Raw genomic sequence first — 72,089 nt, forward strand, 5'->3', positions numbered from 1 at the left:
TGTATTTTCAGGGTTAAAAGAGCTTAAATGAACAAAAGAAGCAAAAATGCAGCCAAATCCAACATAAATACAAAGAAAAGGAAGAAACGTGGCATGCCCGACTCCTCGACAGCATCTCCCAAAGCAAAAACAAGAAGAAAGCTGAGCATGGGGCTGTGCCCAGCTGAGCATGGGGCTGTGCCCAGCTGAACACGGGGCTGTGTCCAGCGGACACGGGGCGTGTCCAGCTCAACACGGGGCCGTGCTCAGCGAGCACGGGGCAGTGTCCAGGATGGTCAGCCCTGGCAGAAAAGACAAAGTAATAGAAGCTCCACCACGGGGCCGTGCCCAGCGGACACGGGGGCGTGGTCAGAGTGCTGCAGGTGCATTTATTGTAATTGCGAATTACAATTAATGAAGAGAGAGTGTCAGACGGGCACGGGGGCGTGTCCAGCGGACACGGGGGCGTGTCCAGCGGACACGGGGGCGTGTCCAGCGGACACGGGGCCGTGCCCAGGCTTCTGTTCAGCCTATAAATAGGAGTGCTTGGCTTCATTTCAACTCATCCCTTGGCACACCACCTCTCTCACACCTCATCCACCACCCACCACCACCATAACACCATCATCCACCACCATCATCCATGGTCCATCATAGAGTGTGTGAGTCGTCTCGGGATCCAAGATTGATCGTAAGAGTTCTTGACAATCAAGGCCATGTTTGCCTAAGTCTCTTACATCACTTGGTGAAGACAAGTGTTTAGTATAATACTTTTTATTTTTAATCTTTTGCACTTTTTATTTGGTTTTGTATTAATGACTTTAATAACTAGTTACTTATGTTGAAGGTGATCTTTCCTTATCGTTTGTCCGTGGTGTCTTGGCATTATTTTACTGTCTATATAAAATAAAAGATTTTCACCATTCATATCTCCACGGTCTATATGGAGGTATGTTGGCTACCTGGTCGGGGGTTAAGGGAACGGTTTGGTAAAGGTCTTGCCCTTGTTCAGCGTTTAGAGGTCCTGCTTGGGACCTGGGTCAAATTTAGTAGGATCTCCTTCAATACCCATAGGTATTGGATGGCGGGGATCCAAACTCTTTGACCCCCTCATAAGTTAACTACTATTAATACTATAACCCGGCTATTTAGGACTGTGTCCCTGCTGACTCAGACTACTTAGCCGAGGGTAACGTCACCGCCAAAAGCGGGGCCTACCATAATTTGCATTAATAACTTAATTCATTATCTTTCAATAATCCGACCCTTTAGGATTGTATCCTTGCTGACTCAAACTACTGGGTTGAGGGTAACGTCGCCTTCAAAAGAGGGGCCTACTACAATAACTAAGATAATCTCTTAAACAAGTGCAAAAGTGCGAAAATAATCAAAGGTTATACTAATACACGTGTCGGATCCAAGTGATTCATCTTGTCTATCTGTTTTTATTTTTATTTTATTTTTCAGCATTTAGTTAGTTTTTATTTTTCTTAGTTTAAATCATTTTTTCTAACTTTTTGATTTGATTAGACGTTGAGGATAAACCGGTATTAAAAGCTCTTGTGTCCTTGGACGACCTCGGTATCTTACCAACACTATACTACGTCCACGATGGGTGCACTTGCCCATATGTGTGTTTAGTGTTAGTAAATATCGTGTTTTATAAATTTAAAACTTGGCTAAAAGTGTAAAAAGGGCTTAAATATACATCTAAATTATATACACACCGACACACATCAAGTTTTTGGCGCCGCTGCCGGGGACACAAGGATTTTAAGAAAGCTTAAAATCGACGGCCTAATCTATTTTTCAAAACCTTTTTAAAACGCGCGCATTTTTCTGCATTTTAGTTTAGTTTTGCATTTACAGTAGCCTGAACACGGGGTCGTGCTCACTGAACACGCCCCCGTGCTGCATATTTTAGAGTAGATACCCAGATACAGAGTCTGAACACGGGGCCGTGCTCGCTGAACACGCCCCCGTGCTCAACGTGACCAGTTAATTTAATTAAAACGCCCAGATACAGTCCCTGAACACGGGGCCGTGTTCACCAAACACGGGGCCGTGTCCAGCTTCTGTTTCCGTCTTATTTTTGTTTTCTGGTCCCGAGACTCAGTTGTGATCTGTTGAGTGATTCCTATGGATCAATACTCAAGAGGTTACAACTACACCTATGATGAGGATGATTATAGAGGTAATTATTGCACTAATTGTCGCAATGCACGCTCGGTTCAATATAGTACTTCATATCAACCATCCAATTCATACAACCATTATGAGGAGCCCAGGTACGAGCCATCAACTTCATACACATCCTATGAAGACCCAAGGTATGAACCTCCTCCCTCATACTCATATTTTGACGAACCAAGGTATGAGCCTTCATACTCATACTTTGAGGACTCCAGATATGAGCCACCACCTTCATACTCTTATTATGAGGAACCATGGCGTGAACAACCCACCTCATATGAGTACTATGAAGAACAAAGTTTCGACCCTTATCCATCATATACTTACAATGAAGAACAATGGTGTGAACCATCTACTTCATATGAGAATTATGAGGAGCCAAGGATCGAACAACCGGATTCAAGCTTTGAGGATCCAAATTCTTTCAATCTCACCGAAGTGACCAATAGGATATTAGAACACATTAAAACTATCGAACGTTGCATAAAAGAATCTCGCGCAAGGGAAGAGGAATCCCGCGCAAGAGAAGAGCTAAAAAATGATAATAACGTAGAGATAGTTGAAAGTGTAAAAATGGAAGAACAAGAAAGTGAAAAACCGACGCATGAGTTAAACAACGAAAATGGTGAGTCCGATAATGTTAAAATTCAAGAAGAGTCTAATTTTGAGGAAATTATTCTCTTGTCACCTACTTTCGAAATCATTGTTTAATAACCCCTCATGCCAAGTTTTTAAAAGAGTTAAACACTAATGCTAAAATCAATGACTTAGTAAGTGTTAAGTTAACTAATGATCAAACCTCGCTAATAAAAGAAGATCCTTTTGAAATTAACATTACACCGGTTCCATGTTTCTTTCAAAATTCATTTATTAGCAATATCACCATCGATAAGGATCTTTGTGTTAACATAATGCCTAACTACATTTTTGAAAAATTAAGTGTTAGTGATTTTACTCCACTTCAAATACCCATTTTTCTATCCAATCGGAAAGTAATAAAATCAATCGGTGTAGTTGAAGATGTTTTGGTTCAAACAAATCAAATGGTAATCCCAACCGACTTCGTCATCCTAGATGACGCCCCCTTAGTCTTGGGAAAACCTTTTGTACAAACTCATAGAGCTTTGAAAAACCGGAAATTCAACAATCTACCTCTTCAATTAGGGGCATTCAAAAGGACACTACTAGAAAATGTGCCTAATGCAACCTTTTAGATGCAACTTTTATCAATTATGTTGCATTTGACTCTAATGCAACTTCGTTCATTATAAAGGTTGCATTAAAAGATCTAATGCAACATTTTTCATTAAAGGTTGCAAAACTTTAATGAAATTGCAACCTTTTTATTTTGAAGTTTGCAAATCTTATTAAAAATTGCAACCCTTTTTTTTGAAAAATTGCATTATTAAAATTTATATGCAACTGTTATTGCGTAATTCAATGAAAGTGAGAAAAAATCTTAAAAATGTTTGATTTGTAAATAGTAAAAAAAAACATATATTATTGTTTTGTCATATTTGATATATACTCTTTTGTTATAAAATAAGTGGTTTGATTAATTTAAAAAATACCTAAAATTGAAAATAAAAGATGACAGATGCTGATACTAAAAATATATATATATATAACTCATTGGAAGTCAATATAGTTCATTAAGACATGCATGAGTGTATATATCTCTAAACGCCTAACATGACTTATTAAGAATCATTTTATAGTTTTATTTTGTGTGTGTATATATATATATATATTCATATTTTATACAACTCTTATATACAATATCCTATTAGTTTTATATAATATATTATTTGATTTCTTATATGAGTTTGATTAAAAATAAATAAAAAATAACTTATAACATTTGTTATTTTTATCTATTTGAAATTAAAAAATGCTTTATTTTTCATTCCCCAAATTCAGTTTCCCCACTAAACATACTCTCCTCATATTTCCCTCTCAGTTTTAATTTTTCATTTTCATCTTCCCACCAAAATCTCACAGCCTCCTAAAATGCCCTAATTAAGAATATTTCCTCACGATCCATCTCTTCTTCTCTCTGTGATTTCTTCTTCTTCTCTATCTTTGGCTCATTACTTCTTGATCACCATTTTGTATCGTAACACATTGTTACAAGGGCTTCAAACCAGGACTAACATGTCTTTGTTACTAAGGTACTAGCCGAACTGTATAAGATTATTAGTGTAATTATCTCTTTTATTTCATTATGGTGGTGATCCAGATATGTAACTTTATGATTTAGGGCCAAGATTTTATGTTGTGCCGTTTAAAACTAAAGGTTTAAAGATGCACACCAACTGTTTGATGTAATGCTTCAACAAAGTTTTCAAGATGCAGATTACTGGCCTCTTTTATGTGATATGGTATTCCATATTTTGGACCTATTAATTGCCTCATACAATCAAATTAGTTCATCTATAGCAGTCCTAAAGATTGTTTTAGATGGTATGGAATGAGGAAGTGTTTTGCATATTAAAAAACTTAGATTTCTTTTGGTATCTTGCCTTTTGTTCTTGTAAGGTATTAAAGATTAGAAATTCCACTAGTTGTTTGTAAAAGTCCATTATTTGTGAAAACATAATTGTAATCTATTTTGCTTCTGTGATTCAAAGATAAATATGTATTTTTAGAGTTTATATACGCTAAGTATTGGTATCTGCAGGTCTTACCCAGTATGTTGGGAGGGTTGAGAAGGTCGATAGGCGGTGAAAGAAGAGTGGGTGCTGGTGGTGATCGGACAATCCACGATTGAGAATTTGATTCAGTATGACGCAATTAGTCCGTTCATTGCAGTGGCTGGCTTACATCCTATTAATTATGCGTGTCTATCTTATCACGAGTAAAAAGGTCATCAGCTCTTAATTTACACTTTTTAATGTTTCAGCATGCTACACTTTGATTTTTATAAGTAAGTTTGATTTTTATATTAATTTCATCAGCATAGTTTCTTAAATACTCAGGAGAAAGCTACGAAAGTTGTTTAGGCACAGAAGCTTAGGGTTGAACTATGAAGTCTTAGATTAAAACATGGACCCCTTACATGCTTTTTTAGGTGATTTGTTACCCTTTATATGAAGTTAAAGTTAAATAAAAATGTTTTTTTTAAATTTTAAATAACTATCTTATATCTATAATTCTATATGTAATGAAGATTTCTTTAATTATTGTTGCAGCTAGGAATTTAGTACATTCTTATTAGAGGTGGCAAAATCAGCGGGTTGGGTGGCATGTCCGGGTAGAATGGGTTTGGGTTTTTAGGGTTCGGGCCAGGATGGGTCAATTTAGAAAAAAAAACTATTTTGGTTCGGGTAATACGTAACGACTTTTTATTCAAGTTCAGATGTTCAATCTATCTGTCATTTTTATATCCTTATAACGTAAATACTATTGGTTGACAATTTAAAGGAGTTAGTATGTATAAAATTCCATCAAAGATCTTTTGCCATGTTATGAATAGGGATGCAAACCAGTTGACCAGAGCCTGAGATCTCTATCGTAAACACTTTTATGTCTATTTTCTTAAAAAGTGTAATAACTAACTAATGCGTTTTTAAAAATAGAAAACAATTTGATACTAATTATTATAATTTGAAATATATATTTATTATATCAGTTAAAAATTGTATAAATAATGGGCTCGTTTAGGCTCCCGAGTCGGTTTAAGCATCACAAGTCAAGCTTGAGCTCGTTTAAGCTCGGCTCGTTTCAAGCTCTTTTTCGAGTGATCTTGAGTAGCTCAGCTCATTTACATCTCTATCGACCACCCATTATTCCTCACGACCCTCATAATTTTCTGTTAACTAATATAATAGTGGACTGGGAAAAACATCGTGTCAGTGACACTAATATGGTTAGGCGATTCTAATTGCTTTTGAAGAATGCCAAGCTTCATCAGCTCGTTATAGAACATAAAAACAAATATTTATGTGTATGCTACTCAACAGGAGTGGCTTTATTTTCACTTGAAAGTTTATCCCTTTTTACTCTTAGCTTGCCTTTTCTTCTCGGTTTTCTTTTTGTTCACTTTTTCTGTTTTGCAGATTGAGCCAATCCCAAGCAGAAATCTGCCTCCTAGGTTTGAACCAAATACATCTCGCAGTGTGAGCGGTTTACATATGATTTTTTAGTTTGTTATTCTCCTTTTCATATGCATGTTCAAGCATGACGAATGCCTTAGTATGTCCCTGGTAACCAAGTAAGTGTTTTATAATTTGCTATATCTTACCAATTTGTTTTTCTCGTCCCCCAATACACACAGTACTGAGGTTTATAGTTGTGATATGCAAAAGTGTTAAATGTAGGATGGCTCTATGTTTTATGTCTACTGGAAATTGTGTATTATTCTGTAGCTAAATGTGTTTTCTTTTTAATTTCTTCTTTTATTTTTGAGAAAATGTTGGTACGGTGGGAACATCCATATACAGATGACGGGACAATTTCTTCAGGAGGTTTTTGCAAGCTAAAGTTGTGAAAAAGCAGTCGTTTGAAACTCATTAAGTGAATAAAGAGGATCATGAAAGAAAAAAAGTTGACCTTGAAGCTATACGACAAGATATTGATATCCAGCGACAAGACTTGGAAGATCTGTGTGGAAATGTTACGAAACAACTACAAGTTGAAGATCAAGATGCGTAGAATGTTTTAGTTACTCTTTATTATTGTAATTGACACTTTGGTATTGACTTTTTTTGTTATTTGAGTTTGGAAAAGTATGTTAAGGTACACTATTTGACTAGCAATGATATTTGTGTTAATATTGTTTTGGCTAAATTGCAATTAAATTCATATTAATTATTAACAATTATATTTATGTCAGAAGTTGCATTTGCGTGTAAAAAAGGTTGCATTTACTGTAAAAAAAGGTTGCATTAAGCTTAAAAAAAGGTTGCTATTTTGTAACAAAACTATAATAAAGGTTGCATTAGGGGACTAGGGGTGGAATCACTAGTGATGGATTCCATCACTCCCACTATCCAATCAACTAATGCCATGTCATCAATCCAATTTCCATCACTAGTGATAGAAATGTAGGAGGGGTGGAATCACTAGTGATGGGGATTCCAATATACAAGTATTAATGCACAATGTACAAGTCATACCCTATAAAACTCAAAACTTCAACGCGTGATACACTAAACGCGTTCTTATTTCCACGCGTTTTCTTTTGGGCGGCGGCGGTGTTGTGGATCTTCATAACGCGTGCTCGGGGGGCCATAACGGACCGCCCCGAGTCCCCTTATAGTATATAAAAAGTTGCATTTAAGTGTAGGAAAAGTTGCATTAGAATGTAAAAAGGTTGCATACAATAAAGGTTGCATTTGAATAGTAAACGCAACACTTACAAAAATGGTTGCATTAGGCTTCAAAAAAGTTGCATTAGGTCTAATGCAACTGCTTTTAATGCAGCTCCCAATATAAGGTTGCATTAGGCCTAATGCAACCTTTTCAAGGCCTAATGTAACATTTTACTAGAGTTACATTAGCTTCATTTTCTTGTAGTGGGAGCATAGATCTTGAGCGCTCAATGAAATATCCTTTTGGCAACGACGACCCCCTAATTGAAGATGAGCCAGAGCCACCTGATAAGGTGGGTCTAGCCAAGGACCCTTATAAACGTGGCGCACCACGGAGGCATTCCGCGGAACTATCCGTAGTTTAGTTTAGATTAACCTTTATGTTTTCTAGTTTAGTTTTTAATTTTCAGGAATAAAACACACTCGGGATGGTGAAGGACACTAAGGGAAGCTTGAACCAACACCCCAAGCACAAAAACAGAGCCTCTCGACAATTTTTCTTCATTACAGCAAGTTCAGCACGGGGCCGTGCTCACCCAACACGCCCCCGTGCCCAAAAATTTGCAGAAATGCCCAGTTCAGGTATCTGGACACGGGGCCGTGCTCACTGAACACGCCCCCGTGCCCAGCCTTCTGTTTACTTTTGGTACTGGCAGTCTGGACATGGGGCCGTGCTCAGCCAACACCACCCCGTGTTCAGCTACCCAGTACCATAAAATCTTGTTTTTAACCCACTTTTACACATTCTAATCAACCGAAAATCTTATTTTTGGGACACATTGAGGACAATGTGTAATTTAAGTGTGGGGGGATGCTAAAACCTTGAATTTTGCAAGTCCTAATAACAAGCCTTACACAAAACTCTATTGGAACCGCTAATCACCCCAAATTTTTTCAAAAACTTTTCATTTTTTTTACTTGTCTTGGTTTAATTTGGGAATAACAAGTTCTAAAAAGGTTATATTTTTATAAATTTACAACCGATAGTGTCGTGATAAAAAGAACCAAATAAGAAGATTATGAAACGGCATGACAATCTTAGTTAAAATTTGATTATATATACTTGATCACATAAAAACCCATTCCCACAAAAGTGAGTTTTGAGCCTTTATTGAGCATACAAATATACATCTTTAAACTAAATGCTCATTTTTCGTTTCTTGTGTGAATAGCCGCTTGGTTCTTACGACTCTAGAACTTGCCACGACGATACATTCCCGGTCCTTACCAACTTAAACCCGAGTAAGTAAATGATGGAGGCATTAGGACTAACCCCTTTTTATTTCTACACCATTAATTTTCTTTTTTTTACCACCTACCCAAAAATCCCCCTAGTTAACCCCTTTGAGCCTAAACCTTTTCGTTTCTTTCCCCAAAACAAACACCCTTTACCCACCAAAACCTTTTTCATTTTAAACCCTTTATTTTAGTAACAAAGCTCGGTTTTCTTGTGACACAAAAAAAAAAAAAAAAAGAAAAAAGAAAAAAAAAGAAAAAAGAAAAAAAAAAGAGATGAAGTTAGCAATAAACAAACAAGCTCATCAAAAGAAACCTTGTTTGAAAAATGCTTCATTAGAATAAAAAAAAAAGTGAAGAAAAAAAAAAGAAAAAAAAAAAACAAAGTGTTTTACGAAAACCGACGCTTTTTACGCTTTTCGCCCTTTTACTAACTACTAACCCAACCACCCACCTTTAGCCCAAGCCTAACCCTTCACCCAAAAAGTCCTCTTGATATTTACAAAGGTATAAAGTTAAAAAGGAGGAGGATTGATTGCTTGGCAAGCTTATGGTAGGAATAAGTTCCATGCCGCTCTCGAGTGATTCACTAAAAATACACCTTCGGCCGAGTGTTGAGTGATCCCCCGTGAAGTATGTGAACTTGTATATAAATGAAATTTTAAAAAGGCATGTTATGCCCAAATAAGTAATTTCTCTTATGAAACGTTCTAAATAAATCACAACGAATAGGATTGTAAATAGTATAAAAATAAAACCCAATAAAGATCTTGGATTCCCGACACTCAAGACAAGCCCAAAACCTTCTCTTCTACCCATTCCATTTGGGAGTGTAAGCCACATATTAAAGAGTTTTGCTTGAGGACAAGCAAAGATTCAAGTGTGGGGGTATTTGATGTGAGTAAAATGCAACATATAAATTACATCAAATGAGGCATAAAACTAACCCTTTTTAAGTACTAATGTTGGAAAAAGTGTACTTTTGTCTTCCTTTTGTATTTTCAGGGTTAAAAGAGCTTAAATGAACAAAAGAAGCAAAAATGCAGCCAAATCCAACATAAATACAAAGAAAAGGAAGAAACGTGGCATGCCCGACTCCTCGACAGCATCTCCCAAAGCAAAAACAAGAAGAAAGCTGAGCATGGGGCTGTGCCCAGCTGAACACGGGGCTGTGTCCAGCGGACACGGGGCGTGTCCAGCTCAACACGGGGCCGTGCTCAGCGAGCACGGGGCAGTGTCCAGGATGGTCAGCCCTGGCAGAAAAGACAAAGTAATAGAAGCTTCTATTGCCCACCACGGGGCCGTGCCCAGCGGACACGGGGGCGTGGTCAGAGTGCTGCAGGTGCATTTATTGTAATTGCGAATTACAATTAATGAAGAGAGAGAGTGTCAGACGGGCATGGGGGCGTGTCCAGCGGACACGGGGGCGTGTCCAGCGGACACGGGGGCGTGTCCAGCGGACACGGGGGCGTGTCCAGCGGACACGGGGCCGTGCCCAGGCTTCTGTTCAGCCTATAAATAGGAGTGCTTGGCTTCATTTCAACTCATCCCTTGGCACACCACCTCTCTCACACCTCATCCACCACCCACCACCACCATAACACCATCATCCACCACCATCATCCATTGTCCATCATAGAGTGTGTGAGTCGTCTCGGGATCCAAGATTGATCGTAAGAGTTCTTGACAATCAAGGCCATGTTTGCCTAAGTCTCTTACATCACTTGGTGAAGACAAGTGTTTAGTATAATACTTTTTATTTTTAATCTTTTGCACTTTTTATTTGGTTTTGTATTAATGACTTTAATAACTAGTTACTTATGTTGAAGGTGATCTTTCCTTATCGTTTGTCCGTGGTGTCTTGGCATTATTTTACTGTCTATATAAAATAAAAGATTTTCACCATTCATATCTCCACGGTCTATATGGAGGTATGTTGGCTACCTGGTCGGGGGTTAAGGGAACGGTTTGGTAAAGGTCTTGCCCTTGTTCATCGTTTAGAGGTCCTGCTTGGGACCTGGGTCAAATTTAGTAGGATCTCCTTCAATACCCATAGGTATTGGATGGCGGGGATCCAAACTCTTTGACCCCCTCATAAGTTAACTACTATTAATACTATAACCCGGCTATTTAGGACTGTATCCCTGCTGACTCAGACTACTTAGCCGAGGGTAACGTCACCGCCAAAAGCGGGGCCTACCATAATTTGCATTAATAACTTAATTCATTATCTTTCAATAATCCGACCCTTTAGGATTGTATCCTTGCTGACTCAAACTACTGGGTTGAGGGTAACGTCGCCTTCAAAAGAGGGGCCTACTACAATAACTAAGATAATCTCTTAAACAAGTGCAAAAGTGCGAAAATAATCAAAGGTTATACTAATACACGTGTCGGATCCAAGTGATTCATCTTGTCTATCTGTTTTTATTTTTATTTTATTTTTCAGCATTTAGTTAGTTTTTATTTTTCTTAGTTTAAATCATTTTTTCTAACTTTTTGATTTGATTAGACGTTGAGGATAAACCGGTATTAAAAGCTCTTGTGTCCTTGGACGACCTCGGTATCTTACCAACACTATACTACGTCCACGATGGGTGCACTTGCCCATATGTGTGTTTAGTGTTAGTAAATATCGTGTTTTATAAATTTAAAACTTGGCTAAAAGTGTAAAAAGGGCTTAAATATATATCTAAAAATATAACACACTTCACGCACATCACTAGGCTGCTCCTTTAATCATTCTGACAATCAGCTTCTATCTGGAGCACCTACACATTCACTCAACTTAATCACTTGAACAAAGCAACCCAAGCATGTTTTGACTTAGGTAGTTGAATGTGTATCTTTCCAGGTAACACTGGAAAGTTTCGTTCAGTCTTCTAAAAAACATTCTCTTTAATTTTCTCATCAACAGAAACCTTTTGTTACTTAACCGCCCAGATTTGACCTTTTGAAACATTTCTTTTATAAAATCTTGATTCATTTTGACTATTTTGATTTAGAACAACAACTTTTGGTTTCCAAAACTTATTTGGTTTTATTTCATCAGCAGTTGTTTTTCAATTTTGTGTTGTCCTAAATCTGGGTGTCACCGGTTTCCAAGATTGTTGTGATTCAACATTTAACATTTTTGGTCTCCAAGTTTGTTTTGATTCAAACTTGATTGATTTCTAATTCACAACATCAGACTTATTTTTCTCAACACCAACAGGCTTCGGATTTGGACACTTGCGAGCAAGATGTCCAATTTGATCACATTTAAAGCATATTCTTTTTGATACATCTTTAGCATGTTGTTGCATTTTCTTTTGAGCATAGAACTCTTCACTAGACTGTCGTCTAAATTTGAGTTCTTTCTCTTCCTCAGAACTTTTTCCGTGAACAAAGTTCATCTTTTTATGAAGATTTGTCTTTCCAAATTGTTTGTGATTTTGTTTCTTCTTATAACCCAACCCAGCCTTCATATTTTTCTTTTTGTAACCAGGTTTGTTATAAAAAGTTTTCTTGCTCTTTCCATCAAATTTTGAAATTTTGGACTTTTCAATTTCTATCAATTTGAAAACTTTGTTAATTTTATCTGAAATCACATTTTGAATTGGAAATTCATCATCCAAGAATAGTTTGTCCGATCCAATCATGGTATAAACCAATCCTTTTGAATCATCATTCACAACTTTCTCAGTCTTTGAATTTTTCAAATAACTTTCATGAAAACTTCCCTCATCTTCATTATGTGATTCAGACTTATCTGAGTTCGTAGAATCATCTTGCAAAACATTTTCAATGACCTTACCTACCACCTTTGAATCACTCGTATCATCAGATTTGGAATAAGTTATGTCAATATTGTCTAGCAATTGATCAAGCATGTTGAAAGCTTTTTCCACCTTCTCGTCATCATAGAATGTGAACTTTTTTCTCAAACGGTGGTGGAACCTGATGATATTCTGAGCCAATTCCTTTCTTGTTTTTCTCAGAATCATTATTATCCGGTTTTATGTTGAAAATACGTTCAAGAACATATGATGAAGCATGATAACTTTTCAACTTGTTATTTCTTGTTATAATTAAGCCATTTTACCTTTAAGCTCAGCAACTTCTTCAGTATAAGAATTTACAACCTTTTGCTTTACAGAATATTGTCGCTTAAGAGTTTCAGATGTTTCAGAACAATGAACAAGTCTAGATTGAATAAGTTTCATTTGACTTTTCACTGCTTCATATGACTCTTTTGTAATATAATATGCAAGTTTTAGTGAATCATACTCTGTTTTCGTTTCTTTAAAAAAATTTTCTTTTTGTAAGCATTCTTCAGTCATTTTTGAACACTTTTCTTTCAAAAACTCATTTTCCTTTTCTAAAATTTACATTTTTGTGTCATATTTTCATCGTTATCTATCAAAATCTTTTCTTTTTCAAACATTTCTTTACATATGTCTTTGAAAATTCTTTCAATTTTAGTAAATTCTATATTTTTTGTTCTGAATTTTTCATCTTTTTCAGTACAAGCATTGCACGTTTTCATATATTTCTTGCACTGTTCACCAGTTTTATTTAAGGTTTCAGAAAATTCTGTTGAAATATTTACCTCAGTAGTTGGCACTTCGGGTATTTCTGTCGTCTTCTTCTGATCAGCTTCCTTTTCCTGTTGTTACTCAGCAACAACTTCATCGGCCGACTCTTTATCTTTTACATCACCTTTCTCCTGCTTCTCTTCACCTGATTCTTCTTCTTTCTTCACCTCTTCATTTTGTTGTTTTTCAGTAACAACCTTTTCTTCTGCTGACTTCTCTAAACTATCATCAGCTGACTTCTGGCTTTCATCTTCAGCCACTTCTTCTTTCTTTGTTGTTTTTTTCAGCTCTTCCACCAACATCTCAACACTTTCTTCATCTTTTCTTCTTCTCTCTGTTTCACACTCGCTCTCATCACTCCCCTGATTATCTTGTCCAGCTTCTTGAGATAATCTTTGTCAGATGCTTTCTTTGAATAGAGTTCACCGGACAGAGGAATAACTGCAAGCACATCATTGCACACCACTTCTCGTTTATCAACAACCGAATCTCCTTTTCGATTGAAGAAACACTCTCTTTTCTTATCCCATCTTTTGCAGCTTCTCGCGTCTTCATACTCTTCCTGCATTTCCTATATTCTGCAATCTGCGAAATAACTTTCTCTGTATGTTTTTTCTTGCAGGATTTCCTCTTTCGTTCTCTCTTTCATCTCAGCAACGAAAGCTCTTTTATCTTCTTCCGGTATATATTTGCTCCAATTGAATCCTTCATCTTCATGAGTTACCCTGAGTCCACTACTTGTTCTTATCGTCAGCATGCCATGTTTCTTCTCTTTGGATGACCCTTCAGCAATCTGTTTTAGATCCGACTTTGACGTTTGCTCACTGTTTCGATGATAAATGGCTTTCTTATATTAGTCATCATGAAATGGATTAGCATGATCAGCAACTTCTCGGTTGACACACTCTCTTTTGAAATGACATTTCTGCTTACATCGAAAGCATGTAACCTTTGACTTATCAAATCCCAACTTTGTATTTGAACCTTCAAGACATTGCCTCCCTGTTATCTCCATGAACCATTGTGCTCTTCTAATTCCACTAGTTAAACACCATCTGATATCGATGAGTTCCATCTCCTCTATATTTGGTCATAATCTTCTTTTGTCATTTCGGGGTTTCCAATTCTCCCTGCCACCAAACTCTCATACGACTCCAGAATCGATGCTAAGAAACCCATTTGCTGTTTAGCAGCATTGATACTCATTTTCGGAGAATTTTTCAACTTCAATGCAATGTTGCAATGAATCTCTTCGGGTTCTTCGGCATTTGATGTTGTTGAAGAAGAGTGATATCCTGGATTGTAACTTGATGAACTACCTATTGATGAATCTTTTGATTGTTCAACACTGAAAGCTATACCAATCTTTGGTGATTCAATTGTTGACGGTAAGCTTCCTCTGTAATAAAGACCCACGTTTTGTTGATAATAGAGCTGCTCATTTGCTCTGTTTTTGCGTTCAAGCTCATGACTTTCAATCTTTTCTATCAAAACATCCAAAGTAATTTCATCAAACATTACATCATTTTTCAATATAAACACAAATGATTACCACTGATCTGAATGTGGTAAAGCCTCGATGATTTTATCAATGATTTCTTCATGATTTTTTACTATCCTAAACCTATCAAGTTCTATTTTAAGGTGACAAAAACGTTCGATCATTTGTCTCACAGCTTCACCTTTTATAGAATCAAACAAATCAAATTCCTTTTTAAGTAATGAAATTTTGTTCTTTTTAATTTGTTTGCCACCCTCAGCTTAAACCTGTAACGCTTCTCGGACCGATTTTGACGAGCCATCATGATTAAGAAGTGCAAAAATATCATCTCTGATCGATTGTTGGATTAAGGCAATCATCCTTTACTCATGAGAAAATACTTTTTCAATCTTCAGTTTCCGAATCTCCAAGTGCAAGTTCTTCACCTTTATCATTTTTCGGCCTCTTGTACCCAAACTTCATACAAAACCAGCTTTCATGAGCATATGCTTTTGCCCAGTTAAGAAATCGTTCTTTTCACCAAGTATAATCTTCGATGTTATCCAGCTTAGGTGGTTTAGAATGAGCTCCGTAAAATTTTTCATGTTTTATATTATCATTTATAGCTTTAGAAATACTTTTCGGTGCAACATTTGGTGTTTCGTTCGATTCAGAAGTGAAGGCCTTGTAAAAAGTGTTATAAAATTCTTCAGTCATGATATCCTGCAAAACACACAATTCAAACACTTGATTAAATCTGACAATCAAACAAAACACACTAAAGAAATTCTGGTTCGGATGGACTTGTCCGGATGAACTGTGGTCCGGATGGACTTTGGTTCGGATGGACACTTGTCCGGATGAACAATCTGGTCCGGATGGGATTAGTCTGGATGAGCTTTATCCGGATGAACTTTGGTCCGGATAAACACTAACACAGGAACAATCACACTTCTAAGAAGTCTATCCATCTGGATGGAGAACTCTATCCGTCCGGATGGACAATGACATCAACAGACTCAGTTTCAAAGTTCATGATTTTGACAATTTTGAGTATGATTTTGTTTGAATTTTGATTTGAAACTTTGTAAGGTTTGTTAAAACTGGTTTTCGCACAACATATTGAAAATTCAGCCAATTTTATCCATGAAATCTTTGTGAATTTCAATTTAAAGTTCAAAAAGATATGAAAAGATGAAGAAATGAGAAGAAGATGAAGATTTTGCTCTGAATCTGATGAAGAAGCTTGATCTTCGTGTCTCTAATCCGTGCACTCAAACACCTTACTCTGATACCACTTGTGAATTCAGGATCTGCATGAATTCCTTGACCGCTGAATGCGAACCGACACATGATATGTGCGGAATCCAATCACGTGCGTGGACAGAACACGAGGATGTAAATATGACTGTTTTCCTTTACTGATTTGACAACGTTTTCACCATGATTACAAACGGGCAGAGCTTCGCATCAAGAATACGCAAAAGTTACAAATGGCAAGACCCTAGACATCTATTTATAGGCATCCTCCATCCGGATGGTACATGCTAGCGGATGGACTCCATCCGGATGGATGGGTCTCCATCTGGATGGATGGACATTACACACAATACAAAGCTTCCGGATGAACCAACCGTCTGTATGGACCTAATGTCCATCCGTACGGATGGGCTTCAACATGCACTAGCTTTGTCTTTTTCCCATTTCAGTAGTGGTCTTGTGACATCTGTTTCAGCTACGATACTTGATTGACGCAAGCGATAGACATATGCACTCACACACAACCAAAATATATTTCAAAACTTATAAAAAATTGTTGATGTTTGTAAACTTTGAAAGTCAACATGGACACTTGTGTCCATCCCCATGTCTGATCGGACATTAAACACACGCGCACACACACACTCCTCAATTGCTTTCCTTATAAGGCATAAACACCTTTATATTCCTTTCATGTTAGGATCTGAGTTTGATACATGTAAATAATACTGATAGAAACACAATAAAATTCACAAGGAGGAAGATATTATAAACAATTGTTTTCCATTAATCACAATGATTCAATTGTTTTACAGAATGATTCTACAATCTCACCAACCTGATTACTCACAAAACTATTCGTACAAAAGAGAATGTGAGAACTCTAATAGGTGAGATCTATTTGTACTAAGTACTAAAGCTCTGTTCATGATAGGCTGACATCACCCTAATAGTGACATCTAACATTCCTTATAGAAAATATTCCAAAAATGTTGCAAACATCTGTGCAAATCTAACATCTGATCTATCTATGCTAAACACTAATATAAACAAGTACTATTAAATTGGGAAACACCTGTTTGGACTATCCCCTAATTCTTTGATTCAAACATCTGTTTTGCCAGACAGATGTTTAGTCTTCTTCATCAGACCTTTGCTTCAACAGACTTTAGGCTTCAACATACCTTGTTTCTTTATGAACAACAATTCCAAGGTTTTGATGGGATATTTGCTTGTCTTCAATAGATGCTCTAATTTAGATGTTCAAGATTCACTATCTTTAGGGAGAGAATTGCTTTATCAACTGTTTATTTTTTGATCTCATTGTCATGCTTTGGCTTTTGGATATCATTTGTTCTTTTGTAGGTCCAACAATCTCCCCCTAGAACAGATGATGCCAAAACATATGTTTGTTTTGACCAATTTTTATTTCTCATCAACTGTTCTCTTATTTGACCTTTGAAATGTAATTCAATGTCCAAAGAAACAGTGTCTTCTAGGTCCCTCCTAGTGGAAGACTTATCAAGTTTTGCAGATCTTTAATTTTTAGTCCATAGGCACTTTTCATTGAGATCTTCTCCACTTCCCTACTAGCCCTGAGCAAAGTTAATTCATGGGTGTCTTTGTTTGACTTCCATTTTAGAACTTTAAGGCCAGGGGATTTGCTGGACCAGAGTTATTGCAGATGAGTTTAGAAACACTGGTCTTCCTATGATAATGTCAACTAGATCTTCTTTCCTGGTTTCCTTCTTATTTTGAAATAATCTTTTTATAAATTCCCTTGCAGCTCTTGATATGTTTCTTGCTGATGGAAACTCAGAAGGTTCAACCAAAGTTTTTATGGGAAAGTCTAGGTGTTCACACTCTGGATTTCTCGGTAATGAGTGATCCCTATCTCTTTTAATTTCAACTATTTGTAGCTTTCAAGAGTTGTTGACTCATCCCATTTTGCCATTGTCTTCATGGTGGGCATCTTTGCAGCTTCCAGTTCTTCTTTCATTCTTCTTATCTTCAAAGCCCTTTTATCATTTGACTTTTTGCCATCTTTCCATGGGGTTGAAGGAGTAATATCAGGACATAGCTTCAACTTTTCAATCCTCACTAATTCATTTAGCAAGGATTCAGATGATCATCCTATGAACTATTTCTTATCAGCATCACATGGTTTCTTTTCCATGATGTGACTAAGGTAATCTTCCCTAAGCAGCTTTTTAAGATCTGCATCAGTTATGGGATCATGGGATAGTGTTCTACAAAACATGTTGGCATAGCCTTCTAGCGCTTCTGCTATTTTTTATTCTTCTGATAAAATTTGTTTATCATCCTTCCCTTGGTTTCTTTCCAAAAATGTCGCAACCCTCGTCTCCTAATTACTCGGGAACGGGCGGCTGCGGCCAGTTTCAGAGGTATTTGTCACACCCTGGCTTTGCGAAAGCGTGGGTTTATTTGGTGTAACTTCTTAATACCATAGCTTTATCACAACAAAGCTATATGATAGTAAAACCGTGAAGATCATCCATTGATTAAAGTTTTAAAAACAACATACCACAACATTCTCTTAAAGTTGACGCATGCAACGAGTTTACAACCCAACATAATAAAAACCTTGTTCAAAAGACACAACCACAAACATGTAATAAACGCAGCTTAAGACTTGTGACTCGTCCAGGCAAAAGTCACAACCCCTAAACTTGGATGACCTCGTATCTCCTACACAGCATGAAAACGTAGCATACCTCGCCAGATCCCTAACTCCCTGAAATACATGTAAGTTGGAAAAATAAACAAAAGTTGAACGAGTTCATGTAAAGTGAGTATGTAAAACCTTTGTAATACATTTATAAGTAAGAAAATCCCTGGTATGTAGCAAATAAGGAAAAAAAACGAGATCACCATTGGGTTGCAAAGCCAATGATATGTGTGAAGTGCAGTAGGAAGACTCAAACCTAGAAGATTTTTGCGTCGGGCTCAAAGTCACCCTGAGGTCCGTTCTGTTGGGCCTGGAGTTGGGCTCGCTACACCCAGATAGATCTACCGCTAATGACCCTCGGTTCTACAATGAGGATTAATGGCCTCCAGTTCCCGCCTACCCACTCACATGATCTAAGTAGTAACCCTCCTTACACTAACCATACCATGTAAAAAGTATTCGTAATCATAGTAACATCTATTTCACCCCCGAAGTATAAAAACTGAAAACAGTTAAGAGAAAAGGGGGACATGAACTCACAGAAGTGCGTCTCGAAATAGTAAATCCCAATCAACTTGCTGCGTGACGACCTACACGTACTAACTTCTATTAGACGGACGGCCGTGCCTTGGCTTAAGGTTTAAGTTTTTGGGAAATAGTTAGACAACTATTTCGTATTTAGATTTCTTAATTATTTAATAATTATGTTCCTTCCCAAGGATGGGAGTTTTAATACATGTGCGTTTTTATAACTTCAAAAATATATTATTAAGTCTCACTTAATAAAATATATTCTAATTCATTTGTCTAGAATATTTTATCTCCAAAATATACATATTTTTCCCAAAATATATATATTTTTTCCAAAAGTATTATATTTTATTCCATATAATTTCCAGAATAATACTTTTATCAAAATAGGCATTTAAGAGTATTTTCAGAAAATACATGAGTTACATTTTAAGGTTCGTGTGGTAATAGTAATACGGGTGTAACTTAAATATTTATTCGTGAAGGCATTGATATTATTTTGGAGTCGTTACTTCTCAGTGTATTCAAGTAATATTATTTTTACTCTAAAAATAATATATATATATATAGTTCACAAAATAATCATAAAATCGCACAAGTGTTTTACTATGAAATATATATCCTAAATATATATTTAGCAAGTTTTATTTACGAAAATCCACCTCCGACGCTTGGTAATTTTGTAATAAAAATCATGGCGAATTTTATTTGGGAAAACAAGTTAAAAATATATTTATAACCACTTGTCACAAAATATTTCTAAGTGTTATTTTCTGGAAAAAAATAGCCAGAGTTTCCTCTGTAACTGGAGGTGGCCACGCTTACTAGCGTATCATTTTCTTTTAAGAATTCAATCAACAACTTATCAATCATCAACATACATTATTCAAACATCAAGCTAGTCAAAATAAGTATAAATCGCAAATTCATGAACTTGTAAGTCTTGTAAAAATATGTAGTATCTTCCTAACATATTTAGTAGATCTTGTTTTCTTTAAAAATTAACATCAGTTTCTTGAAAGCTTTATTCTTAAGGAATATGAAGTTTTACAACTTCTAGTCAAAAATTACGAACATGTTTCTTTGTTAAACCTTCTTGTTACACAAGTGTTTACACACTTCTTTAGTCACTAAAATACCTTTAGTTTATGAAAGATCCGGCTTTTAAACAAGACTTGTATATTTTACTTGGTTCTTCCGAAAAACCACTTGTAGATCTTTAGATCTACTAGTTTAGAACTCTATTTCACAAGAAAAATCACTTTTACACAAGTTCATGTTTATGTATGGAAAGGTTCATCATCTTGCAACTTTCATACTTAACATATCAGTAGTTCATGTTTCATGAACATGATCTAGCATGGTTAGATGACGATCCGTTCCACTACTAGCATCAAAGAACATAAAATAATCACAACTAGTCAAGATTCACAAGATTTACACCATTATTTTTTCTTTAACCAACATATTCATCTTTCTTTCAAGACTTTTAGATTTGATCTTTAGTGTTCTTGATTTTTAACCGTTAAATTTCTTATTAACCACTTTAAGCATGAACAAGAGAGTGTTTAGAAGCACTTACTACTAGCTCGTGGCTAGGGAAGAATCAAAGCGTAAACAAGGTGGACAAAAGCAATGTAGAGAGGTTCTTGGGATTCCGAAAGCATCGGGTCTCCTCGTATGGTCTCTTGCACACTTGTATGTAAGAAAATAGCTTGAACAAGATTTGAATGATGGTGAGATGGTGGGTGTTGGTTTCGGCCGATCACAAGAGAGGGAGAGAGATGAGAGCAATTTTTGTGTTGTGATTAGTGAATGAAAGTGTGATCTCTTGTACATACTTATAGACCATCCAACTTAATTAACCATTATATAATGTGTGATCTTGATACTAGACATAATCAAATAAAATAATCAAAATGTAAGGAGTGTGTCCCATATGGGGGAATGATCGGTTGAGAAGGGTGGTTTATAGTTGGATTTCAATGGATAGTTAGTGATTAGTTAGTTTAGTTAGGTATTTAAATTAGTGTAATAGTGTGTAGTGTATTATAACGGGTGTTAGGGTGTTCGGGGACCCTAACTAGCTCAGAAAAGTGTAAACAATGTCATTGACAATATTTTTATGTCCTGGGTAAAGTCCGGTTGTTCGGTTGGATATTGATCCGTTAAAGTGCTAAATAAGTATTTAAAGTGCCATTTATAGTGTTTTTAGTGACACAATAAATTCCCGACACTTTGGAAAGTGTCTAGTATTATTTTCCCATGTTTTTGCACTTTACTAGTTATATTAAATGCTGAATTTTTGTATAAAGTGCAAGATTATGTTTTAGGCACATCCGGTTACTATAACTATCACCTAGTGACGCACTTTTACAATCCTCACCTCCCTACACTCCCTACTAGTGTAGTAATTAATTTTCGGCTCATAGTAGCCTTAGAGACAGTGTCTGTCTAGTGCTGGCTATATCAGCATGTTTACTGGGTTATCCGTTCATTGTGCTACTGTGCTTTTGTGAATCAAGTTTGTCACTATAGTTCGTGTAAATAATGGAGTGACGGCAATAAAGTATGATGCATGAATATGTATGTATCGGAAATCACGTAGCAGTTTAACCACAATTGTAAGCAAGCACAATAATTAAGCATTAATTAAATATTAATTAATTCGTACGGATACCTGATTTGGTGAGGTTGTCACATTCTCCCCCCGTTAAGAAAATTTCGTCCCGAAATTTTAGGCTCTGCTTCTAGTTGCAGGGGTCTTGGGAAATAAGTGGGGGTACTTTTCTTTCATTCGGTCCTCATGCTCCCAGGTGTATTCTGGACCATATCTTGCATTCCAACGAACTTTGACGAGTTTGACACTGCTCATGCGGGTTTTGTTTATCTTCCAATCTGTAACCTCAACGGGTTCTTCAACAAAATGGAGCGTGTCGTCAATATGAATCTCGTCTGTGGGATTGACAACAGTATCTTGCGTTAGGCTCTTTTTCAGATTTGATACATGAAATGTATCGTGAACACCATTCAGCTCGGCAGGTAAGTCCAACTTGTATGCTACTAAACCAATTCTTTCCAGAATCTTGAATGGACCAATATAACGCGGGTTCAACTTTCCACGCTTCCCGAAGCGTGCCACACCCTTCCAGGGTGATACCTTCAATAATACCATGTCTCCTACCTCAAACTCTAGAGGTTTCCTTCTTCGGTCCGCATAACATTTTTGTCGATCGCGAGCCACCTTGATGCGATCTCGGATCTGTGCAATCTTATCTATGGTTTCCTGAACCACATCAGGACCAACCAATTGTCTATCACCTGCATCAGACCAACAAAGAGGTGATCTACACTTGCGTCCGTATAGAGCTTCAAATGGCGCGGCTCCAATACTGGTGTGGTAGCTGTTGTTGTATGAAAATTCGACCAATGGTAAATGTTTATCCCAGCTACCTCCCAAATCCATAACACATGCTCTCAGCATATCTTCCAATGTTTGTATCGTCCGTTCGCTCTGTCCATCGGTCTGTGGGTGAAAAGCAGTGCTCAGGTTCAATTGTGAGCCAAACGCTTCTTGGAAAGACTGCCAAATCCTTGACACAAACCTTCTGTCTCTATCAGAGATGATCGAGAGAGGCACTCCATGACGTGCAACGATTTCTCTCATGTATATTTCAGCCAATTTGCTCGTGTTATCTTTCTCTCTGATAGGTAAGAAGTGCGCTGATTTCGTTAGCCGGTCCACTATTACCCAAATAGTGTCATGACCTCTTGGCGTTCTTGGCAACTTCGTTATAAAATCCATTGAGATTTGTTCCCATTTCCACTTGGGAATCTCAAGTTGCTGCAGAAGTCCTGGAGGCTTCTGGTATTCAGCTTTCACCTTGGCGCACGTTAAACACTGGCTAACATAGACAGCAACATCGCCTTTCATCCTAGGCCACCAATAATAATCCTTAAGGTCCTGGTACATCTTATTCGCTCCTGGATGGATAGAGTACCATAATTTGTGAGCTTCATCAAAAATAACTTTTCTCAAACCACTAAACAGAGGAACCCAAATCCTTTTCATAAAACATAACATTCCTTCCTCGTTTGGCACTAATTGCTTCTCCATCCCACGGAGATATTCCTTTTCAATGTTTCTTTCTTTCAGAGCCTCTTTCTGCGTGGCACGAATGCGCAGGGAAAGATCTGTCTGGATAATCATCTCTAAAGCCCTAACCCTTATGGGCTTGATCCTCTCTTTTCGACTTAGGGCATCGGCGACCACATTCGCCTTCCCTGGATGATACTTGATCTCGCAGTCGTAATCGTTTAACAATTCGACCCAACGTCTTTGTCTCATATTCAGCTCTTTCTGGTCGAATATGTGCTGCAGACTTTTATGATCCGTAAAGATTGTACACTTTGTACCATATAAATAGTGTCTCCAAATCTTCAACGCAAATATCACTGCGCCTAGCTCCAAATCATGTGTGGTATAATTCCTTTCGTGAACTTTCAACTGGCGTGATGTGTAGGCTATAAATTTCTGGCGTTGCATCAACACGCAACCCAAACCTTGACGTGAGGCGTCACAATATACCACGAAATCATCTGTTCCTTCTAGTAGCGATAAAATCGGCGCATTACAAAGCTTGTCTTTCAATAACTGAAACACTTCCTCCTATTTGATTCCCCAATCAAACTTCTTATCTTTCTGCGTGAGGAAGGTCAAGGGTTGAGCGATCTTTGAAAAATCCTCGATGAACCTTCGATAATACCCAGCCAAACCTAAGAATTGACGAATCTCGGTTGGCGTCTTTGGAGTTTCCCAATTTTTGATTGCTTCAATCTTGGTGGGGTCCACATGAATTCCATCCCCATTAACCACGTGTCCAAGAAATTGGACTTCACGTAACCAAAACTCGCACTTTGAGAATTTGGCATACAACTTTTCCTTTTTCAGCAACTCCAAAATAGCTCTTAGATGTTGTTCGTGTTCATTCTTCGTCTTCGAATAAATCAGAATGTCGTCAATAAACACAATCACGAACTTGTCGAGATACGGCTTGCAGACTCGGTTCATTAGGTCCATGAAAAATGCAGGTGCGTTCGTCAACCCAAACGGCATAACTAGGAACTCGTAATGTCCATAGCGAGTTCTAAAGGCTGTTTTTGGAAGACTTTCTTCTTGTATTCTCAGCTGGTGATAACCTGATCGCAAATCGATCTTCGAGTAGTAGCTTGAACCTTGGAGCTGATCGAATAAGTCATCGATCCTTGGCAGAGGATATCTATTCTTGATAGTCAACTAGTTCAACTCCCGGTAGTCAATGCACATACGAAAACTACCGTCTTTCTTTTTGACAAATAAAACTGGAGCTCCCCAACATGAGAAGCTTGGTCTGATGAATCCCTTGTCTAATAGCTCCTGGAGTTGTGTCAACAACTCTTGCATCTCAGACGGGGTAAGTCGATATGGTGCCTTAGCCATAGGCGCGGCGCCTGGAACTAAGTCAATACGGAACTCCACTTGCCTTTGGGGTGGCAATCTTGGAAAGTCCTCTGGAAAGACTTCAGGATACTCCTTTACGACAGGGATGTCTTCGATCTTCAACTCAAAAGCTTTCTTATCCACGATGTGTGACAGGAAGGTAGCACATCCTTTCTGTAAACAATTTCGCGCTTTCAGGCAGCTGATGATTCTTAAAGGTGTATCGCGCTTTTCTCCATGAACTACGATCGTTTCCCCATCTTCTGTTGGGATGTGAATGACCTTTTCGTGGCAGACAATCTCAGCCTTGTTGCTCGATAACCAATCCATCCCTACTACCACGTCGAAGCTTCCCAACTTGACTGGTAGTAGATCCAAAGTAAACTCACGCTCTCCCAACTCGATTACACAACCTCTGACAACTTCATTAGCTTTAACCAGCTTTCCATTAGCCAGTTCAATTGAGTACGGGATATCTAATTTACTAGCGGCTAACCCAAGCATATTCTTAAATTCTAACGACACGAAGCTATAGTCGGCACCAGTATCTAACAAAACGGATGCAAAGCATTGGTTTATAGGGAACGTACCAGTAACAACATTGGGATCCTGGCGCGCTTCCCTCGACTCGATGTTAAAGACTCTTCCCCGCGCTTGGTTCAATTCTGGGCAGTTTCTCTTAAAATGCCCAATGTCACCACAGTTAAAACAACTCAGTCTCTGACCATTACCTCCCCCATTCCCAGCTTGAGTGTTGTTTTGATTTCGGTTCGCGTTACCAGCTTGACTTGCATTGTTACCATGGTTTCCATTGCCTCTATTATTTCCTTGTGCACGATTTCCATTGCCACCACGATTATTGTTCCTATTTCCAAAACCTCATTGGCCTCCTCGGCCAGCACTAGCCCAGCAAGAATCCTTCAGGTGGCCAACTTTTCCACAAGCTTCACATACTTTTGGCCCACACCGGCCAGAATGATGACGCTGGCAGGAGTTACACTTGGGTAATGAACCCATATACTCTTTTCCTTTCTTTCCAGCACCGGTTGCAGCTTGGACCGGTGTGCTTGATTCTCCTTTCTTGCCCACACTGCTTGTACCCTGCTTGAAGTTCGAGAACTTCCTTTTGTTCTCGCCAGATGGCTCTACGTGAGTCTCCTTCTTCTTCTGCTCAGCATTTGAAAACTTGTTTAGGCGGATAGCCTCCTCAGTAAGAGCCACGCTCTGATCGATGGCCTCGGTGATTGTCGCAGGCTTGGAAGTAGTGACCATACTCATGATCTGAGGAGCTAAACCCCAAATAAAGTGCTCGATACGTTTGAACTCTGTGTAACCATATAAGGTACCACATGTGACAGATTGTGGAATCTCTGAACATACTCCGCAATTTTGGGACCTTCCATTTTCAAGTGCCAGAATTTCGTTTCCAGCTTCTGAATCTCCGCACGTGAACAATACTTTCTTCGCATGAGCTCTTTCAGCTCAGTCCATGTCATTGCATAAGTTGTGGCTTCACCAAGGGTTTGTACTTGTAAGTTCCACTAGGACAGGGCTCCGTCCAGGAATAGCCCTGAAATGTAGGTCACCTGTTGGTCTGGAGTGCACTTGCTCATTCGGAGAACAAATTCCGTCTTCTTGGCCCATCTGACAAACGCCACAGCACCTCCGGTGCCGTTAAAGTTTACAGGTTTGCAATCTAGGAATTGCTTGTAAGTGCACCCTGCACATACATTAGGATTTACAAATGGTATTAGCGTACGTGCTAAAGATATCCAAATGTACCGTAGTATGCCTTAAACGACTTAACATTACCATGGGGTGGATTGTTATTTCCGTTTTTATTGAAATTGCTTCCACTGGTTCCTCCTTGTGAGGCTGCATACTGCGCTATGGCGGTAGCAATGATTTGTTGGAGTTCTGCCTCGTTGGTAGGCATGCGTGTCTGGCATCTTGGAGGCATCTTCTAAAAGATGTTTCACGTTGGTCAGGTTATAGTAAGTAAAGTGTACGTATGTATTCAACAATATCAACACATAACATCTCATGTTATAAATAAATCAACCACATAACATCTCATGTTATAGAACATAAACAATCAATCAAGCATCACATATAATGAGAATACTGCGATTGCGCTATCATAAATCAAGACCACAATGTAAGGTTTACAAGTTCACAACTGTATCGTACATCATCAATGACTAAGGACCACATCACCCTAGTCCAAACTATCAAATCAGTGACATCAACAACCAACACACAAAACATCAAAAATCATAATCATCCAAAATGCGGTCTTCAAAAAAGCTGTATAGTCTGCACAATCGCGGTCCTCTCATCAAAAGTCTACCTGTATCGTACAAAAAGGGCCTACACTGATGGCGGTGGAGGAGGGGGAAAATGAGAAAAGAGTAAACGTCGCATATGAAGCCAGTCCTCCTCCATAGCGCGATGAGAGTGCAACAAATATGCTATCTGCTGCTCAGGAGTCCATCTGTCACACCCCCAAAATCCACACGCGGAATATCACCGCTTGGGAGCGTGACTGACCAAGATCAAGCCACCAATCATATTGAACATGTAATTAATATCAAGTCAAATAAATGCAAACCAATCATTCAATACGATAGGTGTTCAAAACATAATTATAGTTTCAAAGTGTAACAGAAGCATAAGTATGAAAACTCAATGTAAAACATAAGTTCAAATGTTTTAACATGGCATCCACGATCCATGCTCCACAACGACCTGCTCCTCCCCGTGCAAGCTCCATGTATCTAACGACCTACAAGGCATGTAACATAGGATCAACAACTAGTTGAGCGAGTTCACAGTTTATAGTTCAGTAGTTGTAATGGTATAGTAAGCCTTGTGTTCGTTCATTAAGTCATGTATCGTATTAGTTCGTATCGCAGCCCTCTAGGCATGTATGCGAAGATTAGGGAAAATTCTCAAGTATTCTAGACTAGGTATGTTCGTATCGCGGCCACCCGGCACCTGTGCGAAGTTTTAGTGTATAGTTCGCAGCCTTCCTAGGCATGTGTGCGAAGATTAGTCATATTATCGCAGCCAACCCTGGCATGTGTGCGAAGATCAGTCATATTATCGCAGCCATTCCCGGCGTGTGTGCGAAGATCAGTTCTATAAGCATCACTAGTCTAGCAGTATCTTAACCAATCACCTTCCTCACCCGAGGATCATATCACTACGTTCCATTATCTAGAGAAGTACAAATAAATAAATCAATCCCATTCCCACCCTGGGAACCCCATGCCTTGGCTGTGTGAACTCACCTTGGTTTGCTCGGTATGTTATTGCTTCTATGGTTTATCAAATGTCTAAGTCCGTTACACACGACCTAGGATATGTTGCACATGATACGATGTAAGTGTTTGCATCAAATTAGGGTTTACCAATCCTTGATATTCATGCAACTGTGTTTTGTGTGTTTATTGTGTACATGATGATATCACATAGAATGTTCATACTTACGGGATCATACATTTGCATTCAGTATCATACGATTATATGTATATTTATATATAGAATCATACATCACGTAAACAGTTAATCATGTTCACATAATTCATGCGTCACGTCTTTGATTTCACAGTTTAGTCTAACGGGGATGTTAATCTAATTGTCGCCGTTAAGATACTCAGTACATTTAGCAGTGTTATTAAACTTCACAAGTTTAACGAAGTCAGGGATTTAACAAAGTGTCATACACAGCTTAACAGATTAATCATTATATAACATGCAGTTCATTGTTTCAAATTGAACATCAGACAACATCAGACAGGGCCTTGCCCTTCTAAAACTCAGACAAGTGTGTGGGGGGTTTCCCCTGTTCAAAACTCGGACAAGACATGGCAAGGGGAAGGGGTATAAAACTCGGACATGTAAGGGGGTTAAAACTCATATAGCATGTGTGAGGGAGTAAAAAGTCGGACATGGGGGTTTCCTCATGAAACTCGGATCCCCCCCCTCATGTGATAAAGATCGGACAAGGTATCCAGTTACAAAACTCGGTCCCCTTTCAATACTTAAAGGTCGGACAAGGGTTTGGGCCAAGAACTCGGACCATCAAGGTCATGAAACTCGGACCCTTGTGTCCTTTGCAAAACTCGGACAACATGTGTGATAACAAACTCGGACATTAACAACATATCAAAAAGTCGGACCTATCCCTTACATACAAAAGTCGGACTATTATCCTTCTACATCACAAAGTTCGGACTCTTATCACACATATATAAAACTCGGATTCCTCATATACATACATAAAGTTCGGACCTCTTATGATAATAAAACTCTGACACACATTAGGTTACGAAACTCTGACAATAAACAATACGTGAATTCCAATCATTTCACAGAATCAAAAGATCATAACAGTTACGTTTTCTATGTTCAAGCAAACCCTAATTTCATTCATATCGACGGCAGATTCATAACAAATCGACCAATGCTTAACAACAACAATTATCACAAGAATAATCTATCAAGCATGCAACTAATCATCATCATAATCACAATTATCCAGAATCAAATCAAAATCACAGAATATTATATGAGGAACTAGGGTTTTCATGAACACATAATCAAGAATCAAGAATTGATAATAATCAAGCAATCAATTAGGGTTTACAAGTATTACAATGATCAATAAGCAATTACCTTGAATGATTCTAGAGAAAATGTGGAATCAAAGTGCTGAATGTCTTGTGCTAATGATGATGGTGATAATGATTGCTAGAGGATTAGAGAATACAGTACGTGCTTTGGTTTTTGTGAAAATGATTAGTGAAAAGGGATTAGGGTTAAGTATAGTTTAAGTTTCACTAATAACTCTTTACACCCTTTATTATTATATTTTACAATAGTGCACCATCTCAAACAATTTCACAGTTTCACCACCAAGTTTATGCATTTAACAAATCTATCACAATTAACACATAACCATGCATAATCACACAATACACTTCACGTATTAAAACGTTACAGTTCCAAAGCCAATTATTTGTGCAATTAAACAGCTAAACAATACAGGAACGTGCAATAAATGCGAAATAGGAATCTTGGAAATTCGAGTTGTCACAAAAAGCGAGCGGCAGAATCGGGTGAAAGTGGACGTGGAGGGTGAGATACTGCAGGTGGAGTCTGGCACTAGCACGGTGGTCGCTGAGCTCTCTCCAGCTCCTGTACGCGACGGTTCAGCGCCTCCTGCTGTATCATGAAAGATCTGAGAATATCCTCCGTAGAATACCCCACGTGGTATGGGTGATACAGATCAGATGGTGGCATAATGGGGGGCGTAGTCCAAAGGAACGGCTCACCAGATGGAGCGAAGGATGGTACAGTAAATGGTGCAACAGTGGGAACAACAGTATGATGAGAAACCTGAGGTACAAACTGATCTCCTCCTGTCATGAAAGGTGTATGACCAAAAGGCTGTCGTGATGAACCCTCCCAGGACGTGGTGGAGGTATGTCCTGAAGAAACGTGATCGGTAAGTCGGTGCGGTGAACATCTGTGGTATGTGTGGGAAGCAAGGGAACATCAATAGGAACTGAAACAGGGGCTGCAACGGGGGCTACAGGGGGTGTAACAGGTACCACGAAAGGTCGGTAATCATCATCATCATCTATCCACCCATTGTGGGTGTGAGCGTATCGTGGATCAATATGGGTCGCAAAAGGTGCACGGTCGAGTATCACCGGCATAGGATCAGAAAGTGGTGCGACAACAGGATCCTCTAATAAAAGTGGAGCATCAATATGAGCATCAACATCATGATAATCCACTAATGGTGGAGCAACAACAGGATGATCATCGACGGGTATGTCATCAACGAAAGGAGCAACAACAGGTAGGTCCGCAACGGGTGGTGCGAGAGCTGGTGCATCGGCATGAACGGGGTCATGCTCTAATGCGGGGTCGGGAGCTACGACTAGCTCAGGGGCCACAGCAGGCTCCGGATCAACAAACTCCATGTCAAGGTCAGCTGGATCTGCAAACATAGGATCGACAGGGGCTACAGGATCCTCCAGGGGCTGGTCTAGGTGTATGAACTCAATATCCTGGTCTGGATCAAAACCAGGTGGAAAAACAGGATCTGAATCATCATCAACATCATGATCAAACTCAAAGCTGTGCGCAGGGACTGGTGCAGCTGATGACGCCATGTCCGGGTCAGTGTCGTGTGAATGGTGTTGCACTCCCTGCGTGTGCGAAGGTGCGGATGCCACAGACTCAAATGAGTCTGGGACTGGCGAATGAATGGGAGCCTCATCTGTAGGAGCATCCGTAAGGAGTAGGATATCATCAGCAGCAATGTGGGCCTCGCCCTCAAAGTCATCCTCGAGTGGGTCCTCCTCCAACAAATCGACGTCATCGTCGGAAACAATATCAAGGGGCATATCAACAACGGGATAAGCGACAAGGGGCACAGGAGCAGGGATCACCACGAGTGGCAAATCCCCAACGAGATGGCCATCAGCAAGCTCTGCTACGACATCAGGCAGCGCAAAGGGCTGGAAGTCGTCATCGTTCGTGCTGGTAGTATCGGAAGTGTAAATCTCGTGCTCCGATGAAACTATGTCGTCTGATACTATAGCCATGGGATCCGTAGTGTCTGACTCTCCAGTACCTGATGAAGGCATGACGTCTGTAACACAAACACACATATGCACAAATAATCAATCATATAATCAAATATACATGTTAGTCACCAATAAGCAATCAAATAGTTCTCCTAGTCCCACTAGTCTAACCTCCCAGCCTCCCAGACTGAACCTCTTAGTCTCCCGGACTACCTTCCCAGCCTCTCAGACTGAAGATCCTAGTCTCCCAGACTACCCTCCCAGTCTCTCAGACTGAACTTCCTAGTCTCTCAGACTAACTCCCAGTCTCTCAGACTAAACTTTCTAGTTTCCCAGACTACCCTCCCAGTCTCTCAGACTGACTCCCTGGCCTCTCAAACAAGAACCTTCCCAATCTCTCAGATTGAACTTCCTAGTCCCACTAGTCTACTCCCTCAGTCTCTCAGACTGATCCTCCTAGTCCCACTAGTCTACTTCCTCAGTCTCTCAGACAGAGCCTCCTAGTCCCACTAGACTACTCCCTTAGTCTCTTTGACTAAGACATAACTTTTGAAAAAGTGCTCATACTTTTGTTTGTAAAAATGTTTTATGACCTAGATCTGGATTTAGTGTATGCAATGTAAAAATGTTTTCGTGAGAGCCCTAGTGATCATAGTCTAGACTCGAGAAGGAATCCTAGTTCGCTATGATCAAAGCTCTGATACCAAGCTGTCACACCCTGGCTTTGCGGAAGCGTGGGTTTATTTGGTGTGACTTCTTAATACCATAGTTTAATCACAACAAAGCTATATGATAGTAAAACCGTGAAGATCATCCATTGATTAAAGTTTTAAAAACAACATACCACAACATTGTCTTAAAGTTGACGCATGCAACGAGTTTACAACCCAACATAATAAAAACCTTGTTCAAAAGACACAACCACAAACATGTAATAAACGCAGCTTAAGACTTGTGACTCATCTAGGAAAAAGTCACAACCCCTAAACGTAGCATACCTCGCCAGATCCCTAACTCCCTGTAATACATGTAAGTTGGAAAAATCAACAAAAGTTGAGAGAGTTCATGTAAAGTGAGTATGTAAAACCTTCGTAATACATTTGTAAGTAAGAAAATTCCTGGTATGTAGCAAATAAGGAAAAAAAAAATGAGATCACCATTGGGTTGCAAAGCCAATGATATGTGTGAAGTGCAGTAGGAAGACTCAAACCTAGCAGATTTTTGCGTCGGGCGCAAAGTCACCCCTAGGTCCGTTCTGTTGGGCCTGGAGTTGGGCTCGCTACACCCAGATATATCTACCACTAATGACCCTCGGTCCTACAATGAGGATTAATGGCCTCCAGTTCCCGCCTACCCACTCACATGATCTAAGTAGTAACCCTCCTTACGCTAACCATACCATGTAAAAAGTATTCGTAATCATAGTAACATGTATTTCACCCCCGAAGTATAAAAACTGAAAACAGTTAAGAGAAAAGGGGGACATGAACTCACAGAAGTGCGTCTCGAAATAGTAAATCCCAATCAACCTGTTGCGTGACGACCTACACGTACTAACTTCTATTAGACGGACGACCGCGCCTTGGCTTAAGGTTTAAGTTTTTGGGAAATAGTTAGACAACTATTTCGTATTTACACTTCTTAATTATTTAATAATTATGTTCCTTCCCAAGGATGGGGTTTTAATACATGTGCGTTTTTATAACTTCAAAAATATATTATTAAGTCTCACTTAATAAAATATATTCTAATTCATTTGTCTAGAATATTTTATCTCCAAAATATACATATTTTTCCCAAAAATAATATATTTTGCTTCATACAATTCCCAAAATATATATATTTTTCCCAAATATATTATATTTTATTTCATACAATTTCCAAAATAATACTTTTATCAAAATAGGCATTTAAGAGTATTTTCCGAAAATACATGAGTTACATTTTAAGGTTCGTGTGGTAATAATAATACCGGTGTAACTTAAAAATTTATTCGTGAAAGCGTTGGTATTATTTTGGAGTCGTTACTTCTCAGTGTATTCAAGTAAATAATCATAAAATCACACAAGTGTTTTACTATGAAATATATATCCTAAATATATATTTAGCAAGTTTTATTTACGAAAATCCACCTCCGACGGTATATAACCACTTGTCACAAAATATTTCGAAGTGTTATTTTCTGGAAAAATTTCGCCAGAGTTTCCTCTGTAACTGGAGGTGGCCACGCTTGCTAACGTATCATTTTCTTTTAAGAATTCAATCAACAACTTATCAATCATCAACATACAATATTCAAACATCAAGCTAGTCAAAATAAGTATAAATCGCAAATTCATGAACTTGTAAGTCTTGTAAAAATATGTAGTATCTTCCTAACTTATTTAGTAGATCTTGTTTTCTTTAAAAATTAACATCAGTTTCTTGAAAGCTTTATTCTTAAGGAATATGAAGTTTTACAACTTCTAGTAAAAAATTACGAACATGTTTCTTTGTTAAACCTTCTTGTTACACAAGTGTTTACACACTTCTTTAGTCACTAAAATACTTTAGTTTATGAAAGATCCGGCTTTTAAACAAGACTTGTATATTTTACTTGGTTCTTCCGAAAAACCACTTGTAGATCTTTAGATCTACTAGTTTAGAACTCTATTTCACAAGAAAAATCACTTTTACACAAGTTCATGTTTATGTATGGAAAGGTTCATCATCTTGCAACTTTCATACTTAACATATCACTAGTTCATGTTCCATGAACATGATCTAGCATGGTTAGATGACGATCAGTTCCACTACTAGCATCAAACAACATAAAATAATCACAACTAGTCAAGATTCACAAGATTTACACCATTATTTTCTCTTTAACCAACATATTCATCTTTCTTTCAAGACTTTTAGATTTGATCTTTAGTGTTCTTGATTTTTAACCGTTAAATTTCTTATTAACCACTTTAAGCATGAACAAGAGAGTGTTTAGAAGCACTTACTACTAGCTCGTGGCTAGGGAAGAATCAAAGCGTAAACAAGGTGGACAAAAGCAATGTAGAGAGGTTCTTGGGATTCCGAAAGCATCGGGTCTCCTCGTATGGTCTCTTGCACACTTGTATGTAAGAAAATAGCTTGAACAAGATTTGAATGATGGTGAGATGGTGGGTGTTGGTTTCGGCTGATCACAAGAGAGGGAGAGAGATGAGAGCAATTTTTGTGTTGTTGTTAGTGAATGAAAGTGTGATCTCTTGTACATACTTATAGACCATCCAACATAATTAACCATTATGTAATGTGTGATCTTGATACTAGACTTAATCAAATAAAATAATCAAAATGTAAGGAGTGTGTCCCATATGGGGGACCGATCGGTTGAGAGGGGGGGTTTATAGTTGGATTTCAATGGATAGTTAGTGATTAGTTAGTTTAGTTAGGTATTTAAATTAGTGTAATAGTGTGTAGTGTATTACAACGGGTGTTAGGGTGTTCGGGGACCCTAACTAGCTCAGAAAAGTGTAAACAATGTCATTGTCAATATTTTTATGTCCCGGGTAAAGTCCGGTTGTTCGGTTGGATATTGATCTGTTAAAGTGCTAAATAAGTATTTAAAGTGCCTTTTATAGTGTTTTTAGTGACACAATAAATTCCCGACACTTTGGAAAGTGTCTAGTATTATTTTCCCATGTTTTTGCACTTTACTAGTTATATTAAATGCTGAATTTTTGAATAAAGTGCAGGATTTTGTATTTAAAGCATGTTTTAGGCACATCCGGTCACTATAACTATCACCTAGTGACGCAGTTTTACAATCCTCACCTCCCTACACTCCCTACTAGTGTAGTAATCTATTTCCCCATACTGGCCTTAAAGACATTGTCTGTCTAGTGCTGGCTATGTCAGCATGTTTACTGGGTTATCCGTTCATTGTGCTACTGTGCTTTTGTGCATCAAGTTTGTCACTATAGTTCTATGTAAATAATGGAGTGACGACAATAAAGTATGATGCATGAATATGTATGCATCGGAAATCACGTAGCAGTTTAACCACAATTGTAAGCAAGCACAGTAATTAAGCATTAATTAAATATTAATTAATTCGTACGGATACCTGATTTGGTAAGGTTGTCACAATATCGGTGTTTATCAAGTTGGCAGAGGAATTTACATCAGGACCGTAGTTAGGAAATATTTTATCAGAGTAAAATGCCACACTTTTATAATATTAAACACATGGGAAAATCCCAAGTTTCCATTATATACATTTTTATAGGGATAAACCCTATTTTATTTAAATAAAAACATCTCTTTATATAGGTAACTTTTATAGCCACTTTTCCAAGCCTTCAGTGCTGTCCAGCTGGCTTCTATTTGGCTTTCACATTTTGTTACCTTAAACGCGTTTAAAAACATTTTGTCAGTGGGAAATACTGGTGAGTGAATCCCAGTTTAATCAAGACAGGTAAAACCGCTTATAGCATTGAGGGCGGTCGCGCAATTACATTTGTTTATTTTCTACTTTAATTACCACCCACGGTACTGTCAACCCGACTTGTGGTCATGTTACTACTTACAGTGTAGTAACAAATTTTGTATACAAAACCCCAACATACCGACGATAATTGTAGAATACAAATACTCATGATTAATATAATGTAAAACATTAGGGTTTTCCTTTTTGATTTCCTGGTGATTATCTATTAATTACACAATGCACATGCGTTAGTATAATAACGCAATATTTACACTAGTAATACCCTCCCCGAGACATAACTCCAACGACTACATCAGGTAGAGCCTCGACAGCCGTTACGGAATTCTAGATCAATCGGGCAGCGTATCTAATACGTATCCGGGGGTTATGATACTTACAATGAGGTAGAACGTCCTTATTTAGGGGGGGTATTATGCCCAGTATTATAATTGCTATGCAGAATTTTAGAGAGATCGAGATATTGAACGATTTGTGAACTGAGGCCGGTGATCTTCATTTATAGTGCTGAAATCTGAGTCTCTCATGCCCCACGTAAGCCGAAGGCTTAGCCTTCGCGGCCCGCGACATAGGGGTAGTAGAGCCTAGCTTGGTCGACTTAGATCACAAGCCTTCACACGCGTTGTGCCACGTGGCACCTCAGAGCGGCCTGGTAGTTGATCTGTCGCGGCCCGCGTAAGGCGAAGAGGAGATCTGCGCGGCCCGTGAGCTATTCTCAGAAATTGTTTTTATTTTATTTTTAATTATATAAAGGTATTTAGGGTTAAATTTCGTATATAGGGTGTATTTTAGGACATATAAGGATGTTATAAATATATTAGGAGTGTCGAAAATGTTTTAGAAGGGTTGTTATATCCTCCCCACCTTGTTTTAGAACTCGTCCTCGAGGTCTACTGGAATAAGTGTGGATATCTCCTTTGCATCTCCGATTCAATCTCCCAAGTGTATTCTGGTCCTCTCTTGGAGTCCTATTTTTCTTTGACCAAAACTAATTTCTTGTGTTTGAGATTCTTGACTTTCTTGTCTTCAATTAGTAGAGTCCTTTCTACAAACTTTAACTTCTCATTTACCTCTATATCCTTAAGAGGCACTACTAGTGATTCATCAGCTAAGCACTTTTTGAGATTACATACATGAAATACATCATGTATTCCTGACATTTCCTCTGGCCGTTGTAGCTGATAAGCTACAGGTCCTATTCTTCTAGTTATCTCAAAGGGTCCGACATACCTGGGGCTTAGCTTTCCCCTTTTGATGAATCTTACCACTCCTTTCCAAGGAGAAACTTTCAATAACACCTTGTCTCCTGCTTGAAATTCCAACGGTTTTCGCCTGTTATCAGCATAACTCTTTTGTCGATCTCGTGCTGCTTTCAGTTGTTCCTTGACTTGAACAATCTTGTCGGTTGTTTGTTGCACTATCTCAGGTCCAGATAGTTGCTTTTCTCCAATTTTTGCCCAACAGACTGGAGTTCGGCACTTTCGTCCATAAAGTGCTTCAAATGGCGCAACATTGATACTGGTTTGATAGCTGTTATTGTAAGAAAATTCTATTAAGGGTAAGTGATCGTCCCAATTACCTCCGAAATCAATTACGCAAGCTCTAAGAGTATCTTCCATTGTCTGAATTGCCCTTTCGCTTTGTCTGTCCGTTTGAGGATGATAAGCAGTGCTTAGATTCAACTTGGTTTCCATTGCTTTTTGGAAGCTTGTCCAAAAAACGAGAGGTAAAACGGCTATCTCTATTAGAAACAATTGATAAAGTAATCCCATGCAATGAAACTATTTCATTTACATACAACTTAGCTAACTGTTCCATACTGAAAGTTTCCTTCATTGGTAGGAAATGAGCTGACTTAGTTAGCCTGTCTACAATCACCCAAATTGTATCATTACCTTTTCTTGTTTTGGGTAATTTGGTAACAAAATCCATTGTTATCAATTCCCACTTCCACACTGGCATTTCTAACTGCTGCAATAAAGCTGAGGGTTTCTGATGTTCAGCTTTAACTTGTGAACAGTTTAAACACTTAGAAACATAAGGTGCTCCATCTTTCTTCATTCCTATCCACCAAAAATTCTTTCTTAAATCCTGATACATCTAATCACTTCCAGGATGCATCGTATACTTAGACATATGGGCTTCTTCTAATATACAGTGGCGTAAGTTTCCTAATTTAGGTATCCACATTCTTTTCTTATGGAATCTCCAAATTCCATCTGTTCCTTGTTCTAATTTCTTAATCATTCCTTTCAACTTTTCAGTATCATCCTTGATTACTGATTCGTGTGCCTTTCTGATCTGTTCATTTAAATCTACTTGTAGATTTAATTTAAGAGAACGTACTCTTTTTGGCTTTTCATGGTACTTTCAACTTAAAGCATCCGCTACTACATTAGCTTTTCCCGCATGATACTGGATACTACAATCATAATCACTAAGAATTTGCATCCAGCGTCTTTGTCTCATATTCAACTCCTTTTGCCCGAAAACATACCTTAAACTTTTATGATCTGTGAAAATGGTAAACTTACTACCGTAAAGGTAATGTCTCCAAATTTTAAGGATAAAAATTATGGCTCCTAATTCTAAATCATGGGTTGAATAATTCTCTTCATGATTCTTAAGTTGTCTAGAGGCGTAAGCTATAACCCTTTGACGTTGCATCAACACACATCCATAACCTAACTTAGAAGCATCACAATAGACTACAAAGTCTTCAGTTCCTTCTGGTAACGCTAGTATGGGTGCATTGGTTAATTTTTGCTTAAGAATTCTAAAGGCTTCTTCTTGTTTTGGTCCTCATTCAAACTTAATACATTTACAGGTTAGCTTAGTTAAGGGAATGGCTATCCTAGAAAAATCTCGAATAAATCTTCTAGAATAACCGGCCAATCCTAGAAAACTTCTAATCTCGGTTGGTGACTCAGGGGTTTTCCATTTGGTAATCGCCTCGATCTTGGTGGGATCTACATGAATTCCTTCATGATTGACTAAATGCCCAAGAAACTGTACTTCCTCTAACCAAAACTTGCACTTCGAAAACTTTGCATAAAGCTTGTCTTTTCTCAATAAACTTAGAAGTGCATGCAGGTGCGCTGCATGTTCCTCTTTACTCTTAGAGTAAATGAGAATATCATCTATAAAGACAATTATAAATTTATCTAAAATATGGCTTACATATTCGGTTCATCATGCCCATTAATGCGGCTGGGGCATTGGTTAGACCAAATGGCATGATAGTAAATTCATAATGGCCATACCTTGTCCTAAAAGTGGTCTTAGGAATGTCCTCTTCCTGTACCTTTAATTGATGATATCAACGTAAATCGATCTTAGAGAAAAATCGAGCTCCTTGCAGCTGATCAAATAAATCATCAATTCTCGGTAATGGGTACCGATTTTTAATCGTGACTTTGTTCAATTCACGGTAATCAATGCACATATGCATTGACCCGTCTTTCTTTTTGACAAACAATATCGGTGCTCCCCATGGCGATGAACTTGGCTGTATGAATCCTTTTTCCGACAGTTCATCTAACTGTTTCTTTAACTCTTGAATTTCTGCTGGTGCCAAGCAGTAAGGGGCTTTGGCGATTGGTGGTGTCCGTGGTAGCAGATGGATTCTAAATTCAACTTCCCTGTCTGGCGGTAGTCCTGGAAGCACTTCGGGAAACACATCTGAAAACTGAGATACTACGGGAATATCTTTTAGTTCGTTTCCTTTAGTGTTAATGATTAAGGAAATCAAATACACTAATGATCCTTTTCTTACATAACTAGTTGTTTTCATCACAGAGATGAATTTCGTAGATCTAGATGGCTTATCTCCTTTAATTGTGATCTTTTCACCTTTGGTGAATTTACTTGGATTGACTTTTGATCACATAAAATACTGGCTTTATTGGCTACTAACCAATCCATTCCTAATACAACATCAAATCTTGCCAGATTCATTGGATAAAGGTTTGCAATAAACTTTTGATTTAAAAATTCTATTCTTGCTCCCTGCAAGATTTCAGTAATTTTAATGGTTTCCCCATTTGCGGTTTCTACTAAACATTCTTATGGGAGTTTAGTTAATGGTTGATCAAGAAGTTCACAAAATGAAGTATTAATAAAACTTTGGTTCGCACCAGAGTCAAATAATACTTTAGCAAAAACATAATTAACTAAAAACGTACCGGCTATCACCTCTGGAATCATCTTGGCTTCCTCTGCAGTCAGAACAAATGCTCTAGCATTTTTGGTAGTCTTGTTGTTCATGGCTGGAGCTAGTTCGGACAGTGTGGCTTGATGTGACCATTTTCTCCACATTTGAAGCAAACTCCATTACTAGGTTTCTTCCTACAATCTTCTTCCTTGTGTCCTGGTATCTTGCAGAAATTGTGCTAAGTGGAGCATCTTCCTGAATGCTTCTTCTTGCAGGCCTTACAATAAGGTGCAGAGGTAGAACCTACCTTTTGCACACGGTTGGAATTACCGTAGAGAAATTCCTGGGTAAGCCTTTGAGCTAGGTTTCTCATTTGGTCCTCTTCTCGTGTACGCACTAATTAATCTGTCAAGGTGTTTGCTAGTTCTACAGCTTCTTCTATAGTTTGAGGTCTAGCCGCCTTGACTACATCACTAATCTCACTGATTAATCCCCATATCTAACGGGAGATTAATACTGGTTCTGGGGATGCAAGGGTTAGAACTATTCTAGCATATTCAAAGAATGTAGTAGTGTAGCCCTTACTATCCATTCCAGTCATTCTAAGGTTTAAGAACTTATTTGCTATCTGTTCTTTTTCATTGGGAGGGCATAATTTACTTTCTACCATGTTCTTAAATTCCTCCCATTCCATATTATAAACCCTATGACTTCCCCTAGATTGGAGGATAATGTTCCACCATTCTACAACTGAGTTCTTAAACAGATTGGAAGCAAACATTATCTTATCCTCTTACGCGCACATGCTTATTTTTAAGACTACCTCAGCCTTTTCTATCCAGCGTAGAGCTGCAACGGCCCCTTCATTGCCCGAGAATTCCATTGGTTTACAAGACCAGAATTTTTTATAAGAACAACCATAAGACATGGTTCTTCTTCTTTTGGGAATGGGCACTTGAAGTATGGGTCTATTGTTTACACTGTATTCTCGTTCAATAGGTCGTTTACTGCCATTATTACTTTTATTATCCGCTTCTTTACCGTTTTAATAATATATGGCATTGCGTCTATAATCCCTTGTGCCACTATGTGTTGGATGGCACTGTTATCCACTTGGTTTACATTATTGTTGTTATTCTGGTTTTCTTGGTTCATTTCGTTGTAAATCTGAATTTTAAACATTTACCATGTATTAATATCACAAGATAATAATTTATGTAAGCAATCACACAACAAGCATATTGATCAAAATCGTCGAACCTTGCGACCTTAACTCTATTTTATATTATGCATCCATATATATTACAAATACAATTGGAATTGAAATTACAATACTAGTATGCATCCGTAGCTGTTATCTAAAGATTATATATATATATATATATATATATATATATATATAGGGTGAGGTTTGGCTACAAAGTCTATTTTTCCTACAAAGCGTACAAAGTCATAAAACACCACAATTTCAGCCCTAAAACACACTTAAAACCCACAAATAACACAGTGAAGATCACTAAAACACAATATTCAAACCCTAACAGTCCATAAAAACTTCAAACTCACCATCGTAGAACTATAAATATAAAACACAACATAATAATCAACATAAAACACACTAATGTTAGTCATTCGATAATCAAAGCCTTATCATCCAAAACACAACACAAAAGCCACAAATATGTTGTTTTAGTAACCTTCACTTTGTTATTTGTGGATTTTGAGTGTGTTTTATGGTTGACATTATGGTGTTTTATGACTTTTTACACTTTGTAGGAAAAATAGACTTTGTAGCCAACTCCCACCCTATATATATATATATATATATATATATATATATATATATATATATATATATATATATACATATATATATACTAGTCACTTACCCGCGCGATGCGGCGGGAGTGGCAATTTACAATAGTATAATTGTTTACCGTTAGTTTATCCGTCGTCTCGTGATATATTGTATAGTACTTAAGTTAGTTTTCTTATTCATGATATGATGGCACTAGTTTTTCTGTTAGTTTATCGATTCTTTGGTGATCTTCTACAAGAAGAGTACAAAACAAGGAAGTAGATGTAATTAAAAACAAGAAGAGTTCAAAACAGTCATGTAGCTGGACAAAACAATAAAAACAAAAGTGTGGGGAGTCTCTTGTATCTCTTCCTGTTTTACCAATACATCCGTTCGCTTATGACTTTCTTGTATCTTCTCCTCTACTGTACCGGATTTTGACACATAAAAAAATTGTTAGAGGCTTACAGGTGATTTAAAATAGTTATTAAAAGGTAATTTCTGGAAGCAAATAAGGCACAAAATCTACTAACTTACCTTCTTTTTGATACGGATGCGATTAATTAATCACGCAACACTTCCTGGTAGACAACATTTGATGTGTAAACTCCGCGTTGTTTGAATTCTTTGGCAAGATGTACCAACACCTTCGTACTTTGTCTTGAAATCCCTCTTGATAACGCGACATAAAGTTGTCCATGTGAAAATACAAAATCCGGTAGATAAATACCAACGTTCGGAATTGTTTGACCTTGAGCTTTATTAATCGTCATGGAAAAGCTAAGTCGAATTGGAAATTGTTTTCTTTTCAGCTTGAATGGGAACATGTAATCTTCAGAAAGGGTTAGAGGGATTCTTGGCAAAAAAACTCTTTTTCCGGCATGTTGACCGACTGCAATTTCCGCATCAATAACATTTTGCATGAAACCGTTACATATCAACCGCGTGCCATTACACAAGCCATGTGATGGATTGATATTACGTAACAATATTATTGGGCATCCAATTTTTTAAACGAAGCTTATGAGGCGCCAAACTACTAACATTTAGCGAGTTTAAGAACTCGACCGGATAGAAGTTACGTTGATCGTCTTCAGCTTCATCAAAACTGTAATAAACTTTTTCCTCCCCTTGAAAAATTCCAATCATTTGATTATTAATCTCATCAACACTCTCATTTTTAGTGGACAATATTGCTCTAGAGATTATATAATCTGAAGAATATACATTATCTTCAATTGATGGAAATATGGCATGGATCAATTCTTTTATAGCGTTTTCTCTGTTGTTGCACTGAATTGTCATGTCATCGGGTATGCGAATATAGTTTCCTTCGATTGGTTCTTCAGTTCCATCGCCGACTCTTAAAAGAAATTTAGAAAACCATGGATCTTTCAGCGCTCTCATATTTATGGTCAACCGCATCTTCTTAGTCAAAGACCAAAGAGGTGACATTCGTATGCTGGAGTCTACAATCTGTGCTCGAGTGCCACGTTTAATAACCGGCAACACCTGTCTGAAGTCACCTCCCATAACCATTATCTTCCCACCAAAAGGGAGACTAACGCCTATAATGTCTTGGAATGTACGATCGACTGCCTCTATCGCCTGTCGTTTAGCCATCGACGCTTCATCCCATATGATTATTTTGGCAGACCGAATCAGTTTAGCGGCCCCACTCTGTTTTTTGATATTGCACATTGAATTATTTTCAAGATTAAGAGGAATCTTGAATCTTGAGTGAGCCGTTCTACCTCCTGGCATATTATTAGCCTCTGCACCTGATGAAGCTGTTGCGAGAGCAATAAGACCACGTGACCGAATTTCAGTAAGCAAGGCAATGTACAAAAATGTTTTTCCAGTTCCACCTGGGCCATCAATAAAGAACACGCCTGGAAGATCATTATCAACATGCATCATGATCTCATCAAACACGTTGTTCTGGTCCGGATTAAGTGAATCTTTGGCACTCAAGTGTTCAGGTTCCAAAACAATCCCATACTCTTCTTGTAACTCACGATAACCTGCATCTTGTAAGTTAACATCGTCTGTTATCTTAGGAAGGTCGAATTCATTGATATTTTTACCCATGGATTATAGCAAGACACTAATTTCAATAAGAACCATATTTTGAACTCGTTCTATACTTTGACAGTGTAACCGATGATCTTCAGACAGTGATTCAAAGTGGTCATTCCATAACTTTCGAATATCTCCAGGTTGGCAAAAAATCATTATGGTCGCAAATAACCTTCGAAGAGCATTGGGAAACTGAAACGTAGAGGCTTCTTCGAGACATTGTGATAGATATTCATCGTCTTCTATTAAGCCTAACTCAAGAGCTGCTTTTCGAAATGTCTCACACCGTTGACCATTAACTGCGCAAAGATGTTCAAAAGAAGTAGGCCCTCTGACATTTTACAAAAGTAGGCGTAAGTAGTACCATTATCCTTCGGCTGGATTAGCGGAAACGATACGACCTCTTTGGTTTTTACGGCCACGAGGATTCCAACGACGTGTGCTTCCATTCCATGTAAAGTGTTTTGGAAAATCTTTATACAAATATACCCTTGCTGTTTCATCGATTCTATTTCTCTCAAAAAATGCTGTTAGCATGGTTCTCTTATCCCTTTCCCTATCAACAATATTAGACATTAAGTCATCATCTCTAAATCTAACCATCTGATTATTTGGGAGATGAAGTTGTAAGGCTAAAACAGAAGGAGAGATTTGAGAAAGAGAGAAGGAAAAAATGCGCCACATAGCCTCTGGGGGCGATATGTAGCGTGCATCTTGAAAGCTCTTTATCTCATTAACAACAACCCCTGGCTCACTTTGATCAACTTGAATAACCTGTTTGTCATGTCCTTTATAAACATATTTAAAAAGATATTTCACAGATTTTATACTTGAGCAAACTTCAACATTGATGTGGCAGTTAAACATCATCAAAAGCCTTGGGTTATATGGGACCACCCATCTATTATCAAGGGTTATTCCTCGTATATCCACTTCTATCCCGGTGTCTCTCCTTCGATACAACGGATACGCATCTTCTCCTTGTGTTGCCTGTTCATTAAATTGTCTAGGATAGTGAAAATGACAAATTTTAGGATCACCCTGCATACAAGGACTGCTTAATCGTAAATTGCCGCAAGGACCGTGAATCATGTGCTTGACAACCATCTCATGCAATTTGGGATGTCTTTGTTTGTTAGGAATTTCAGCACACACAACCTTATCATAATGGTCCGCGTTATTGATCTTGTGTTGCGGGTACATGATAAGGAGAAAATGTGCGTGCGGCAAACCACGCTTTTGAAATTCGATGACATAAACGTATGACTTAACTTCCCCAAGGATATGTTTCTTGAAGAGTTGTTCCTTAAGATCTTCTAATTTACCCCGGAACACTCTTGAAACAAGGTCTGGACAATCTTGTGCAGTTTGACCAACATGTAAATTATCACATATCTCAGGCCACTTAGGATTACACGTCATTGTAAGGAATATATCAGGCTTGCCGTCATCTTGAACTAAAGTCATCGCATCTAGAAACCGACGTCGCATGTCGCGAGGCCCTCCGATGAAAGATGCAGGCAACACAATTCTTTTCCCGACTCTGTTTGCATGAACCTCACCAGCATTGACGCAATCCACAAGACCTTGGTACAAATCGGCCCGTATCTTAGCCTGGTTTCTCTCACAAAATTCTAAGCGTGACGTCTCAATTTTTATGTAAACATCTACCACAAACTGTTGTAGCAGTCTACCACCGAACAGAAGCACGTTTTCGGTAGATCGAATCTGGAACTTGTAACAGTAGTACTCTCGCATAGCCACGGTTGTTCTACCACTTCGTGTGTTAGCCTCTGAACGATGAAGATGTTTTAAAAACAAACAGTTAATAAAAATAAGACGCATTATGGTATTTTTATGATCTTCACTTAAAAAGGATAATAAATTGTTGGTACCTTCCATTTCTCCTTCGATGTTGTCATTGTTTCGAACCTCATTTATTGATACTCCGTGACGTGGTATGTTTGCATGCCAACCCGACTCACCATTAGGAAAAAATAGAGGATACGACAATGGATCGTAACAACTGAAGTACGGTTGAATAGTTTGGCTATATTCAGACCTACCATACACAACAATACTTCGTTTATACGAAGTAATATTGTCATTACCTTCAACCCAAATACCAGCAACCTATATAATCGTGAACTATAAGTAAGTAAAATAAGCAATACTATTAAATAATTGTAATTAATATAATATATTTTATATACCTCCGATGTCGTTGGTCGGTTGTACACCCTTTGGTCAAGTTCAACCGAAGCATTCAAAGTGACTCTATAGTTGTCCAGAGGTCCTAGTTCTGCAAGTCTTCTAAATGTATCAACATATGGGTTTGTAGAAAGAACGCGTGTCAAAATCTGAGTAATACAACGATCAAGATTTGGCCATTGGAGCCTGAGATCTAACTCGGCATCAGGATCATAAAAATACAACTGCAGGTACCTAGGGGTTCCATCCCTCGAAACTAATTGGTTGATTTTGTGATATATTCCTCTATGTGCACGAAAAGTATATACACCGTCTCTCATATTGTTCAATGTATCATCCAACGTCACTCCCATTGAGGCAAAAGAAAAATTCGTGTTATAAGCACGAATGTTTTGCCTAAAAATATTTCCAATTTCATCTTGCGATGTGAAAAGTCGGTGCAATTCCTCTGGAATTTCTGAATTTGCTAACACAGTTTTCCTACTCATACAACAAAAGGTATCAAATTCAAATTGAAAACGTTTTGCTCCACAATCAGGACATGCACCACGTTCTTTTAAAACACGATGTTCTCTGGGTAAACGATCGTAAACAAAGTTATATGGATCATCTTCTACATTCTCATTTTGGAAGGAAGGTTGATCAACTACTTCAGAAAATTGAGGTAAAAGTGTAAGTGGTTGAATTCGAACACCTAAAAAATTCGTTGTCTTAAGTAATGAAGGTTATTAAAGATATCAAATTCAATAAAGAAATCAATGTTAAATAAATAGAAACCTCGTGGTGATGTTCTGGTAGTGACTTCATCAACTACATTGGGGAATGTGGTTGTCGGCGTAACATCATTGGTCGGGGTTGATGTAATTTAACTACCGTTTGAAATATGCATTCCATTGTACTCCTTACGTTGCATGGTAGAAATACTTGATGCATTCACGTTTGTCATTTGGGTAAATTGAGTAATATTAGTCTGTAAACTTCTTAACGGTGTCCTTTCTGCTAATCTATTACTCATTAAAGATAGTGATGAAGCACTTTGGGAGACCTCACCACTCCCAAATTTCAGGACTTTGTTATTTTCTTTGCGTGCAGCATAATATCTTTTGTTATACCCTTTTCGTTTTTCAGCTCTGGTAGATGAACTCGAGCTAGAAGCTTGATTAAGATGGTTTCGTTGTACATTAGTCATTGTAAATTGTTAAAGTGTCAAATACCTTGCAAATTAAATAAAAGATAGTTATCATAGATGATAAAATTCTGAAATTATTACAAGATTAGTACACGACACTTAAACAAAATAACATGATTACCAGAAATAGAAAACCAAAATTCTTAAAACATTGAATACATAATAATAACATTAAGTGAAAGCCAAACTAAATACTTGGTGAAACGACGGTCTCCACAAACACCGCACCCTTATAACCACGAAACCAAGTAACTGGATAAAGAATTTCGAAGGGCTTCGTATCCATTTCAATAGTAAAAAGCTTCCCTAATTTAATCATCACAAACCAATTACCATTCGTCACGTAATGTGTTATATCGCCCCACAATGACAATGATATTGGGGGGATCGGAGGACATGATAAGACCTTAATCCAGTAATCCTCTTTTAACGTCCATAGGTCAATTGTTATCTCAAACCAGCCAGTCGTAGCAAACATGTGAAGCTCATTTTTTACATTCACTAAAACACCTTGAACAAATCCCGTAGATGGAACAGGTGGAAAGCTTATCTCCTTGAACTGCTTTGTATTAATATCAAAACAAATCACCACATTTGTACCTCCAACCCAACATTCGCAAAGAGTGAAATACAGAGTACCACCACAAAATGTGCCTGGTGACCAATAGAAATTGGGGCTAAGGTACTCTTGTCTTGTTAAGAAAGGAATATTTCTCCAAAAGTTTAATTCCCTAGAATAAACATAGCTTTCATATACACCACACCTACGCTTGATATGCAAGACCTTGTAATCATCGGCATCATCAGCATACAAACCAATGGCATCAAGATTATTTATATAGATTCCAAGAGAATCAGGTGTTGACAAACGCTTGAAAGCAGTAGTTGTTGGATTCCAAAGAAGCAACTCGTTTGTATGATTCAAGCAAACACACAACAATCCATTCAAATGTGAAAGTATTGACACATCATTATTTTGGTGGTCGAATGGTAATGTAACTATTGACCTTGGCCCATAATCATAGGATTGAAAGATGATCAGATGAACAGAGCATGTTAGGTCGTCAATTAAGAGAACTCTCTGGTTAGATGAAACTAATGAGCGAGAACAATGTACCCTTGTGAAATCTCGAGTTGACAGCAACGCATACCATTCCTTACAAACACTCTTAGAACGTCCTACGACCTTCGCTGGCACCCTCGTTAATATCTCAAATATGGTTTCAATAGGAAGGTCAGCCATGGTGATACCTTCGTTTAAGATAAATAATAACTTTTTAGTTGTCCAACCTATCTAGATTATAGTTTGGTGAAAAATAGGTGTAACCATTACTTTTAAATCAAGTAATATAACATACTTGTTACAACATAATATAATATTAAACAAACTAAAGTATACTTCTACATGTAGGAAAGAAACATAAAGGCAGTTAACCAAAAGCAAATCAGAAAACACCATCATGGATTTTAATAATCAACAACTAAAGATATAAAAACACCCAATGTTTCTATCATGAACACGGACTTAAGTATAGATCCATAATTTAAATATCTCGTGCCTCGAGCATATCTGGGTCGTACGTAATCATACTCAGTTCTGTAGACTTCAAAATATTAACTGAAAAAACAAATAAAATACAACTTTTATTAAATTACATGACCCATTAAATGTAACTAATTTTTTAGAAAGTTGATGTTAAAAGCATAACGTACTATCCGGTAGGTGAACCAACTTGACACGTGATACGTATATGATAGACTTTCGTTGCACCGCTCGAATGGTACATATAACATCGGAAGGCTTCAGGGCGGAAAAAAATTTTGTATTGTATGAACACTGTACACAACAATTTTGGGTTAGAGTTCTTTTAAAATTAGTTTTTTATTACATACGATGTAAATATTATGTCTCTAATATGTTAATAAATAATAACTTACGTCTTATCTCGAAGAGAAAGTTCGAAACAACAACGATCCCGTTTACCTTCTATTATCCTCCCAACCACATCTACAATGAAATCAACCAAATTGTATACACCATATCTAATATATAAGTATATAACCTTTTATATTTTTAATTAAAAAATAAAGAATGGGATTTTATATGTACCAACAATAAATTTTTTAGGTCTTCTGTCATGCTTCAATTTCATAATGGAAGGCACCAATGGATATATACAAGCACCTCTTGGAATCGTAAGCTCCAGTGATAAAAGCTTCGTATATTCATTGATGACAATTTTTTTCTCCGAACAGACTAAGAGGTAATTTTGGTACTTTGGGTACTCATGATAGTGGAGATTCTCAATTTGGAAATAATTCAACAAAAAAAAGCCAGCCATCAATGTAGCGTCATTATATAGGTGTATCAAATGTTGTGGAACGATCACAACAATTTTTTGTCTCTAAAAAAGAACACATTAAGTGGTGAAAAAACATTCACTCGTATAACATATAGCAAAATAAAATAATGTTCTTACGTTTTATCAAGAAAAATAACCACTAATCTCTTTCCCTTGACGTCATGCCAAATAAGTTCGACCATAACAAAGGTTAGATTATACCAAGCTCTATCATTTCTCAATGATGAAAATTCGTCGACCGTACAATGATCAGACATATCCTATTAATGTTCAATGTTAGTCAAAGAAAAAATAAAAATTACATATATTTAAATTTATATCTGTTTGATTTTTAAGGTCAAGTAGATAAGAGAGGGAGCCAACTAAAATTAAAGTAATACATGATTAAAATTTAAATAACCTTAAAATTAAAAAGTTATATTAATACATAATTAAAACCGAAGCATCTAGATAAATAAAATTCAAACTAATACAAAGCAAAAATACATTAAAATAAAAATAACTAACACATAATAGAACATTTAGTAAATCACATTAAATATTACTAAAAAACAAAACACCGAGTCATAGGAGAATCAATCATTATCATCATCGTTTCGGTGGATGCATTCATCAATAACGTTTTTTTAAGGTTCCCAAATCATTTCTTCATCCAAGGGTGGTTCGTATTCCGCTCCAGGATCGGTTTCGTACCCTTCAGCCTAGTTCGGTACTCCTTGTGTTTGATGGGGGTTTTCCACATGAGGTGGGTTTGAAGATGGTGGATGGTTTGGCACTGTAGGAGTGTTTGCCAATGGACGATAATGCCCCTCCCCAATATGTAGTGCCCCAAATTGTAGTTGAGCAAAGGTATAGTCATACGCCCAAATCAACTCTTCATCCGTCCAAGTATTTGGATCATTATCTTGAGGGATTGTGACGGGAGGTGGGTTTGTGACAGGAGGTGGGTTTGTAACGGGGGGTGGGTTTGTTACGGACGGTGGGGTTGTCACTGGAGAAGGGTTTGATCGTCCATGACTTGAAGGCCCTTGTGGTACAATTGGAATTGGATAACCACCACCTATACCTCTCAATTGATATGTGTTTGGAATGAATTGTAAACTGAAAAATACAATTTTGATTGGATATAAAGATCAATTTTTAAGCAAATAAAAATAGTTTAAATACAATTTTATAGATACAAAGTTATGATATTATGTTTGTCATTGTGTTTTTTAATTGTATTCTTTAATTAAGTTATTACAGTTTTTTTTTCATTTTTAACTAACTTATTATAGCTTTTTTTAATTAAAATGGATGTTTGTTAACGAACTCATTATATCAACAGTAAGCTAAGTAACTAAGCTAAGTAATGAATAAATTGGAGGGAAAACATTTTAGGGTATGGTTTTCAAAATCTTTTATTTTCAAAAATCACAATATCCTTTTCTCTGTTTATATCAAAATCTTCCATTTACAACTTAACATAAATACATCTAATATTTTTAGCACCTAAACTTATTTATTATTTTTGTTCAAAAATCACATTTAGAATGTTGAATATACTTTATGTTCGGTTATCATATGTTTTATTTGGTAATTTCGTTAAACATAAACATCATTAACAAATAAAATATTCGCATTTGCATGTTATCGTGTTTTTCTTTTAATCTTATCCCTAAACAAATAAACTTAATAATAAATATATAGACTAAGTTTTAATTACGCTCGCACTCAAAGTCGGGTCACACTTATCCACCGTTGATTTACATTTTGAAATTCGAAATCCATTCTTTTTGTTATTGTTTGCAACTATTTACTTTGAAATTGCTCAATTTTATTTGCTGTGTTACTATTTATAGTAAACTTGTTAACGCTACCCGCGCGTTGCGGCGGGGTGTTGAAAGGCTAAGATAAAATCGATTTTAAAATTTTTTGTCTTCAAATAGAACTGCTGAGTTTTGGCTTCCGTTAACTAATTTTTTTTATGAGTATCAAACTTTTGTGTCTTCTATTTGTCCCTGGCTCAAATATTTTTGTCTTCTATTTTTAGTTTATATACTAATTTTTTTTTGAGTATCAAATTTTCATGCAATCCTGATACATACCAATTGAACTCATGTTCTTACATTTTGATATCATAGTTAACATCAACTTATATCATAGTCTAATGATGTCGCAGGTTTAGATTACTTAATTTGATGTGGGTGTTCATGCAACAAATCTAACATAAACAATGATTACTTTTCTATGGTCAACTAAAGAAGACATAAGTTTCAAACCAAGGCGTTTATAGGATGAATGTTCATATTAGGCACGATTTTGCAAATTTAAACATAGCCTCATAAAACCACAACACACAGATTACATATTTTGCAATAGAAATTATCAATAGAAAAGTAAATGAATTTTCTAATTAAAATCAAAATGTGGGTTCAACAACAGAAAAACTTGATTAAATTAAAAACAGGTAAAGGTATGAATAATTGAAAGAATAGTTGCATTTGAGCACACGCTAAGACTTAAATTGACCACGTAAAACAATTGTAACAATAAAGACCCCCAATTTGTGTGTTTTCGTAGCATATTGAACAATAACGTTTATGAAAGAAACAAAGTACATATTATTAATTCCTTTCGGTACCCATATTATCAATTTCATAAAAGAAGAAATTTTGGTTTCGATTTGTCATGATTCAAGAAAAACAAAAATTATTACTCTAAATAAACTTCATAAACATATCGGACAGAAACGTTTACGAAAGAAACAACGTACATATTGTCAATTAGTATTCGGTACCCATATTATCAATTTCATAAGAATAGATCTTGGTTTCGATTTGTCATGATTCAAGACAAATAAAATTACTACTCTAAAATATGGAAAAGGATTCAATGGTAAAAATACATATTATCAATTACTATTCAGTGCCCATTTTACTTTTGTGCTCTTCAATTTTAAATTCAGCCACACAAATATATGTTTCAGTCACATACATATGCAAAATCTAAAACCAATTTGATGGGTATTAAAGTGATATAAGAGCCATGCGATATCAAACTTTAAAAATCTTACGATATACAAACCGGATTTTAAAACATTGCTAATATGTAAAACAACCAAAGGATAAAGAAATTTTGAAAGGTTTTCTTCTTGATAAAAAGGTTTTATGTAAAACAGGCGAGAGAAACGCAGCTTCTGGTTGCAAATAAAAGCTTATTTGGTTTGGTTGTAAACAGAGCAACGCCTCGTGTACTTGATGCGTGCGCCTCGGCCTTTGGGACCTAAAAGCCTCGGAGCACCTCACACTTTTTTAATCCAAGCATGGAAAGGAGGAGAAATTAATGCTACAGGTAAGCACTCTATATCCACACATTATATTTCATCCCTAATAAGACAATGAGCTCTTTAAGAGAATAAGTATACATATTAATTTGATTCAAATATTTAACAAGTTGTTTTTTGTTACTTTAAGAGAAGTTGCATTTGCTCCAACAGCTTGTTGATTCTGCAGCTATGTTGATTCGGATGCTGATGAACTTATTTTGTATTCAATCGAACTTGATTTGTATATGTATTCTGTTGAACTTAATTTGTATGTTTCTTAGTTAAACTGTTGAGTTAGTGCTGTAGAATGCTAATTTGTACTATTGAACTTGAAAGGTGTGCATTAATTTATTTTTTAAAACAGAGCAGAGTTGAACCAGCTTAATTAGAAATCAAGCCGAGTTCTAGCTTAACATTCAGCTTGGTTATGTGAATTCGAGCTGACCCTGGCTCAAGTCAGTTGGGCTCGTGAACCGCCCTATACTGAGAATCCTTGAGAAAAGTAAACAAAATTCTTCATATACAAATAATCTTATTGATGAAAAGATTACATATTAGACAAAAGAAAAGTTATCTCAAACTATAAATAAACAAGCATAATCGAAAAGTGATTTAAGGACAGAATGTACTAAAAGTCTAGAACATCTTTTATAGTTTTATCCTGTATTACTTATCAAAAACGAACACCCACATGTCAGCAAAGATAATGCTTAGTTCAGCTTTCTATTCTTTAGGAGCCAAGATGAATAAAGGTTCATTTATTGTGGAAATTTACGCAATATCATTATGCATATGCAGATTCAAAAAGAAAATAAGAATAAGAAGAGTATTGGTACATAATTTATAAATGTAACCCCATTTGCGATTTAGGAAGTGAGAAATTGATAAACATGGGAACAGAATATAAGTGAATTGATTTAATAGAAATAAATTTGTTACATATGGTGACGAACGGGATGAATGGATTGACAGAACTGTAACCATAATTGCAATTCAATCGATTCAACTAAGAAACTGATTAAAAAATTGAGGAATACTTACCACAATGCAGGACCGAGATGTTAAAAAAAAGAGAAATAATGCAAGAATCAAAATGTATAGAGGCGAGAAACAATGCAAGACCCAGACGAAAGTAGTGTCCTGAAATGAAAGTAAATCACAATTTGTTAGGAATACAAAGGTAACAGAAAGTGAGCTTTAAAAGTAACCGTGAGTTAAACTGAAACTAACTTACAATTAGACAGTTGAATTGATTTTCTGAATGTTGTTCTTTCTATGCTTCCGCAAGCACACTGAAGGTGGGGGTGTAGTGTTTGTATGTAGAAAGTTGGATGGAGTGTATGTAAGTGTGTAGTGTTGTAGACTATATATAATGTTAAGATAGTCAAATGTAGAGTTCCAATGACAAAAGTAGTTGTTGACTATTATTGTGTATGGTTTCAAAGCAAAAAAGCAGATGTCCTTTCGGAGGCATGGTCCTGATGCCTGTTGTTCACTGTTGGCTCCTGTTCCACTGTTCAAACAACTCTTTTCTCCCTGTTGAAACAACTCTTGTCAGTAGGTATATTGTTTAAAATATTAGCACTTGTAAATACAACCATAAATAGCCAAAAAGGAACCACCCTCCGATTTGAAACCAGATATCAATTGACCAAAAATAATAAATACATAGAAAGTGCAAAAATGAAAAAACTAAAAATTGACCAAAAAATAAAAGATTCAATATTTTGAAGTGAAAAAACAAAAAATAAAAGATTCAAGATTACTGCATCAGTCGATGGTATTTTGCGATTTTGAAATCACGGGAGTTAGGCTATTTGGTAAATTAAAAGGATGCAATGAAACAAAACGAAAACTGAAAAAAAAAACTGAAAAAAATGGAATGAAAAAAGCGACCAAAACGAAACAAAAAACCCGAAACTTAACTGAACCGAAATGAAACAACCAAAACGAAACAAAAAAAAAACTTAAAAGATTGAAATTGATTCGGAAAAACCGATCAAAACGGAACAAAAAACCGAACCGAAACCGGCCAAAACGAAACAAAAAACTGAAAAAATCGAAACCGAACCGAAAAAGCAACCAAAACGAAACAAAAATTCTCAACCGAAACCGAAAATAACTGACCCAAACAAAACAAAAAAACGAACTGAAACCCGTCTCGTGCTAAATCCGTCCCGACTCCAAACTCGTCTCGTGCGAACACTCATGTCGGGTTGAAATTTTGTACCTGATCTTTCACCAACAATGCTCTCCAGTTCTGCATTTCAACAAGCGCCTTTGCAGATCGATACGAGAGGGCAATTCAGTGATTTAGATCCCCTAGACAGATAACTCGACTGGACCAATATGCAAAAGAACACAATTAGGAATCAAACATGATATCTAACATCATTCAAACTTTTAAAAGTGAATCAACATGTCTATACGAGTTCATGCAATGAATCTTACTCGTGTGCTAGGATCGTTTCAGGGGATTTTTCATCATTCATGCCTTGAACACGTGGAAACCTTGTGTATCTAATGTTTAATATAGAATTGGGATTCATAGCTTTAGCTTCCTCTGTAGAATCAAGAAAAAAAATCAATTTCTTTGTAGATGAGTAGTATTAAAGGTAAGAAAAAAAAATAAAAAATTACCTTCAGTAATCATAGTAGCACGAACTGGAACCTACAGATGTTCCTCTTTCTAATACATCATTAGTAGCACGAACTGGAACCCATAAAATGCTCGTTATACTGATTGCCCGATCTAGTAACTCCTGGCTACCATCTTTTAATGTTAGTTCTGTTTCTGTATCAGTAGGGGTATGATTTTCAAACCAAGTAGTTCAAAAAACGCTCACTCAGGTCTGCGCATTTTTACGTTGACGCCAATTTCCTTAACTGAACCTTCTTAGTTACTTCACGAGACAGACTTGCATTTTATCATCAATCTCGTTTGTATGGAACATGTCCTCTGCGAGTTTCGGTTCATCATGTTCAAACCGAGCAGATTGCCTTCTAGATACCGACCTGTAAAACATAATATTAAAAATAGAAAAAACTAAAAATATATAATTAGATACAAAAGAACACGTGTGCATAAACCTTCCATTGTCACCCGCACCCTTCTCCTGAACCTTTTTAACCGTAGAGCATAAACCTACATAAAAAAATTCAAAATGATCAGATGCACAATCTGTTTATGCAACCGCAAACCATCATGACACTAGTTAGACTGAGTTTTGGATTTCTGTCTTCCATTTGTGTTTGAATGTTAGTCTTTGCTGCTTTCAGGAACCGTACGAAATCCGATCTCCTCATGCTCGGATACTTTCGCCTTCTACCAGTTAAATTAACATATATAAATATTTACCCAATTTTTAGTTAAAAAACAAGAAAACACATGTAATATTCACACGCTAACCTTGGGGTCGTACGTCGACAACAATTCTCTGGCATGCATACTGGAAGAAAGGCTTCTCGGAACCCGGCGACGTGAAATAAATTTTCGATGAGCTGTCCTGGTGACACTGGCCTGCAAATTTCCGGAGGAGGGATGTATGCACGAGTGAAAAATGGAGGTCGTGCCTGCAGCGGTGTTGAAAGCTGGAAAGGCTGGTTGAACGTTGGTTCAGTTTGTGAACCCAAAGCCGTCTGTGCATACTCTTGTAGCTGCTGGCCTACACTGCCATCTGAAGCTTCTGTGCATACAACAACTGATAAAAACAGCACCAACAAAACAAGTGACTGTAGCATGTCAAAACAACACCAACAAAACAAGTGACCGTAGCATGTCGATTATAACTGATTAACTGGTGCTAGAACTTAGTCAACTTACAATAGAATAGTGATCATAGTCCAACTACATGGATCAACAGCATCTGCATCCCAATTCAAGACACTATGTGGATCATCTAGACCATTCTTTATGTTCATCAAAGCTTGTACTGCAGGTTCAAAAACCATTAAACACTTTTATAACCATTAAATGTTATGAACTGATCTCAACAAGAAGAAACAAAACTGATCTGTACCTCCTCTCTTGGCTGAGGCGACTGCCTTCTTCTTTTTGCTCGCATCAGACACCACACCATCTGAAACAAAACAAACATGGACACCTTGACTACCTTCACTCACAAGATTTACTATCAGTAACATTTTAAAACCAAGATTTACTATCAGTAACAAATCTAAATTAGCATACTTAATTAAAGAAATTTATACCAGACAGTTGTCTATAAGCATGTTGAGTTCAAAATATCATAAATGATCCATAAATTAAACAAAAACAAAAACTTAATTGTAAAACAATTCAACCCTGTACTTATCTCATTCTCTGTCATTGGTAAACACATGAAAGAAATGACATTATTAGTTCCATCATATAATCAGTCATTCCTTAAATTTCACATATCAAAAACCAAACCACTTAAAAAAAGTCATTATTGTAAAACATCCAAAAACTATAGAACCATAACACAAATAAACAAAATTAATGAAAAGGATAGTAGAAAGATGATCTCAAATAAACAAAAGGGACTCAAGTATTCTTGAAGTTATTGAAAAACAAACAAAACTATACAAACCAAAACATACCGAGAACAGACCTGAATCTATTTCACAGATCTGCTAGAAAAAAGTAACGGATCTGAATCTATTTCACAGATCCAGTAGAAACAACATACCCGCTTTGGCTCGTGAAACATTAGAGTAGCTTCACCTTCCCCAATAATATAAGATAACCTGAATGCAAGCATTGTTAAAGTGAAAAAAAATTATCAAAGAGATTATCTAAAATGCCAAAAAATGACCAGTGAAAATCTACTATAACTTATCCATCACACTAAATGGTTAAATAGTTATCTCTAAAATTAAGAACATGTTACATCAGAAGGACGGTGTCTTAAACAGTTATCCCCATCCCCCACCATGTTAACCATCTGAGAGAAGGTGTCTCGAACACCAAGCAATTGCAAATAACAACATAATAACACTATATTATCATACAACAACATAACAACAACACTTAAAACGGATCTATTAAAAACAGAGCATGTATCAAAATTCAAAACCCTAGAAATTTGACAAGAACAAAACTACCTCAAAGTTGGGCAACAGGAGGGAGGTCTTTAAGATAATCAGACGGTCGTTTAGCACTACGCCACATTTCTTCTTCGATTAAACGGTCAACCTCCGCTTTGACTTTGTGGTCGCCGTACTCGTCGTCGATGTACGACAATGCGTCGATTTGTGCGGCGCTGCTGGACCACGACGGCCGTGAAGATGGCGGAGCTTCTAGCAGCATAACTGTGTCTGGAATCGCCAGAGAGAACAGAGAAACCCTAGATCCATGTCACACCCCCAAAATCCACCTGCGGAGTATCACCGCTTGGGAGCGTGACTGACCAGGATCAAGCCACCAATCATACAGAACAATACATATAATAAAAGTAATTGTCATTTAAACCAAACCAAATCCATATGAAAGGTGTTCCAAACCATAAGAAAATTATCATTGTTTAGCGGAAGCGTATTAATAAAACCCATCGTAAATAAGTATCAATTATCAAAAGTATTTAACAGGGTAATCACGATCCAAGCCCACAACGACCTGCTCCTCCCTGTGCAAGCTCCATATATCTAACGACCTACAAGGCATGTAACAGAGGATCAACAACTAGTTGAGCGAGTTCACAGAAAGTAAATGCGTAATAGTAAGTTCGTTTGTAACAAGTGGCTCTACTGGGCCGTTAGTACGTTCTATTGGTGGGGGCTTCCCATGTTGTATAACCACTAGACTACTCGTAACCATAAGTATCCTTCACAACCGAGGATAGTAATAAGCATAAGTATCCTTCACATCCGAGGATAGTAATAAGTATAAGTATCCTTCACATCCGAGGATAGTAATAAGTATAGGTATCCTTCACAACCGAGGATAGTAGTAAGTATAAGTCTACGTAGATTGTAAGTATGTGTCCTGCACAACCGAGGACAGTGAATAGCATAAGTATGTGTCCTGCACAGCCGAGGACAGTGGTATGGTAGTCTAGCAACAGTGTATCTAGTCAATCTCATTCCTTTAATCCCATTCCCAAGCCCTTGGGAATCCCATGCCTTAGTAAGGGTGTGAACTCACCTTGGTTTGCTCGGTATGCTAGGTTATGCACTCACAAGTAATCAATCAAAGCCTAGAGTATGCACGTGTTCACAGTCAGTTCATGTTGGTATGGTTTCGCAAGCAAAGTTCATCACATAGCGTGTGTAATAGTTAAAATCAGGCATTGCAGTTAAAATCAGGCATTGCATCCAGTTAATCATCTTCATACATTTCATGCTTGATAGAAAGAACAGGCAGTTAACAGGATTCGCATAATAGAAATGTTATATGCATAGCTGTGATAATCATCCTTGCAATCTTAACGGAATTAACGTGTTAACCTGGATTACACTCTAACATAGCTCATTAACTAATAGAGTTAATAAGGTTAATAATTTCTAGCCAATAATCAGATCATGTATAACACCACTAAATTGGACTATATGGTATGATATGCATAAAACTCGGCCATGGTGTCTGAATAACAAACTCGGACCACAATTCCTTTCAATAAACTCGGACAAAGGGGAGCCCTTCTACAAGCTCGGACCATGTGGGTGGGGGCTTGATGCCCTGAAACTCGGACAGGGGTAAACACCCCTCAATACTCGGTCATGGGGAAATACCCTCACAAAGTCGGACTAGAGAGTCCCCTTCACAAGGTCGGACCATGTGGGGAATGTGAAACTCGGACCATGTGTCCTGATGCAATCAAACTCGGGCCACATTTGCTAAATGAAAAACTCGGACACATGTAAGGGAGTTTAAAAACTCGGGCATTTAAACTCTAGAACTCGGGTAACACAATGTCAAGAAACTCGGACCAGTGAATAAGTTCATACTCGGACCATGGACTCTTACATTAAACTCGGCCAATACATATATATCAATAAAAGTCGGGCTAGATCCTTTTAGACAACCTCTGACCATACTAAGCCTTACAAGATCGGACAAGCATGTGATCAACAAAACTCGGACCCTAAGGGTCTTACACAAAGCTCAGACAACATACAAGTGGAAACTCGGATCATAGATTATCACCAAAACTCAGACAAACAATTTCTCCTACGTTCATTGAGATCATAACAGTTACGTTTTCATGTTTTCAAGACTAAGAAACCCTAGTTACGTATCTGCACCGTAGCAAACAATTCGACAGTTATTCATTCTTACATATCACAATTCTACGTTGCCAAGCAATCGATTGCACGACTAAACACATCATTATCACAACTATCCAGAATCAAATCAAAATTACAGGAGTATCATATGAGAGCTAGGGTTTATAAAGATTACACAAATCAAGAGTTGAGAATGATCAAACAATCAATCAACAATTAACATCAACGATGATTAAACCATTACCTTGATTCGATTCTAGTTGGATTAGCAATCAACTTGATGTGAAAGACTTGTGATTCCAAGAATAATAAGAAGGTGGTTGTAGAGAGGATTAGGGAATGTGGGTACGTGTTTTGATTCTTTGAGAATGATTAGTGAATGATTAGGGAGGGGATTAGGGTTATGAGTTGTTAAAGTTTCACTATCAACCCTACACACCCTTAAGTATTATTTATTACAGTTTCAACACCACATTCCATTATTTGTCAATTCTTACACAAGTAACACATAACCATGCACAACCACAAAACACTATATTGTATCAAAACGTATACAGTTTCATAGCGACCCAACTGCAAGCAAACAATTAAACAATCAATAAACGTGCAATAAATGCGTAATAGAATCTTGGAAATTCAAGTTGTCACATTATCCCCAACTTAAAAGAAATTTCGTCCCGAAATTTGGTACGCACTCACTGAGGAAGCTAGGTAAGCTGTATTGTTCACTGGTTTTCCTGGGGTGTCACATCATCCCCCCGTTGATTTGGAATTTCGTCCCGAAATTCCGCAGTAGTAGCTTCAGTCTCAGTAGTGGATGCATTGGTTCCGAATAACTGGGGGTACTTTTCTTTCATTTGATCTTCGCGTTCCCAGGTGTACTCGGGGCCACGTCGGGAGTTCCAACGAACTCGAACAAGAGGGATTCTCTTGTGTTTGAGGACCTTAACATCCCGGTCCGTGATTTCAACTGGCTCCTCGACGAACTGCAACCGCTCGTCGATAGTGAGTTCCTTAAAAGGAACTATGAGGGTCTCATCTGACAGGCACTTCTTCAGATTCGACACGTGAAATACATTGTGAACTGCACCGAGTTCAGCTGGCAGGTTCAGTCTGTAGGCTACTGAGCCTATTCTTTCAGTGATTTCGAACGGTCCAACATACCGCGGATTGAGTTTGCCTCGTTTACCAAATCGAACCACACCCTTCCAGGGTGAGACTTTAAGAAAACCCGGTCCCCGACCTGAAATTCCAATGGCCTCTTACGCTTATCCGCGTAGGCTTTCTGACGGTCGCGTGCTGCCGCCATGCGTTGTCGTATTTGTGCAATCTTTTCTGTGGCGTCCACTACAATTTCTGGACCCGTAATCTGACTATCCCCCACCTCTGCCCAACAGAGAGGTGACCGGTATTTACGTCCGTACAATGCCTCGAATGGAGCGGCTTGAATGCTGGTGTGGTAACTTTTATTGTATGAAAACTCCACTAAAGGAAGGTGCTTTTCCCAGCCGTTGCCGAAATCGATAACACATGCATGAAGCATGTCTTCAAGAGTTTGAATTGTTCGCTCAGACTGCCCATCCGTCTGAGGATGATATGCTGTGCTCATGTCTAAACGAGAGCCAAACACTTTGTGCATCGCTTGCCATAGCTCTGACGTGAATCGTGCATCCCGATCCGAAATGATGGAGGTGGGCACCACGTGCCTCGAAACAACTTCTTTAAGATAAATGTCTGCGAGAGTGGAGAACTTATCCGTTTCCTTAATAGCCAGGAAGTGTGCAGACTTGGTGAGTCGATCCACGATTACCCATATTGTATCGTTCCCACGCTGAGATCTAGGTAGGCCTGTAACGAAATCCATGGAAATTTCTTCCCATTTCCACTGTGGTATCCTGGGTTGTTGCAGTAGACCTGCGGGTTTCTGATATTCAACCTTGACTCTCGCACAGGTCAAGCACTTGCCAACATAGGTGGCGATGTGGGCTTTCATACTTGGCCACCAGTATGTTGTTTTGATATCGTGGTACATTTTATCCGACCCTGGGTGTACCGAGTAGCGAGACTTGTGCGCTTCGTCCATCACAAGCTCTCGTAGACCGCCATAAAGTGGGACCCAAATACGCCCCGTTACATAGTAGGCGCCGTCTTCCTTTTGTACCATTCGTTGCCTTGAACCGCGTAGGGCTTCAGCCATGACGTTTTCGGGTTTCAGTGCTTCTATCTGAGCATTCCGTATCTGAGCAGGAAGACTAGACTGAATAGTAAGCTGTAGCGCTCGCACGCGCTTAGGTAGAGTGTCTTTCCGACTGAGGGCGTCAGCCACAACATTGGCCTTGCCTGGATGGTACTTGATGGCGCATTCGTAATCGTTAAGCAGCTCGACCCATCTCCGTTGACGCATGTTCAAATCCTTTTGCTTAAGAATATGCTCGAGACTCCTGTGATCGGTGTAAATCGTGCACCTGGTACCGTACAGGTAGTGTCGCCATATCTTAAGCGCGAAAACAACAGCTCCCAGCTCTAAATCGTGCGTCGTATAGTTCCGTTCATGAACCTTGAGTTGACGAGAGGCGTAGGCAATAACTTTATCCCGCTGCATCAATACACAACCAAGCCCCTGTATTGATGCGTCACAGTAAACCACGAAGTCATCCGTGCCCTCGGGCAGTGAGAGGATAGGTGCGCTGCATAGTCTATCCTTCAGGTACTGAAAAGCAGTTTCCTGCGTATTACCCCATCTGTAAACGACACCTTTCTGTGTCAGCATAGTAAGCGGCTGCGCGATCTTGGAGAAGTCTTTGATAAACCGCCTGTAGTATCCCGCCAAACCCAAGAATTGGCGTATTTCTGTTGGTGTACGCGGTGCTGGCCAATTCCTGATCGAATCTACCTTGGATGGATCGACATGAATCCCATCCTTGTTCACCACATGGCCTAAGAAGTGGACTTCACGAAGCCAGAAGTCGCATTTTGAAAACTTTGCGTACAGTTGCTCCTTTCGAAGAAGTTCCAAGATAAGACGTAAGTGCTGCTCGTGTTCCTCCTGACTCTTGGAGTAGATCAGAATGTCGTCGATGAAGACGATGACGAACTTGTCAAGATAAGGTTTGCACACCCTGTTCATAAGATCCATGAAGACTGCAGGCGCGTTCGTAAGCCCGAATGGCATGACCAGAAACTCGTAATGGCCGTAGCGAGTTCTGAATGCTGTCTTGGAGACGTCCTCATCCCGGACTCTCAGCTGATGGTAACCTGACCTTAGATCTATCTTGGAGTAGTAACTCGACCCTTGCAACTGGTCGAATAAGTCGTCAATGCGAGGGAGAGGATAGCGGTTCTTCACTGTGACCTTGTTCAGTTCGTGATAATCAATGCACATTCTGAAAGTGCCATCCTTCTTTTTCACGAATAGTACTGGAGCTCCCCAAGGCGAAGAGCTTGGACGAATGAAGCCTTTATCCAAGAGCTCTTGTAGTTGCTTTGACAATTCTTCCAATTCCGTGGGAGCTAAACGGTACGGTGCGCGGGCTATTGGTGCTGCTCCAGGTGCCAACTCAATCTGAAACTCGACTTGACGATGAGGCGGTAGGCCAGGTAAATCATCTGGAAACACTTGAGGAAATTCTCGTACAACTGGAATATCCTCCATTCTTTTCTCTTTCGAAGCTGCATCAGTAACCAGTGCCAAGATAGCAGTATGACCCTTTCGCAAACATTTCTGAGCCTTCAGGAAAGAGATGATGCCAACCACAGCACCACTCTTGTCGCCTTGAATTTCGAGAGGTTCCTTTCCCGAACGAGGAATACGAATGATTTTCTCCTTACATAGAATCTCTGCCCGCTGCTTAGATAACCAATCCATGCCGATGACAATGTCGAAACTACCTAGAACTATAGGAATAAGGTCGATGGAGAAAGTCTGACCAGCTAAGACAATGCCACAACCCTTAACTATCTGTGTGGCCTCTACACTTTTACCGTTTGCTAGTTCTACGACATGTTTGGTGTTTAGGGGTGTTGGTGCACGTTTTAACAATTTACTCATTTTCAAAGACATATAACTCGTATCCGCACCCGAATCAAATAAAACAGTAACATAAATGTCGTCAAGAAGAAACTTACCCATAACGACGTTGGGATCATTTCTGGCATCACCCTGCCCCAACACAAACACACGACCCCTTGCTTCATTGCCATTGTTGTTGTTTCCTCCGTTGTTGTTGTTGTTCCCATTGCCCTGGTTGTTGTTATGATTGTTGTTGTTCTGGTTCCTGTTTAGCTGCGGACAATGCCTTTTGAAGTGACCCTCTGCACCGCAATGAAAACACCCTTTGTTGCCCTGCTGCTGATTCTGCTGTGCTTGGGGCTGCTGCTGATTCTGGTTCGCAGGTCGAGGGCTTCTACAATCTTTGGCCTCATGACCCATCTTGAGGCATCTTTGACAGCGACCCTTATTACACTGGCCACTGTGGTGCTTGTTGCAGGTGTTACACTTCGGGAGGTTTCCTCGATATCCTCCCTGTCTGTGGCTGCCTGAGGAGTGCTGACCGGGACTCTGGTAACTGTCTGTCTTTCGTTGCTGAGCTTGTGACTGCACTGAAGCTGATCCCTTGCTAGAATCCCCATCCCATTTTCTCTTGCTTTCACTGGGAGTAGCAAGTGTAGTAGAAGCAGTACCGGTAGCAGTGGCGCTGATACGCTTTGACAGTCTGTTCTGATCCACTGCCTGATCTGTGATGCGGTGGGCAAGGCGCTGAATAGCCTGAATGTTGTCAAGATTAGCCGATGTTACGTGGCTCTGGATTTCTGGCGCCAAACCCTTGAGATACAACTCAATACGCTTGTATGGAGGGTCCACCATGGTTGGACACAGCACAGCCAACTCGTTTGACCTCTTGGTATAAGCCTCGATTTCTGACCCAGTCATCTTCAAATGATAAAACTCATCCTCCAGCTTGTGGATGTCTTCCCGAGTACAGTACTCACGTTTAATCAGTTCCTTGAAGTCATTCCAAGGGGTGGCGTTAGCAGCTGCCAACCCTAGGATCTGCACCTGCGCGTTCCACCAAGTCAACGCGATCCCTTCCAAAGTACCAGTGGCAAACTTAACCCTGCGTGCCTCAGGGCATTCACACATCTCGAACACAGACTCGAGCTTTTCAAACCAGTGGAGGAGTCCAACCGCTCCTTCAGTGCCACTAAATGTGCTAGGACGACAATCCATAAAGTTCTTGAAAGTGCACACAGGCTGCTGCGCGTGTTGACCTATTGTGTACGAATAGGGCAAAGTTAAATACGAGAATTAATGTAGGATCTAAAGATCCTAGTGTGTCTATACTGCAGGGTATACTACCTGCTTGGGCAGCTGCAAGTGCCGCAACAACTTGAGCTTGAACAAGAGCCTCTAGCTGGGCTTGAGTCATGTTGATTCGTCCGGCCATCGATCTTCACATCAAAGGCAACATAAGTGAGAAAGGTTCGCGAATAGTGCGATGACATAAGAGTGTAAGCACATAGGTGTTCTTAAGTAATAACAAGTAGTGAGCAAAGTAACGTAAGCATACTACGAGCAAAGTCCTATGCAAATTCTAGCATGTAGGCAATAAACATAAACCTTATTACCTAGGATGTTGAGTCTTGCACGTGGAGCGAAGCGTCGTTGTGGATCGTTAAGAGCACTGTTCTGGTTATAGTCTGGTTTTAATAAAAACGTTTTCCCATATTAAAACCAAGTTCTCTATAACCAATGGCTCTGATACCAATCTGTCACACCCCCAAAATCCACCTGCGGAGTATCACCGCTTGGGAGCGTGACTGACCAGGATCAAGCCACCAATCATACAGAACAATACATATAATAAAAGTAATTGTCATTTAAACCAAACCAAATCCATATGAAAGGTGTTCCAAACCATAAGAAAATTATCATTGTTTAGCGGAAGCGTATTAATAAAACCCATCGTAAATAAGTATCAATTATCAAAAGTATTTAACAGGGTAATCACGATCCAAGCCCACAACGACCTGCTCCTCCCTGTGCAAGCTCCATATATCTAACGACCTGCAAGGCATGTAACAGAGGATCAACAACTAGTTGAGCGAGTTCATAGAAAGTAAATGCGTAATAGTAAGTTCGTTTGTAACAGGTGGCTCTACTGGGCCGTTAGTACGTTCTATTGGTGGGGGCTTCCCATGTTGTATAACCACTAGACTACTCGTAACCATAAGTATCCTTCACAACCGAGGATAGTAATAAGCATAAGTATCCTTCACATCCGAGGATAGTAATAAGTATAAGTATCCTTCACATCCGAGGATAGTAATAAGTATAGGTACCCTTCACAACCGAGGATAGTAGTAAGTATAAGTCTACGTAGATTGTAAGTATGTGTCCTGCACAACCGAGGACAGTGAATAGCATAAGTATGTGTCCTGCACAGCCGAGGACAGTGGTATGGTAGTCTAGCAACAGTGTATCTAGTCAATCTCATTCCTTTAATCCCATTCCCAAGCCCTTGGGAATCCCATGCCTTAGTAAGGGTGTGAACTCACCTTGGTTTGCTCGGTATGCTAGGTTATGCACTCACAAGTAATCAATCAAAGCCTAGAGTATGCACGTGTTCACAGTCAGTTCATGTTGGTATGGTTTCGCAAGCAAAGCTCATCACATAGCGTGTGTAATAGTTAAAATCAGGCATTGCAGTTAAAATCAGGCATTGCATCCAGTTAATCATCTTCATACATTTCATGCTTGATAGAAAGAACAGGCAGTTAACAGGATTCGCATAATAGAAATGTTATATGCATAGCTGTGATAATCATCCTTGCAATCTTAACGGAATTAACGTGTTAACCTGGATTACACTCTAACATAGCTCATTAACTAATAGAGTTAATAAGGTTAATAATTTCTAGCCAATAATCAGATCATGTATAACACCACTAAATTGGACTATATGGTATGATATGCATAAAACTCAGCCATGGTGTCTGAATAACAAACTCGGACCACAATTCCTTTCAATAAACTCGGACAAAGGGGAGCCCTTCTACAAGCTCGGACCATGTGGGTGGGGGCTTGATGCCCTGAAACTCGGACAGGGGTAAACACCCCTCAAAACTCGGTCATGGGGAAATACCCTCACAAAGTCGGACTAGAGAGTCCCCTTCACAAGGTCGGACCATGTGGGGAATGTGAATCTCGGACCATGTGTCCTGATGCAATCAAACTCGGGCCACATTTGCTAAATGAAAAACTCGGACACATGTAAGGGAGTTTAAAAACTCGGGCATTTAAACTCTAGAACTCGGGTAACACAATGTCAAGAAACTCGGACCAGTGAATAAGTTCATACTCGGACCATGGACTCTTACATTAAACTCGGCCAATACATATATATCAATAAAAGTCAGGCTAGATCCTTTTAGACAACCTCTGACCATACTAAGCCTTACAAGATCGGACAAGCATGTGATCAACAAAACTCGGACCCTAAGGGTCTTACACAAAGCTCAGACAACATACAAGTGGAAACTCGGATCATAGATTATCACCAAAACTCAGACAAACAATTTCTCCTACGTTCATTGAGATCATAACAGTTACGTTTTCATGTTTTCAAGACTAAGAAACCCTAGTTACGTATCTGCACCGTAGCAAACAATTCGACAGTTATTCATTCTTACATATCACAATTCTACGTTGCCAAGCAATCGATTGCATGACTAAACACATCATTATCACAACTATCCAGAATCAAATCAAAATTACAGGAGTATCATATGAGAGCTAGGGTTTATAAAGATTACACAAATCAAGAGTTGAGAATGATCAAACAATCAATCAACAATTAACATCAACGATGATTAAACCATTACCTTGATTCGATTCTAGTTGGATTAGCAATCAACTTGATGTGAAAGACTTGTGATTCCAAGAATAATAAGAAGGTGGTTGTAGAGAGGATTAGGGAATGTGGGTACGTGTTTTGATTCTTTGAGAATGATTAGTGAATGATTAGGGAGGGGATTAGGGTTATGACTTGTTAAAGTTTCACTATCAACCCTACACACCCTTAAGTATTATTTATTACAGTTTCAACACCACATTCCATTATTTGTCAATTCTTACACAAGTAACACATAACCATGCACAACCACAAAACACTATATTGTATCAAAACGTATACAGTTTCATAGCGACCCAACTGCAAGCAAACAATTAAACAATCAATAAACGTGCAATAAATGCGTAATAGAATCTTGGAAATTCAAGTTGTCACAATCCAGATCTGGATCTGGAATCGCCAGAGAGAGAGAGAGAGACTGGTGAGATGTGAGTTGTGAGAGAGATGAGAGAGAATGAAGGGGAAAGGTGGATCCGAGTGAAAAATACATCAGCCGTCAGATCGCGATCCGTGTGAAGACATAAAGGAAATGGACGGCTGATGATGGATCCGGGTAAAAGCTAAAAGTTTTGGAGGGGCATAATTGGAAGTGTAAATTATTTTGTGCTTTAGAGGGTTGTAAACCATGCTTTAGAGGTGTTTGAAGGGAATTTTTATGGACTTTAAGAAGTCCTTCCTATATGTATTATAAAGTAGTGTGTATATATATATATATATATATATATATATATTCTAGACATACATATTATATATATTATTACTACTAATGGTACGGGTTCATCAAAAATTCCATGTTACGCTCGTCATATTTCCAGACGAGCCTTTCACCTATCTGCCACATCCTCTCATTTCTTTCGAAAATCTCCTCACCAAAGGTTCGGAGTTCTTGCACATTCTCAGTGCTCATGGGTGGTGCGGGTGTTGGTATTGGGTTTGGGAACTAGGGCATGGGTTCTTCGTAAGGGTAAGGGTTCTGTAGAATTTCCCTGATATATTGGCCGTTATTATAATAGGGGTCTAGAGGGTCCAGATCTAGGTAAGCTGCTAGGTTTGGCATGGGTTCATCTGGTATTGGGTAGCGTTGTTCATAATCCCAATGGTCGTCAAATCATGGGTCATAGTCTGGGTCAGAGGGATGGGGTGCTGGTAATCTACGGATCTTATCTGGGTCAAAGGCAGGTGCCGGGATTTGGTTTTCTGGGTTGGCTTCAACTTCCATAGGTTGTGTGGGAACCAATGGTAACGCATGGGGTGCTATAAGTTGTTCTAGATTTGGGTCGGCAGTTGTGGTTGCTAGGATATGAAAATTTGCTAGACTCCTATTGAGCATATCCTGAGTGTGAGCATTCGTTTCTCTATTCACGGCTGCTAAAGCACGCTGCTGATGTAACTTTTTCATCCTCTTTCTACGTTCATGAATTCCTCTGCTGAACCATCCTCTCTTCTTAGGAGGGAATGGCTCTTCAGATTGTGCCTTGAACACGAAAATCCCGTCTTCATTGTCAGCTGAATACCCCGAGAGGGTAGGCTGTGAAGAGGTGCCTTCGTCCCTAGGTAAGCTGGATAACTGACGGTAAGAGTCTGAAGGTCCTTTGTCGCTCATACTGTAAAGTAACAAATTGTCAAATAACACACAACAATAATATACAGATATGCACGTATCCATGTAAATTATTTCCTATCATATTAAATAATATTTTGGGTGTCAGCAGAACACTTCTGTGGCTGAATCAGTGGCTGTAGCTCTGATACCACCTTCTGTCGCAACCCTCGTCCCCTAGTTACCCGGGAACGGGCGGCCGCGGCCAGCTTCAGTGGTATCGGTGTTTATCAATTTTGCAGCGGAATTTACATCAGGATCGTAGTTAGGAAATATTTTATCAGAGTAAAATACCACACTTTTATAATATTAAACACATGGGAAAATCCCAAGTTTCCATTATACACATTTTCATAGGGATAACCCCTATTTTATTTAAATAAAAACATCTCTTTATTTAGGTAACTTTTATAGCCACTTTTCCAAGCCTTCAGTGTTGTCCAGCTGACTTCTATTTGGCTTTCACATTTTGTTACCTGAAACGCGTTTAAAAACTTTTTGTCAGTGGGAAACACTGGTGAGTGAATCCCAGTTTAATCAAGACAGGTAAAACCGTTTACAGCATTGAGGGCGGTCGGGCAATTACATTTGTTTATTTTCTACTTTAATTACCACCCACGGTACTGTCAACCCGACTTGTGGTTATGTTACTACTTACAGTGTAGTAACAAATTTTGTATACAAAACCCCAACATACCGACGATAATTGTAGAATACAAATACTCAATCACTGTTTAATATAATGTAGAACATTTGAGGTTTTGTAAAAACAGTTTGCAAAAAGGAGGATTACTCATATTGCTATCTTAGGGTTTTTCCTTTGTGATTTCATGGTGATTATCTATTAATTACACAATGCACACGCGTTAATATAATCACCCAATATTTACATTAGTAATACCCTCCCCAAGACCGAACTCCAACGACTACGTCGGGTAGAGCCTCGACAGCCGTTACAGAATCCTAGATCAATCGGGCAGCGTATCTAATACGTAACTGGGAATTATGATACTTACAACGAGGCAGAACTTCGTTATTTAGGAGGGGGGTGTATTATGCCCAGTATTATAATTGCTATGCAAAATTTTAGAGAGGTCAAGATATTGAACGATTTGTGAACGGAGGCCGATGATCTCTATTTATAGTGCTGAAATCTGTGTCTCTCGCGCACCGCGTAAGCCGAAGGCTTAGCCTTCATGGCCCACGACATAGGGGTAGTAGGGCCTAGCTTGGTCGACTCAGATCACTAGCCTTCACACGCGTTGTGCCACGTGGCACCTCAGGGTGCGGCCTGGTGGTTGATCTGTCGCGGCCCGCGTAAGAAGAAGAGGAGGTCTTCGCGGCCCGCGAGCTATTTTTTAGAAATATATTTTTTATTTTATTTTTAATTATATAAAGGTATTTAGGGTCAAATTTCATATATAGGGTGTATTTTAGGAAATATAAGGACGTTATAAATATATTAGTGGGGTCGGAAATGTCTTAGGAGGGTTGTTATAAAAACCATTCTTTTAGCTTGTCTTATCTTTAGTTCTAGGTATTCTTCTTACACTAGATTAGGGATGAGAAAATGGTACCAAGTAACGGTACCGAATTTGCCGAGCAGGGTACATTTTCGGTACCTATTCGATACTGACTTTTGACATTTTCGGTACCGGTTTTTACACTAGAATACCGGTACCATACCGGGTATATTCGGTTCCGGTACCGGTACCCACTTTTAGGGATTTTTGGCACCGGTACCCACTTTTATGGATTTTTGGTACCGGCACCCACTAGATGGCCTTGGAAGGTTTACAGATGGAAGAGATGATGATGATGATGATGATGATGATGATGATGATGATGATGATGATGACGACGACGATGATGGTGTGGTGGTGGTGGTGGTGATGATGTGGGGAGTGATGATGTTATTGTTTTGTTAGAGAGTGTTTTGATGGGTGAGGTTATCATTTATTTCTCTTTCTAGTTTGAGGGATAGGTGGTAGTGAAGTGGTTAGTGGTGTTGTAATATTTGTTGGTAATTTTAAAATGCCAATAGATGTTTGAAGTGCAACTGTTTGGGATGGTTGGGCAATGGTTTGAGTTGATTGAGCAGTGGTTTGTGAAACTTTAGCCTTTTGGGCTGGGTTTGCTGGTGGAAGGTTCCTGAGGTTATCAATACTTTCCCCCTTGTTGGCATCATCTGAAGGATACATGGGAATTGGAGCAGTGCAATAGCTTGAAGAAGATGATTTTTGTTGGCTTGAATTTATGCTTGTTGTTAGGGGAGGATTTCTCAATGACCTGTGATCCTTACTTACTGTTGGGTTTGGTGATCCTCACTTCCGTTTCAGATAGTGATCCTCGGAAGTGATTAAGGATCAGGATCATGGATCACCTTAAGGATCCTTATACTAACGATTGTCTGCTTTGGTTACAGTGTTGTTTTGCAGGAGTACCGGCTTGG

At 38.3% G+C, this 72,089-nt stretch overlaps 3 protein-coding genes and 2 long non-coding RNA genes across 8 annotated transcripts; 1 reads left to right on the plus strand and 4 right to left on the minus strand.

Annotated features, from left to right (window-relative positions):
• Window positions 1-4,084: 4,084 nt before the first annotated feature.
• Window positions 4,085-6,951, plus strand: LOC110915074. Its single transcript, XR_002578740.2, has 3 exons — window positions 4,085-4,343; window positions 4,853-5,037; window positions 6,231-6,951. It is a non-coding gene; the product is annotated as an uncharacterized LOC110915074 (long non-coding RNA).
• A 6,423-nt stretch (window positions 6,952-13,374) lies between these two features.
• On the minus strand, window positions 13,375-13,865 carry LOC110920278 (ENTH domain-containing protein C19F8.03c-like). Its single transcript, XM_022164498.1, has 2 exons — window positions 13,724-13,865; window positions 13,375-13,676 (listed from the first exon to the last, which is right to left on the minus strand). Exons 1-2 carry the CDS (start codon window positions 13,863-13,865, stop codon window positions 13,375-13,377), a joined length of 444 nt encoding a protein of 147 aa, XP_022020190.1.
• A 30,352-nt stretch (window positions 13,866-44,217) lies between these two features.
• On the minus strand, window positions 44,218-47,251 carry LOC110920280. The gene is made up of 4 exons (XM_022164499.1): window positions 46,936-47,251; window positions 46,065-46,756; window positions 45,747-45,984; window positions 44,218-45,644 (listed from the first exon to the last, which is right to left on the minus strand). Exons 1-4 carry the CDS (start codon window positions 47,249-47,251, stop codon window positions 44,218-44,220), a joined length of 2,673 nt encoding a protein of 890 aa, XP_022020191.1.
• Window positions 47,252-47,438: 187 nt separating this feature from the next.
• On the minus strand, window positions 47,439-48,494 carry LOC110920281 (putative F-box protein At3g24700). Its single transcript, XM_022164500.1, has one exon. It carries the CDS (start codon window positions 48,492-48,494, stop codon window positions 47,439-47,441), a length of 1,056 nt encoding a protein of 351 aa, XP_022020192.1.
• Window positions 48,495-53,935: 5,441 nt separating this feature from the next.
• LOC110915077 lies at window positions 53,936-57,607 on the minus strand. Of its 4 annotated transcripts, none has more exons than XR_002578743.2 (11): window positions 57,592-57,607; window positions 56,941-57,000; window positions 56,745-56,853; window positions 56,331-56,622; window positions 56,012-56,246; window positions 55,768-55,936; window positions 55,562-55,687; window positions 55,373-55,484; window positions 55,152-55,260; window positions 54,156-54,457; window positions 53,936-54,061 (listed from the first exon to the last, which is right to left on the minus strand). It is a non-coding gene; the product is annotated as an uncharacterized LOC110915077 (long non-coding RNA). The 4 variants fall into 4 exon arrangements; XR_002578742.2 differs by lacking the exon at window positions 57,592-57,607 and adding an exon at window positions 57,131-57,147; XR_002578744.2 differs by lacking the exon at window positions 57,592-57,607 and having other exon boundaries at window positions 53,939-54,061; window positions 56,012-56,243; window positions 56,941-57,065.
• Window positions 57,608-72,089: the final 14,482 nt, after the last annotated feature.

The sequence above is a fragment of the Helianthus annuus genome, chromosome 12 (genome assembly GCF_002127325.2).
Source record: "Helianthus annuus cultivar XRQ/B chromosome 12, HanXRQr2.0-SUNRISE, whole genome shotgun sequence".
Taxonomy (NCBI): Eukaryota; Viridiplantae; Streptophyta; class Magnoliopsida; order Asterales; family Asteraceae; genus Helianthus; species Helianthus annuus.

Coding starts and splice junctions, on each gene's coding strand:
- LOC110920278 (XM_022164498.1), bottom strand. CDS start 13,865: ATGCAGGAAGAGTATGAAGACGCGAGAAGCTGCAAAAGATGGGATAAG. Junction 13,677..13,723: donor TGCAGTTATTCCTCTGTCCG/GTGAACTCTATT, acceptor TATCTCAAGAAG/CTGGACAAGATAATCAGGGG.
- LOC110920280 (XM_022164499.1), bottom strand. CDS start 47,251: ATGACTAATGTACAACGAAACCATCTTAATCAAGCTTCTAGCTCGAGT. Junction 46,757..46,935: donor TGGAATGCATATTTCAAACG/GTAGTTAAATTA, acceptor CGAATTTTTTAG/GTGTTCGAATTCAACCACTT. Junction 45,985..46,064: donor ACCGACCAACGACATCGGAG/GTATATAAAATA, acceptor ACGATTATATAG/GTTGCTGGTATTTGGGTTGA.
- LOC110920281 (XM_022164500.1), bottom strand. CDS start 48,494: ATGGCTGACCTTCCTATTGAAACCATATTTGAGATATTAACGAGGGTG.